Source organism: Moschus berezovskii, chromosome 3, assembly GCF_049115385.1.
Source record: "Moschus berezovskii isolate FMDL1 chromosome 3, NW_MosBer_1.0, whole genome shotgun sequence".
Classification (NCBI taxonomy): domain Eukaryota; kingdom Metazoa; phylum Chordata; class Mammalia; order Artiodactyla; family Moschidae; genus Moschus; species Moschus berezovskii.
In genome coordinates this window covers 42,116,084-42,188,172 of record NC_142462.1, presented here as the reverse complement: position 1 = coordinate 42,188,172, position 72,089 = coordinate 42,116,084, and positions in this window count along the sequence as shown.

The window sequence follows — 72,089 nt, the reverse complement described above, 5'->3', positions numbered from 1 at the left end:
TTCTTCATTTATCTTCATAATTTTGTAGAAAATGCATCTGTTACATTAAAGATGGGCCAATCAGTAATAACAAAGAAGTAAATTTCTTCCTGTTTTCAAGGTGTCAGAAGTCATTTATTGAGGGACTGATTGACGGATGTGGTATAGTATTATCTTAAGCAAATGAGCTCACAGTGCTGGGGTGAAGAGTACCAAACACTGCATTGCATTTGCTGAAGGGGTGTGGTAGACATCAACAGCAATGAATTGATTGCAGTGACCACAATGCCTGTTTCTAGTATTCTTTGCAAGTTCTGTTTATTCTGGGCATACTCTTTCTTTGTTTCCAGACTTTCTGCTGATTTCTGAACTAAGGTCAAGCTGTTCTTTCTAACCTACCCTTATAAACAAGTGATGAGGAGATATGCAATACCCCAGCACAGATCTGAAACGTCCAAAGTTCTGTGTGGAATGCCTGGCACACTGCACAGCACAGCCCTTAGCAAATAGATGGATTTCAGATCAGTCTTTTACTTTTAATTTAACTTTATATAATGGAGGAAACCATGTGGATAAAATTAGGAAATTTAGAATATTAGAACAAGACACTATTCTGAAATGGAAAGCATGCCTGTGCTGTAGAGTCTTCTTTTGGATATGATGTTGGCCAGAAACCTTATTGAAAGTCAAGGGGAAAGTCTGAGCTGTAGTCATTTGCTCCCCCTCCCTTTTTATTTTTTATTTTTAAACCATACTGTATTAAAACAAGAGAAGAAAAACTCCAAATTCTCTCCAAAATCCTCTCCAAAATATCCAAGGGATAAATTATTAAATTGGCTAATAGAAATTATGCTTCATAAATAAATGTGACATCATTAAAAATGAATCATCAAAATAGCATTTTTTGTCCTGAAATAAAAAGTCTTTAGTTTAGAAATATATTATTCAAAATTTTTACACTTGCTCAATTTAAAAATTTTAAAATGTCATTAACAGTTTATCACTGAGGCTATCTTTTCTAAATATAAATCAATTAACCATTATTGATAAAAACATAAAATACGTTTACTTATCTTCCAATATAGTCATGAGGAACAATTATTGACATTTCAAATGCTTTAGGAGAATTCTCATGTGAATAAAATATAGGTGGCTCAGTGGTAAAGAATCTGCCTGCAATGCTGGGGATGTGGTAGGAGCCATGGGTTCAAACCCTGTGTCGGAAAGATCCTCTGGTGGAGGAAATGGCAATTCCATTTTCTTGTGTTCTTGCCTGGGAAATCCCATGGACAAACGAGCCTGGCATGCTATAGTCAATAGAATTACAGAGTCAAACACGACTGAGCAACTGAGCACACATCAGTATTGCTTCTTAGCTTATCAATTACAAACAGCTCATAAAAATTAACAAAGAATTATCTTCAACATCCACTTGCCCTAGTTTGAATGTGGGTCATTAAAAAATGTTAATTTTACATATTCAGTTGATATTTATTTATATTTACCAGTTTCTTAGATCTAAGAATATTAGATATAAAAAGTTGAAAAGTTTTCACAGCTTCTACTGATTAAATTGTGTCCCCATCCATATGTTGAAGTCCTAACTCTCAGTACCTCAAAATACCATCTTATTTGGAAATAGGGTGTCTTAGTCAAGGCTATGGTTTTTCCAGTGGTCATGTATGGATGTGAGAGTTGGACTGTGAAGAGAGCTGAGCGCCGAAGAATTGATGCTTTTGAACTGTGGTGCTGGAGAAGACTCTTGAGAGTCCCTTGGACTGCAAGGAGATCCAACCAGTCCATCCTAAAGGAGACCAGTCCTGAGTGTTCATTAGAAGGACTGATGCTGAAGCTGAAACTCCAATACTTTGGCCACCTCATAATGTGATGAGTTGACTCACTGGAAAAGACTCTGATGCTGGGAGGGATTGAGGGCGGGAGGAGAAGGGGACGACAGAGAATGAGATGGCTGGATGGCATCACTGACTCTGTGGACATGAGTTTGAGTGAACTCTGGGAGTTGGTGATGGACAGGGAGGCCTGGTGTGCTGTGATTCATGGGGTCGCAAAGAGTCGGACACGACTGAGTGACTGAACTGAGGCAACTCAGGCTGCTATAACAAAACCATAGCCTGGGTGGCTTAAATAAGACATATTTATTTCCCATAGTTCTGGAGGCGAAAGTCTCAAGGTGGTAGAAGATCCAGAGTCTGGTAATTTCCTGGGTTGTAGATAGCCACCTTCCCTTTGTGTCCCCACATTGCAGAGAGAGAAGATGCAACCTCTCTCATGTTTCCTCTTATAAGCACATACATCTCATCAGGAGGGCTGTACCCTCATGATTTAATTACCTGTCAAAGACTCAATCTTCATAAAACATCGCATTGGGAATTAGAGTTTAGATGCGAGAGACACCGGCCCCAGCACAACTGAACACACAAAGAAGTGCGGCCGAGAGGAGCTACCCCAGGCCTGAGGCCAGGACCGGTGGCCGAGAGAAGCTGCCCCACGTTCAATAGGCGGTGGCTGCGCGGGCACAGGAGGGCCAAGAGGAGCTACTCCACGTTCAAGATCAGGAGGGGCGGCCTTGAGGAGATACCCCTCACCCAAGGTAAGGTGCAGCGGCTGCGCTTTCTGGGAGCAGCTGTGAAGAGATATCCCACGCCCAAGGTAAGAGAAACCCAAATAAGACAGTAGGTATTGCGAGGGGGCATCAGAGGGCAGACACACTGAAATCATAATCACAGGAAACTAGTCCATCTGATCACATGGACCACAGCCGAATGTGGTCCACTGGAGAAGGGAATGGCAAACCACTTCAGTATACTTGCCTTAAGAACCCCATGAACAGTATCAAAGGGCAAAATGAAAGGATACTGAATGAGGAATTCCCCAGGTCGGTAGGTGCCCAGTATGCTACTGGAGCTCAGTGGAGAAATAACTATAGAAGGAATAAAGGGATGGAGCAAAAGCAAAACCAATACCGAGTTGTGGATGTGACCGGTAATAGAAGCAAGGTCCGATGCTGTAAAGAGCAATATTGCATAGGAACCTGGAATGTTAGGTCCATGAATTGGAAGTGGTCAAACAGGAGATGGCAAGAGTGAACATAGACATTCTAGGAATCAGTGAATTAAAATGGACTGGAATCGGTGAATTCAACTCATGACCATTGTATCTACTACTGTGGACAGGAATCCCTTAGAAGAAATGGAGTAGCCATCATGGTCAACAAAAGAGTCCAAAATGCAGTACTTGGATGCAATCTTAAAAACGACAGAATGATTTCAGTTCGTTTCCAAGGCAAACCATTCAATATTACAGTAATCCAGGCCTATGCCCCAACCAGTAAGGCTGAAGAGGCTGAAGTTGAATGGTTCTATGAAGACCTACAAGACCTTTTAGAACTAACATCCAAAAAAGATGTCCTTTTCATTATAGGGGACTGGAATGCAAAAGTAGGAAGTCAAGAAACACCTGGCATAACAGGCAAATTTGGCCTTGGAGCATGGAATGAAGCAGGGCAAAGGCTAATAGAGTTTTGCCAAGAGAATGCACTGGTCATAGCAAACACCCTCTTCCAACAACACAGAGGAGACTCTACACATGGACATCACCAGATAGTCAACACCGAAATCAGATTGATTATATTCTTTGCAGCCAAAGATGGAGAAGCTCTATACAGTTAGCAAAAACAAGACCAGGAGCTGACTGTGGCTCAGATCATGAACTCCTTATTGCCAAATTCTGACTTAAATTGAAGAAAGTAGGGAAAACCACTAGACCATTCAGATATGACCTCAATCAAATGCCTTATGATTATACAGTGAAAGTGAGAAATAGATTTAAGGGACTAGATCTGATAGATAGAGTGCCTGATGAACTCTGGACGGAGGTTCTTGACATTGTACAGGAGACAGGGACCAAGACCATCCCCATGGAAAAGAAATGCAAAAAAGCAAAATGGCTGTCTGAGGAGGCCTTACAAATAGCTGTGAAAAGAAGAGAAGCAAAAAGCAAAGGAGAAAAGGAAAGATATAAGCATCTGAATGCAGAGTTCCAAAGAATAGCAAGGAGAGATAAGAAAGCCATCCTCAGTGATCAATGCAAAGAAATAGAGGAAAACAACAGAACAGGAAAAACAAGAGATCTCTTCAAGAAAATTAGAGATTCCAAGGGAACATTTCATGCAAAGATGGGCTCGATAAAGGACAGAAATGGTATGGACCTAACAGAAGCAGAAGATATTAAGAAGAGGTGGCAGGAATACACAGAAGAACTGTACAAAAAAGATCTTCACGACCAAGATAGTCACGATAACGTGATCACTGACCTAGAGCCAGACATCTTGGAATGTGAAGTCAAGTGGGCCTTAGAAAGCATCACTACTAACAAAGCTAGTGGAGGTGATGGAATTCCAGTTGAGCTGTTTCAAATCCTGAAAGATGATGTTGTGAAAGTGCTGCACTCAACATGCCAGCAAATTTGGAAAACTCAACAGTGGCCACAGGACTGGAAAAGGTCAGTCTTCATTCCAATCCCAAAGAAAGGCAATGCCAAAGAATGCTCAAACTACCACACAATTGTACTCATCTCACACGCTAGTAAAGTCATGCTCAAAATTCTCCAAGCCAGGCTTCAGCAATATGTGAACCGAGAATTTCCAGATGTTCAAGCTGGTTTTAGAAAAGGCAGAGGAACCAGAGGTCAAATTGCCAACATCTGCTGGATCATGGAGAAAGCAAGAGAGTTCCAGAAAAACATCTATTTCTGCTTCATTGACTATGCCAAAGCCTTTGACTGTATGGATCACAATAAACTGTGGAACATTCTGAAAGAGATGGGAATCTCAGACCACCTCACCTGCCTCTTGAGAAACCTGTATGCTGGTCAGGAAGCAACAGTCAGAACTGTACATGGAACAACAGACTGGTTCCTAATAGGAAAAGGAGTGCGTCATGGCTGTATATTGTCACCTTACATTTTATCTTATATGCAGAGTACATCATGAGGAACGCTGGGCTGGAAGAAGCACAAGCTGGAATCAAGATTGCTGGGAGAAATATCAATAACCTCAGATATGCAGATGACACTACCCTTATGGCAGAAAGTGAAGAGGAACTCAAAATCCTCTTGATGAAAGTGAAAGAGGAGAGTGAAAAGGTTGGCTTGAAGCTCAACATTCAGAAAACAAAGATCATGGCATCTGGTCCCATCACTTCATGGGAAATAGATGGAAAAACAGTGGAAACAGTGTCAGACTTTATTTTTGGGGGCTCCAAAATCACTGCAGATGCTGATTGCAGCCATGAAATTAAAAGACGCTTACTGCTTGGAAGGAAAGTTATGACCAACCTAGATAGCATATTAAGAAGCAGAGACATCACTTTGCCAACCAAGGTCCGTCTAGTCAAGGCTATGGTTTTTCCCATGGTCATGTATGGATGTGAGAGTTGGACTGTGAAGAAAGTTGATCGCCGAAGAATTGATGCTTTTGAACTGTGGTGCTGGAGAAGACTCTTGAGCGTCCCTTGGACTGCAAGGAGATCCAAGCAGTCCATTCTAAAGGAAATCAATCCTGGGTGTTCATTGGAAGGACTGATGCTGAAGCTGAAACTGCAATACTTTGGCCACCTCATGGGACAAGTTGACTCCCTGGAAAAGACTCTGATGCTGGGAAAGTTTGCAGGCAGGAGGAAAAGGGGACGACAGAGAATGAGATGGCTGGATGGCATCACCGACTCTGTGGATATGAGTTTGAGTGAACTCTGGGAGTTGGTGATGGACAGGGAGGCCTGGCGTTCTGTGATTCATGGGGTCGTGGAGAGTCGGACACGACTGAGTGACTGAACTGAACTGTACTGAATATGAATTTTGGATGAACACAGACATGCAGCTGAGAGTTTAGGGTCTTTATAGAGGTTTTCAAGTTAAAATGAGGTCATTAGTATAGGCCCTAATACAGTATGACTATTGTACTTATAAATAGGGGAAATTTGAAGAGAAGTGTGTATGAGTCGAAAGTGAAAGTAAAACATTAGGGTGATGCTACTATAGGCCAAGGAATGCCAAAGATTGTTAGCAAAACACCAAAGGCTCGTTGAAAGGCAAAGAATATACTCTTCCTCACAGCTTTCATAGGTAGCCAACCCTGAATACACTTTCATTTAGGATTTTATCTTCCTGAACTGTGAGACAATAAATTTCTGTTATTTAATTGTTCAGTTGTTGGTACTAAAGTTAGCCTTAGCCAATTAATGTAATAGTACATGACTTCCCTGGTGGCTCAGATGGTAAAGCGTCTGTCTGTCAATGCAGGAGACCTGGGTTCGATCCCTGGGTCGGGAAGATTCCCTGGAGAAGGAAATGGCAACCCACTCCAGTACTCTTGCCTAGAAAATCCCATGGATGGAGGAGCTTGGTGCAGGTGCCTCTGTCCATGGGGTTGCAAAGAGTCGGACATGACTGAGCAATTTCACTTCACTTCACCATGTGATGTATATAAACCTATATATGCAAGTTGGTAATTTCTTATGTATTTCAAAGGCTTGGAGATATACAAGGAAACTTCATATCAGTGGTAATGAGGGCATTAGAGAGGTATTCTTAAAGGATTGGTTTTATCTTCAACATTTTAATTTATTAAAGGGAAACAAAGTAACAGTCCCCTATGTGACTAAAAGTTAATTATAGAGAAAAAAAATAAGTTATAACTTCAAGCTTTTATTGAAATTGTCATTGTATCTCATCTGGACAACTGCAATAGATTCTTACTATAATAGGTTTCCTTTGTTTAAAATTTCTATATTTATCATTTATCTACTTATAGAAATCTACTAACCCTCCAAAAATCAGTCTTTTACCCCAAATTGCCAGGTTAAATTAGTTATTTCCTCCTGTTTTAACATATAACACCATGCTTAGATTTCCTTTATGGCCCCTTAAAAATGTGATCTTTTACAGAGAAAGTTTGGTATATTTTATGTTAGTAGAGTGCCAGCTTCCTGATATGAGACTTTACTACATATACAACATATATCATTCTTTTTTGTATAGAGTGGGAACTTTACAGTTATTTGAGGAATTGTTCCATATACTGGCTAAATGGGCATAATAATATCACATTCAGGAGCATAAATTTTGAAGTCAAACATAGATTTTTTAAAAAAAATTTCAGCTCTGATATTTGTTACATTACCTTGAAGTGAATAACCTAAACACCTGCCATTTAATTAATAATACTTATACCAAAGGGATATTGTGCATACTTAAGAAGTACATGTGAAGGTTTTTAATACCCTAGCTGGAATTTAGTACTCAATAACTGGTTTATTGTTTTATTATATAGTTTTTGCTTTTATATAAATATATTTGAGCTCCTCATTGAGTTTTTTAAATCTATCAATTTTGACTGGTTATTACAAACAAAAATTCCATTGGAATATGTTAAGATCCATGATAAAACTATCAGTCTAGACATGTTAGAAGTAATTTATAATGCAAGGGTAGCAGTTATCTGGGGATCCAGATGCCCCTCTTTCACAGTGGTTACCCATATAATCAGAACCTATGTGTTTCTCAATCTCTCATTTTACTCCACTGATACTGACCTCATTCTACTTCCAGTGTGCTTGACATTTCTATTTTCCATTGCTTTATACCAGATCCTGATTCTGCTTTCCTGATCTCCACAAGTAATCTGAATATTCCTCCTTCACTTTTTATTGAAGACTTGGCTGTGTACTTGTCCCTGGAAGATCTTTTATTTTATAAAACCCAGCCAGAGAAAGATATGTGGAAAGAGATCTGAGAAAGATGACAAGGATGTTAAGTTGCCTGGAAGCACTTTTAAATGAAAAACAGTTGTTAAAGAAGCTAGAGAAGAAATAAAATATTAAGAGGTGATGATAATAGTTTTCAAATATTTGAAGAATTGGCATACAGAAGTCAAAGTAAATTTTTTCTGTCTTCTAAGAGATCAAGACTAAAAAGTAACAATTGCAAAATAAAAAACAATTAGAATTCATTTCAATATAAGATTCTTTACACATCTTTAAATACCTTTCCTTACATTTTCAAGATTGTATTTTATTAAATGCCTATGATTCCCTTATTCCATAAAAGAGGTTAAAACTCTCTGGACTAAGATGCCAGAAGCAGTTGGAATATATCTCTATAGACTCTTTTACAGATGCCGCCTCTTGTTCCATGGGTTTTCCTGATGGCTCAGTGGTAAAGAATCTGTCTGCCAATGCAGGAGACACAGGAAACATGGGTTTGATCCCTGGGTCTGAAAAATCCCCTTGAGAAGGAAATGACAACTCACTCCAGTATTCCTGCCTGGAAAATCCCTTGGACAGCGGAGCCTGGCAGGCTGTAGTCCATGGGGTTGCAAAGAATTGGACACGACTGAGCAACCGAGCACACACACACTCCCCTATTCCAGGCATGATGTATTTGAGCTCAAAAAGCAAAATAGCGTCAGCAATTATGATGTGGAAACACAAAGTACTATTTGGGTCCTTTTTCAACCATGGGAGCCATGTATGCTTCTAGAGTCCTTCCTTCCTCACTCCTTGTAAGATTTTACCTCCATCCTCAGGCATTCCCTTTCATGTATCTCTTCTGCTGTCAAATCCTCAATTAATAGAGCATTTGGTTTTAAAACACTGTTTCTATTCAAAAGACTCTGAAAATTCCTGAATTTTGAATGATATTCTATGTTTAATCCCAGTGGCTTATTGAATGATCCATCCTCTAAGCATCTTCTGTAAATCCTCATGTGGGTACAGCATCTGAATTCCTGGTCTTCATGAGAATACCCCATAGGTTAGCCAGTGGATGATATGATTTTTAGAATCACAAGAAATTGATCACCCTAATTAATTCTGCTAAAGGCAGAAGGTGGTTGCTCGACTATTGGTTCAGTTCAGTTCAGTCTCTCAGTCATGTCTGTCTCTTTGCAACCCCATGGACTGCATGGACTAGGAATACTGCAATTCCTACATTAGCAGGATGTGGAAATATGTTACTTGTAGTTCTATAGAGAGTCTCTTGTGCCCACTTAAAATTCTCTTTGCCTCAACTTTTACTAAAGACACTGCTCTATTGACAAGCTCCAATAGGATTTATCCAGCTTCATGTAGGTATATATGGAAGTGCCTCACCTTGAAGATCTTGCCCATAGCCTTCTCTGATATTGCTACATGGGCTAGCCAGGACTTCACCTATCATTTATGCCAGAATGTATTACTGAGTGTGGCCATTATCATTCTTTTGGAAACTCCTGATGCTTAGTCTTCAATATGTTATAGTTTCCCCACCCCCACAAAACAGCTCAAGTTGATGACCTCATACGCTTTCTATCCTAGAGAGACAATAGGTCATTCTTACCAGAACTGACACCAATGCTGCATATGGGTTTCTTTTCCTATGTTCAGTATATCTACAAGCATCACTATCTACATACTTGTTTTATCAGAATAGTATATTGCACAATATTGTTTCTTGTCAAGGGACCTATTTTGTCAACAGAGGTACAATAATCTGTGTGTAACTATTGCATCTTCTGGTCTAAGGTATATACTCTGTCACCCAGGAGCAACGGATCTAATCATAGGATGAAACAGCCTGTTAGAGTTTGTTTCTTTTTGTCCTCTGTATGAGATATGGAATATATCTCTATGGAAGCATGTACTAGCAGGTCCTACCCTGTACATTTCTGCCCAGTGCTTTTCTGCTTTCATGTCTCTTTCCTGTGAAGACGTATCTCTTGGAACGGTCTTTGAACATGGGGGTAGGAACTGATAAATGAATACTTCTTTCTTCTGCCTAGTAAGTGTTCATGAAGTTTCTCATATGGCCCCAAGACATCAAGTACCTTGTTTCCATAGTAATGGCCCGTTTGATAGCATAATGGCTCTCTTTTCATTCCTGGTTCTCTTGCCCCACAACTCATTTCTGGTTCCTGGGTTCATAGTCTCAAATGAACTATTCATGTGTCATCCTCTGTCTCAGGCACTATTTCAGAGAAACACAGGATAAGACAATATCTAATGTCCCTCCAAACTCTGGCAATGTATCAATTTTCCTAAAGGTAATTGTAGTGTAAATCTGACTGACTTTTCCATAATAGCCTAGCAGAAAAATCTTAGATTCCTGTTTCTGAAATGAGCTGTCACTATCTGCCTTTGTTTGAAAAGCTGGGAGCAAACATTAACTTTTTCTTAGTTTATGACTTAATGGGTACAGTTTTATGATCTCAATCATTTGTAAGGCAAAATAGAGCTGAATCAAAATGGCATAATTAACAGAGTCCAGTTTAGGCATTAGCATTTGGCAGTAAGGATAGCAATCAAAGTACTTGGCAAAGGCTATGTCTGTTGATTCATATAGATAAAAACAAACAAGTTTTTCTTTGCGGTCATGAAAACCACAATTTTATTATTATAACATAAATAACTCTAGGCAGAGGGTCTTGGCAGTCATAACTGACTTACTATAGAGAATCTATCAATGTTTTCAATCCTTATTTATTTTTTCTTTCTTTCATTTAGATATAAAAGCATGAGAAATTCTACTACTTAATCCCTTGATGTGATTAGGCTTTGTCTGTTTTGTGAGTGCTACCATTATGGAGGTGGATTAGATTTATAGGTTTTGGCCACTGGTATACCTAATTGATTTGTAATCAACAGAAATTGATTATGGATTATCCCCTGTGTTCAGTCATAATGAATAACTCATAATGGTATTTGAAATTATGAATGATGCAACAAATTTGTCTTTTGTACTACAGCCATTCCTACTCTATTTCTTTATAGGACTATATTATATATACATTTTTCATCATCTGTGCTCTTTTAAATATGAATCTGTATAGTACAGAAATCTGTAAATTCTAATAAATTGAATGGCATAGATGTCTTACAGAGAAGTCATTTTTAAAATGAAATAAAATTATTTTCAGACTTCAAGAGAGAATAATTATAAAATAATGAAAATTAAATCATTCATTGTATGGAATATAGGAAATTAAACATGTAAAATAGTAAAACAAACATGATTTTCAGTTTCTAGATAAGAAAAGCACTTTAATAAATAATCAAAAATAGAAATGTGGTGGTGGCTCCAGCTTAGACGCTAAGAAGTGTTTCTGCTGCTCAGTGATGCACTGAATATGAAGACTTCTATGAATGTTTGCAAAATACTGTGTTTAACTTGCTGTTTTTATTAACAGCACAGCACTTCTCTTAGTGCAGTATTGCCACTGCTGACCTTTTTGCACTGAAGTTATTGAGAAGAAATTAAAATAAAAACTTATACATAATTAGAAATTTTAATACCTGCCTTTGTCAGACTGTTTTGATGCCAAAGAGGGATGGAAATGAGTGAATTCTGAAAGCATCACTCTTCCATTGGACTCTACATTCACTCTACATCCTTTGGGATGGAGTTGAAAGTTTTGGTGGTTGCTGTTGGATCACAGAGGTGATCTAGTACAGTGATTTGAATGACTAATGCATTAATGTCTGGAAGACAGACAATGGGGATTTTAGCAGAGCTAGCTTCCATGTGATGATGGGCTCCTCTTATATCCCTCATGAATACCACTGCAAATTTTTATGAAAGCATTTATACCTATTATTATAAGTTCATGTGGTAATTATTTGCCAGGAAATTCCTTCACTTAACGGGACAGAAGAAAACAAAGAAAAAATAGCTGGCAAGAAAGTGCAAATGCCGTGTATCCTTTTATCTCTTGTGCTTTGGGAACATTCACAGAATAATGCAAGCAAACACATGCTTTTACTTGTGTGCCAAAATTTCTCCAAGAGAATATTTCATTCAACACATGGCTTTGGCTTTGCCTGTCAACTAGCTTTCTTATCCCACCATCTTTCTTCCTTTTTTTAAAAAAAAACTAATTATTACATAATTCATAAGGGAATCAAGCAGGTTTTTAGAGATAATTCTTTATGCTACTAATCTATTCACAATATTAATTGCTACCTGCTGATTTTTTTCCTCCTTTCTACTTAATCCTTTGAAAACGGCTTCTACTTCTGCCCTAACTTCATCAGCATTCCTTTCTTCAAGTCGATCATCAGTGTGTTTCCAGGGACCAATCATTGTCCATTCCAAATTACTAACTTTTTCTTCAACTTTTGTCTAAATTTTAGTTTATGCAGCATTATTCATTTAGGGTCTTTTTCTGCTTTTCTGTCTCTCTTTTTTTCTCTCCTTTATTTCTCTTTTCCACAAAAGTGTGTCTGTTTTCCACAATCCCTCAATAATAGTGTTTCCACAAAGCATGCATTCTACTTTGTCACTGTTGTCTTCACCATATGCTTCCATGATTTTTTTCATTGTAATTTTGAAATGACTCTAAAATAATATAGTTACTGTTAACCTCCTTTTCTAGGCCAAATATGCATTTTAAAATATATATGATAATTACCCATAAATGAACCATAATCTCAAGTTCAGCATGTCCTAAACCAATCTTAACATTGTCACTTTTTGTGGTAAGCAGATTTCTAAGATAGGACTAACATCCCCACTCGCCTTGTCTACATACTCTTCATATTCTCTGAGGCTGGGTATATTATGGATTTTACTCATATGATCAAGTTATATTTTGTGGCATATTTGGTTTTAAGAAAAGGCAGTTATTCATATGGGCCTAACCTAATAACATGAAACCTGTAAATCTGGGTTGAGATGTTTAGAGACAGAGGATGTCTCTAGAGGCATGAGAGGAATTAGGAACAAGGGAGGTTCTTTGTAACTGGGTGGAAGGGGCCACTTGACAAGGAATGGAGTCCATCCTTCGGAGCTGAGATTGACTCCTTACTGACAGCCAGCAAGGTAATGGGAATAGCCTTGCAACCACAAGAAACTGATTTCTACCAACCATCTGAATGAGCTTGGAAGTAGAATTTCCCCCAAATCCTCCAGGCAAGAATTCATCCTAGTGGGCACCTTAATTTTAGTTCAGTTATACCATGAGGCTAAAAACCAGCCATGTCTAAACTTTGGACCCATATACCAAATGAGGAGGAGGTGAAAAAGAGGGAGTAAGACATGTGTGAGGAAATATCAAGTCCTTTAGCAGAATGTTTTCAAGTAAAATTTTGAGTTAGCATGGTGAAGTAATGTATTTTAAGCAGTGAAGTAAAGAGATTAAGATTCTGTATTCAGCCTTGAGTTGAATCCCATACATTCACCTCATTGCTTTATTTGGAGGCAAGTTACTTTTCTCTCTGGGATTCAGCCCTTTACTTAAAATGAAGGTGTTAATATTACCAAACTCATACGATTATTTGAAAATCAAATGAACTAATAAATTAAGTACTTAGAAAGGTGTCTGGTTCATACAAAGCATTAAAAAATGTGTTAGCTGTATTTTCTGTTTTTAAATTTACTGTAGCAAATGTATCTGTGCATGCCAAAAATCACTTAGCTTAGCATCTTGCTTAGAGTATGTACTCAATTCCTGATGTTGAATAAATGATGTTGGGATAGACACTTTTCCCACCAGACATTGCCACTCATCTATAATCATCCTGTAGTTATAAGTTCTGGGAGATGCTAAGGATTGGGGGCGGGAGGAGAAGGGGATGCCAGAGAATGAGATGTCTGGATGGCATCACTGACTCGACAGACATGAGTTTGAGTGAACTCCGGGAGTTGGTGATGGACAGGGAGGCCTGGCGTGCTGTGATTCATGGGGTCGCGGAGAGTCGGTCACGACTGAGCGACTGAACTGAACTGAACTGAAAGCATGGCACAGAGAAGGCAATGGCACCCCACTCCAGTACTCTTGACTGGAAAATCCCATGGATGGAGGAGCCTGGTAGGCTGCAGTCCACGGGGTCTCTAAGAGTCAGACATGACTGAGCAACTTCACTTTCCCTTTTCACTTTCCTGCATTGGAGAAGGAAATGGCAACCCATTCCAGTGTTCTTGCCTGGAGAGTCCCAGGGACAGGGGAGCCTGGTGGGCTGCCGTCTATGGGGTCGCACAGAGTCGGACACGACTGAAGCGGCTTAGCAGCAGCAGCAAAGCATGACAAATAAGTAAATATATGGTTTCATAGTCTCAAGGAAGTAGTGAATTTTCTCAAATTGCACAGGTCATACTCACACACAACCCTGACACTGCTCTGATTCTAAGCCCCTTCTCTCACATCCCTCCCCCACCATAAATGACTCTTACTGGTTGATTTAATTCGGATTCACAACAGGCACGTATTCTTGAGAAGTGGCCAGCATAACTCTTACTCTAAATGTGCAAACAGACACTAACACATTTGGAATATGACTTCTGCTGTAGAGATTCGCTTATCTTTCTAGCAACACTTATTTTAGAACATTGAATTTAACCTTATAATACCTTTAACTCAGCAGAAGAAAAATAGTATCCTCAAATGTCACAGGATGATAAGAATTTCAAAGTAGACACAGAATGTGTCTCCCATACATGATCCAGCTTCCTAATCATCTCTCAGAGCTTAAAAATCATATGGAAAGTAAGATGATTATACTATTCTACACATCTTGAAATAACTTTTATCTTCTTTAGTGACAGATTTTCACTTTCCATTAAATTTTGGATGCTATTCAATGTGGATGAGTATCTGAATTTTCCCTGTGCCATTAATTGAGGTTTGTACTTTTAAATACCTACTTGAAATGGAATAAATGTAAATACTATGGAATTCTAACAGTGCTAAAATTTTATGCAAAGGGAAATTGTAGATTGAGTATACCTGTTATTGCCAACAACATATTTATGGGTGATGTTTTCAGTATTTGAAATTATGAAGCCTAAGTCATATGATTTCATACATAAAAAGAGATATTTTAAAAAGAAAATGGAAGAACACTGAAGCCATGTTTTGTAATCAGTAATCTTTTTTATTATTATTATTTTACATTAATTAAGCTTGGTCTAACCCTATATTACCTCCATTCATTATATTTTAAAATAAAATTTCAGGTAAATGAGCATCATAATTTACTTCCCTTTCATTCTAAAAATCTATTTCATGTTACCATATTTACATAAATAACACAGCCAGAGAATTATGAGTATCAAATGGACACTCATTCATGTAATGTATGTCTGACACACTTTGCTCACCAACTTGCTAACTGCTCTTGGAGTTCAATTCCAGGTCAAAAAATGAATTATCTGGATTTTCTCTGAATTACATGGAAGCAGTTATTTGTCATCTAGGTTTTATTTCTTGGATAAAAAAGTACTATATTTTAAATATCAAGAAAAGAGAAAAAGAATAAAAAATTACAAGCAAAACTAGTTTTGTGATTTTAAGTTAAAAATTGTAAGGAAAATAGGGCAAATGTGAATGACAGCTCGTAAAAAAACCCAAACTGTTCATTTAGTCGTTTTAAGTATCTCAAGTGATATTTTAGCTTATATCACATTTGATCAGATCATCTGGACTATTTATGTCAAATAATAAGTAATACATTTCACGTTCATTTTTTACTGTATACAACTCACTTTATTATCATTCTGGAAACATATTCACAGTGATTAAAATTGGCTAATTAGAGTCAAACTAATTGGTACACTTTACAAGTACAGATTCTAGTATTTTATTTTCTAGATAATGAAGCCCAAAATAATTAACTAAGAATATGTTTAAGTAGAAGATATTGGAAAAAAAAAGAAAAAGAAGGTGAGCCCCCAGAAACTAATATTTGACATTAGTGTGAAAACATCCCTGTCTTTTTCTAAACAGGTTCAGTTTTCTTTCTTGTGTACAATTTAATAGATTTAAATAATTTAGAATTACTAGAGTGCTAACTTATCTTGAAAAGACAATTGGTAGCTTGGACACATCTCTCATTACCAACAACATATAAATGAGTCATGTTTTCAGTGTTTTAAGTTACAAAACCTAAGTTATACGATTTTACACATAAAAAGGGAAGATAGGACAGATTGCTTTTATATGCTTAACATTACTTTTTCTCAAATTAACCTAAGCTCGTTGAGAGGGATCATACTTAAATCTTCATTTATTACTGAAATATTAATCTAGGTTCTAAATTACTATTTCTTCTCAGTAACTGTTACATTAATGACTTAAAGTATGAGGAATAGTTTTATTATATGGTAATCATAGTAACATACTTCATGATACCTGTATCACATAAAACAACAACATGATATTTGTAAAATTATAAAAATAAAAATACCAAAGAAACAAGATGAACTGGAGCCATAGTATTGAATAATACAAATTAATAAAATCTAGAATATTGATAAAATAAATAGCAAAACACTAAAAATCAAGAATAAAATGTTAGTAGAGGCTATACTGAGAAGAATGAGAAGAAAATCTCATTCTCTAATTTTAAATATAACTGAAGACAGAAGTCTTTCATATATGATCATTCTTTTTCCAAAAAAAAAGTACGAACAGGAAAGATTGTGTCACATAAACAATGATATACTGATGAGCTTCTCTTCTAAGCTGACAACACATGAGAATTATTAACCCATTTTTCTTCTTATTATATGCCTCTGCCAAGATATTCTGCATGCAGAAACCTGATGATTTTAAGGGAGTTTCCCACTTGATCAGTGTTGTAGTGAATGAGACACATGATAAATATACTTCCAGAAAAAAGGAAGAAGTGTGATTTCAGAAATGTGAGTAGCTTGGGAATTTTGATATTTATTGATTAAAGATCTAGTTTGGTTATTGACTCCTTTCTGAGTGTGGTTCTCCAATAAACTTCAGTTTATCCATTTGTGTGTAAAAAGTAGTAAGATATGTATGCCTCATCCTAGTTAATATTGGCATTTTTCCATGGATATTCTCAATGTTAATAATATTTATATGATTAAGTATATTGTATCAGTGTCATATGGCAACCCACTCCAGTGTTCTTGCCTGGAGAATCCCAGGGACCGGGGAGCCTGGTGGGCTGCCATCTGTGGGGTTGCACAGAGTCAGACATGACTGACGCAACTTAGCAGCAGCAGCAGTCACATTAGGATGAAGCCAAAGGAGCTAGTCTACATCCACTCTCTGGAATTTTCTGTTCATGTTAAATTTAGCTGTATTTTGAAAGAGAAATAAAATGAAAATAACTGACTTTAAAGACCACTGTTTCATTTTTAAATGGAGTTAGATGCTATTGTGATGCAATAAAGAAAAAAATTATGAGAGTGACAAACACCAGTGGCAGCACATACAATTTTCCTGTAATTGGTTTTTAATATTGACTTGAGATCACTTGTTAGTAAAGTAGAAATGTTTAAGTAAACAATTGTGACATTTACTCACTAATTAAATATAAATACAAATTAAATAAATATTTTGTTTATTAAAATTAGCTTTTTGACTTCATATAAACAAAAACTAAAAAACACTCTGTCATTTTTGTCATTTGACCACAGATTTCATTGTCTGTATGAAATCACAACTTTATTCTTTTTTTTTTTCTTTTTGCAGCTTGAGGCAGTTGTAAAATAACTTAATGTAGCTTTTTACAACTGTGTATTCTATAGTATTTTTTCATTTGGTGAAATTTTAACTGTTAATGCTTTTGGCATTGTGCTTTGTATTTTAATAAAATTGAGAATAAAAATGAAATCACAACTTTATTCTAATAAAACAAATTGGAAGCTCCTATTAGCTGAGAAAACCTAAGTACTTTTTAATAAAATAGTAAGAGTTATACCAAATTGAACTGTTATAATGTCTTTAGATATTAACTTAGGAATCACCTTTTGTTTGATGACAAAACAAAGCTAAGTTTAAAGATTGATTATAGTTTGGACTATAATTTTTGGTAGAACGATCACCTATGGTTTATTTATGGAAAGTGACACAAGGGTTTGCATGGCTGAAGCCTGTCATAGAACTAAAATTACACTTTTATTTCTTATATTTTACATCTTTTCCAATTGCTTTGGAAAGCTGTATAGCAAATCAATGCAAATCGTTCAATTGCTTGTTATATGTTGATGTTAAAATACTTAAATTATGAAAGACATCAGTTCTGCTAATGTTAGTGTCCAAATTAGTGAATATTAATTAAATTATTTCTGCCACGATGACTCTATGATTTCAATTAATCTATTCAATAGCAGCATGAGTTATTTCTTCTTAGTCAATACATTAATTCTTTTTACCAGTGTCACAATGCTGAACCTCAGGAACTGACAATCCCTAAATTAACTTTTGGTTGAATATATTGAAATAATGTTCAAAATAACTACCTTAAACGTAGAAATTTTATTTCTTCAATATGTTAGGTACCAAAATTAAAATGTACAAAATGATGTATTATCAAAATTAAGTAGTTCTTTCATCTCTGGTCACTGATACACAGTTTTTCTCCTCAGAGGCAATTACTATTCCCAGATTATTGTGTTGATTCCAAAAATGTTCATTTGATTTCTCTCTGTAGTGTGTGTGTATGTGTATGTTTTATTTATTATGGATATTGTTCCTCACTTTGCAAATTTAAAAAAAAAAGTACTTTCCATTGTTTCCCATTGACCGAGCTGTCTGTATGTTCACTTATACCATGCTGTTTAGTATAGTTTAATGTTTTAAAATTGGGCTTCCCTGCTAACCTGATATGTGGTTAGAATAGTCTGATGAGAATAATGGCTACACTCAACTTTTAAAACTTGTTAGAATTTCTCTTGACTTTTTGGTTATTTATTTATTTTCTTCAGAGTGTGTCTAGTACTTTACTTGTTTTTGGCCTCATCATGTGGCATTCAGGAACTTAGTTCCCTGACCAGAAATCAAACCCTAGTCCCCTGTAGCTGAAGCGGGGAGTCTTAACCGCTGGATCATCATGGAATTCTGTCTAGTACTTTAAAAAAAAGAAGTACTTTTATAGAAACAATTTTAAATTGATAAATTCAGTGAGAATCGCTACTTTCATATTGTGAAAAATGTTGAAAGTGTTAGTCACTCAGTCATATCCAACTGTTTGCAACCCTATATACTGTATAGCCTGCTAGGCTCCTCCATCCGTGGAATTCTCCAGGCAAGAATACTGGAGTGGTTGCCATTCCCTTCGCCAGGGGATCTTCCAGACGCAGGGATGGAACCTGGGTCTCCTGCATTGCAGGCAGATTCTTTACCATTTGTGCCACCAGGGGAACCCTTCTAAACAGTGTGGAGTCCTTCTAAATAAGCATGTGAGTGCAATGATTTTTCATCTTGCAAAATGTTCTTTTCTATATCTTTCTAAATTTTTTTTATATAGAACTTAATCACTTATTGGGCTTCCCTGGGGGCTCAGACTGGTAAAGAATCTGCCTGCAATGCAGGAGACTGAAGTTCAGTCCCTGGGTAGGAAGATCCCCTGGAGAATGGAATGTCTCTCTACTCCAGTATTCTTGCCTGGAGAATTCTATGGATAGACGAGCCTGGGAGCTACAGTCATGGGGTTGCAAAGAGTTGGACACAACTGAGCAACTAACACTTTCACTTTCTTGACCACTTATTAAATATATTACCAAGCATATTTAAGTCGTTCTTGTTCCTATCATATAGTAGCTTTCCTGCCGTTTTCTATGCTGACTGATCCTTGCTTGAATTCTATAAACATATAATCTTGGAATTTTTCAAGTCAAGAATTGTCACATTCATATAACAATGTTGCCCATTTCTCCATCAAATTCTACAGCTTTATTTTTTGTTCTGGTTTTGTTCTTATTGCTTCAGTTCAGTTCAGTTAGTACTGTTAAATATTGATGATTTTCTTTCATTATTTTAGTAGCAAATTTTCTACCTTGTTGTCTTTTGGGATAAAATATATGTATTTTATCATGTGAAAGAACTATCCATTCAATCCTACTTCTTGAGAGTTTTAACCAAAACTTTTTCTTAAATGTTATTTTATGTTATTAAATATCTTTTCAGATTTGTTTAGATATTTTCAACTTTGATTTATAAATGTGGTATATTATATAATTGATTTCCTGATAATCAAGGATCTTTGTATTTTTAGAGTAAACATGATATGTCATGGAATTTTATTATCCTTTTAATCAGTTGATGAATTATGCTTGTTAAAGATATATTTTTAATTTCTTTATTGGTATTTATCAGTGAGATTGATCTGGAGATTGCATTTTTTAATTTATAATTTACATTCTTTGTTAGATTTTGATATGCAACTTTCTTCATCAAAATATCTAGATGATTTGCTTGTTCTCCTCTCTTAAGAAAGAATAGTACTAAATGGTACATGAAGAATTTGTTTCTTAAAGTTTCTTTGAGGTATCTCTGTGGAAGAATGCAGGCCCAGTGCTTTTTCAAGGAGAAAAATCTCTGGGGATTTTATTTATTTACTATGTCATTTTTTATTCAGTTTAAACTTTGTTTATCATCTGGGACAGTTATGAATTAATATGTATGTTCATGAAAATTATCTTTTCCCTAGGATCACAAATTTATGTCATGAAGTTCCCAAAGAACTTTCTTAATTTTTTTTAATTTCTTATATAACTATGGCAACTTTTTTCTTACTTAACATAATTATATATTATCTTCCTTTCTATCTTGATTTATATAGTTAACGTTTATATTTCTTATTGTTTTATCCCTTTAAAAAGTTATTTACAAAGATGTTAGTTTATTGACAAGTAGTTAAATTATTCATACATCCGTTATTGTTAGCTTCAAATAATTTTTTACATGTGCAAAAATGGGGGAATGACATTATCTACAAATTTCTCTTCTCCTTTCCATGACATCACTTTTTATTCATGAATTTTCCAAGTTTTAAGGTTTATCATGTGTATATTGTATATTGTGAACTTAAGCTCCATATTCCACTTAGACATAGTCACACATTCCTTTTGTCAGAGTTTCATCATTATCTCAAGGTTGCCTGAAGTTCATTCTCAAGTACTTGAAAAAAAGCTTATGAGCAATATATGAGCAGGATATCCCCTGAGTTATTGCAAATTTAAAATGTCTGCTTGTTAGCTTTATACTGGATATAATTGAGTTGCATGTTATGTCCTTGGTCACATTTGGGGAACTGCACTGTTCTACTGTCATTCACCATTGAAGGGCTCAAGGTCATTTCCAACGTAATGAGAACTATTTTTATGACACAGTTTGTGAGTAAATGAGTTATTTTACTGTTACTTCTCTCAGGCAACTGAATATGTTGCTTCTACTTCAGTCACTGTCCTCCACCCTGCCTCACTGGCAAAATGTTTTATGAAAATATTGCTCATATGTAGGATTAGAAATCAAACCAAATCCAAGAAAGCTCCCACTGCCATTCCAAGGACCTACTTCCCACTTTTGTAAGCACAAATGTGTTGCTTTGCACCTTTGCCTTTGCCTCTTATAGATAAGTGTTAGTTGCTGTTCAGTGTACCCTAGAGTGAGTATCCTGTGTCTATCTAAATCCCTGTTTGAACCTCACTGCATTTGAGATCTTTTCCTATTCAGTTGAGACACAGGTTTGAAGTTTCTGTAAGGTTTATCAAAGATGAAATTTACATTTTTATTTCTCATTCCCTTTAGAATTATTGAGTAAACCCCAAGTAGAGAGAAGAAAAATATAGACTTAACTGCATCCTGTAAATATCAAAAATTGTAAAATATATTTTTATTATTCCAAAAGTAATGACACATGTGATGCTAAGTTTTATTATTTTAGAGTCTGACCTAGCAGAATACTTTATTATTTAAGAGACAAATATTCCATTCTGTTTGACCTTAAAAGAAAGAATGAGTAGAAGCCAGAGAACAAGGGGAAAAAATTATTTCAAACACATTTGTTATGCTTATATATGTCCCTTTATCAAATTTAAAAACAGAAGTAATTTTAAAAGTTTATGCATTGACTAATTTGTAAAGAATTAATTGCAGTAGATAGACTGCTCTATTTTTTAAAGAATTTGTGGTAAATTATAGGATGTGTTGCTCTATTGTATACATCTTATCCTGTAAAGAATTCAAATACAATAGCAACATTCTTCCTTCATCCTTTACATATTCTTCCAATAACTGAATATTTATTAGTTTTATGAAAATGAAAATTTACATTCCAAATAAAATCTCAGTTCATCAGTGCCCAATAAATCCAGCTGCTATGATAGTCCAGCAAACTCTTCCCAAATACGTTAACTATTTTGAAATAATGTATTTTGGGATATAGAGATGTAATTTTTAAAAATGTAAACTATCAGTTTTATGCAGCTAGTGGAAGACTTACATTTTATCTCTATGAGATCTTGTCATAAAGCAGGTATTTAACAATAATGTTTTATGACTGCTTGAAACAATTACATATGTATTTAATGTATGTGATCAACATCACTTATCCAGTACTGTGAAGCACAGTAAATCTTGCAGGAAATGCTGGAGGGCTGTACATTTATGGTACACGTTGAAAGATTTTTGCATGTAGCAACTTGTTTATTGAATACCATTAACCTACCAGAAAACTTTAATACTGTGAGAAGGACCACATAAAAGTTGCGACCACATTTTCAAGTTATTTATGCTCTACAACCATAGCACAGCAGGTATCACATGAGAAGATAAAAGGTAAGAATATTTTAAAAGATTTTAAACCATCCTTCTCTGCTATTAATCCTAGTGATGAATTGTCGTAGAATATTTTTAAGCATCCTACCTCTGGGGTTATTTCATCAGTCAATATAATCAATTTACACTAAAATATGAGTTGAAATATGAGATTATAGTATTTTTATTAGAGCTTTACTATTATTTTGGACACATGCTAATGCAGAAAAGAGAAGAAAATCATGGCCTATGAAATTCAGTTTGCAAATCTAGTTTCATGGATTTTTGCGCTAAATAATAAAGAGTTGTAATATGTGAAATTAAAAGCCATTATTTAGTAAAATATTTAGCCATCACTGTACTTCATCCTTTGTTTACATTCAAAAATATTTATTGAGTATCTACAATATATGAGGCACCACTCTCCCTGTGAGATTTAAAAGGCAAAAGCATGATATCTGATATTTTTGAAAGTTAAAAAAGAAAATATTTTGTTTATAATTCCTATTTAAAAAATTATTCAGATATAATATACATGCAGTAGAGTGTATTAATCTTATATGTTCATCTTAATGCTCTTTTACTTCTGCTTACCTAAGGGTAACCATTCTTGACATCAGGATGTAGACTGTTTCTACCATCACAGGAAACTATCTCTTAAACTGTCAATGACATTGACATTCAACTATGATTCTGTCCTCTGTCACCAAAGAATAATTTTCCCTGTTGAAAACTTGCTTCCACTCTTGACAACACACTTAATGAATATAATGAAGAAGGTATAGGAAAGTTATTTGATTGCCACTATTACATGAGTCCCCTGTTGCTAAATCCTTGCCTTACCCCACTCAGTAATTCAAGCCTGTGCCCAGCCACTAATGCTGAAGAAGCTGAAGTTGAATGGTTCTATCAAGACTTTCTAGAACTAACACCAAAAAAAAGATGTCCTTTTCATCATAGGGCACTAGAATACAAAAGTAGGAATTCAAGAGATACTTGGAGTAACAGACAAGTTTGGCCGTGGAGTACAAACTGAAGCAGGGCAAAGGCTGATGGTGTTTTACTAAGAGAACACACTTGTCATAGCAAACACCCTCTTCCAACAGCACAAGAGACAACTCTACATATGACATCACCAGATGGGCAATACCAAAATCAGATTGATTGTATTTTTTGCACCAAAGATGGAGGAGTTCTATAGAGTCATACAGTCAGCAAAAAAAAAAAAAAAAAAAAACGACCAGGAGCTGACCGTGGCTCATATCATGAACTCCTTATTGCAAAATTCAGACTAAAAATACGGAAAACCACTAGACCATTCAGGTATGACCTAAATCAAATCTTTATGATTATACAATGGAAGTGACAAATAGATTCAAGGGATTAGATCAATAGGGAGAGTGCCTGAAGAACTATGGATGGAGGTTTGAACATTGTGTAGGAGGCCATGATCAAAACCATCCCCAAGAAAAAGAAAACAAAAAGGCAAATGGTTTTCTGAGGAGCCCTTAAATATAACACAAACAGAACTGAAAGGCAAAGGAGAAAAGGAAAGATATACCCAGAACTGTATGGAGAGTTCTAGAGAATAGTAAAGAGATATAAGAAAGCATTTTTAAGTGAGCAATGCAAAGAAATAGAAGAAAACAATATAATGGGAAGGACTAGAGATCTCTCAAGAAAATTATTGATACCAAGGGAACATTTCATGCAAAGATGGGTACAATAAAGGACAGAAATGGTTTAGACCTAACAGAAGAAGTAGAGATCGAGAAGAGGTGACAAAAATACACAGAAGAACTATACAAAAAATATCTTCATGACCCAGACAACCATGATGGTGTTATCACTGACCTAGAGCCAGACATCTTGGAATGCGAAGTCAAGTGAGCCTTAGGAAACATTACTATGAAAAAAGCTAGTGGAGGTGATGGAATACCAGTTGAGCTATTTCAAATCTTAAAAGATGATGCTGTGAAAGTGCTGCACTCAATATGCCAGCAAATTTGAAAAACTAAGCAATGGCCACAGGACTGGAAAAGGTCAGTTTTCATTCCAATCCCAAAGTAAGGTAATGCCAAAGAATGCTCAAACTACTGCACAATTGCACTCATCTCACATGCTAGCAGTGTAATGCTCAAAATTCTCCAAGCCAGGCTTCAGCAGTACATGAACCTAAGAACTTCCAGATGTTCAACCTGGATTTAGAAAAGAGAGGAACCAGAGATCAAATTGCCAACATCCACTGAATCATAGAAAAAGCAAGAGAATTCCAGAAAAACATCTACTTCTGCTTCATTGACGACACTAAAGTCTTTGACTGTGTCGATCACAATAAACTGGAAAATTCTTCAAGAGATGGGAATACCAGACCGCCTGACCTGCCTCCTGAGAAATCTGTATGCAGGTCAAGGAGCAACAGTTAGAACCGGACATAGAATAATAGAGTTGTTCCAGATTGAGAGAGGAGTACGTCAACGCTGTATGTTGTCACCCTGCTTAAATAACTTATACGCAGAGTACATCATGCCAAATGCCAGACTGGATGAAGCACAAGCTGGAATAAAGATTGAAGGAAGAAACATAAATAGCCACAGATATACAGATGAAAACACCCTTGTGCAGAAAGCAAAGAGGAACTAAAGAGCCTCTTGATGAAAGTGGAAGAGGAGAGTTAAAAAGCTGGCTTAAAACTCATTCAAAATACGAAGATTACTACATCCAGTCCCATCACTTCATGGCAAATAGATCGGGAAACTTTGGAAACCATGAAAGATTTTATTTTTGCGGGCTTCAAAATCACTGCAGATGGTGATTGTGGCCATGAAATTAAAAGACACTTGCTTCTTGGAAGAAAAGCTATGACCAACCTAGATGGCATAATAAAAAGCAGAGACATTACTTTGCCAACAAAAGTCTGTATAGTCCAAGCAATGGTTTCTCCAGTCATCATGCATGGATATGGGAAATGGATCATAAAGAAGACTGAGCACCAAAGAATTGATGTTTTTTAACTGTGGTACTGGAGAAGACTCTTGAGAGTCCCTTGGACTGCAAGGAAATCCAACCAGTCCATTCTAAAGGAGATCAATCCTGGGTGTTCATTGGAAGGACTGATGCTAAAGCTGAAACTCCAATATTTTGGCCACCTCATGAAACGAGTTGACTCACTGGAAAAGAGTCTGTTGCTAGGAGGGATTGGGGGTGGGAAGAGACGGGGACGACAGAGAATGAGATGGCTGGATGGCATCACCGACTCGATGGACATGAGTTTGAGTGAACTCCGGGAGTTGGTGATGGACAGGGAGGCCTGGCGTGCTATGATTCATGGGGTCGCAAAGAGTCGGACACGACTGAGCAACTGAACTGAACTGAACTGAATCCTCTTATCTTGGCAAGCATTCAGCAATTCCCTTTTATGATAATTTCACTTTTTCCTGAATGTCATACAAATAAATGTGCATGATAATCTCGTTTGCATAGTCCCTGGTGGCAAGTTTTCACTAATCCTTATCTCTGTTCCTCTGTGTATCTTTTGTTCTCTGACTTCATGGTTTTCTCTTTATCTTTGAGTTTTCATAAATTAGAGTATAAAGCACTTAGATTTTATTTTGTATTATTTTTTGTCCTACTTGGATATTTTGCTTGGATACTATTTGTTCTGCTCTGCATATTGGATATATAGTTGATATTGACATCTTTTATTATTTTTGAAAAATTCTTGGGTGTTTGCTCTTCAAATATTTCTTCTTTATTGCTCTCTTCTCTCTGGAATTATAACTGAATATTCTTTATTCATGGGCATTCCAGTGGTATATACAAGACTATTTCTTAGTTTCTTTTCCTATAGAAGCAAATCCTAATGATGTGTAACCCCAGATTGATAGTGAAAGCTTTCTTCTTCACATATCACATTACAGAGGATGGAAAGCCAAATACTTTTCCAACCTTACATCACAACTAGCAGTGACTATAAAGTTTTATTTCAGTCTGTGACTTTAAGTGGAAATCTGATACAAAAGCTTCTGGAAAAAATGTTTTTTTATATTTTAGATGAAACAGGAAAATATAACTGGAGATACTTTCCTGCCTATTTTATGCCTTGAAGACATAATTTTTGTCACTACAACAACCATCTTGGATTCAAAGACCCATAAACCAATATGCTAAAGACTGCAGAGTTGAAATGCAGATGAAACCTGAATCATTGATACTTTTGAAGTACTGAACCAACCCTGAAATTTCTATATATAGTTAATTTTTTTCTTCATAGTGCTGAAAAAAAGTAGCCAAATCTAAATTGTAAGTTCAATAAAAATGTACTTCTAAAAAGAGCATGAAAAAAGACATTTTCAGACAAGTGAAAGCTCAGAGACCATATCACTGGCAGAGCAAACTACAAGGAAACCTTTAGGATGTTCTTCAGAATGAAGGGATGTAAAACTGAATAGAATAAAGACTTAAAGAAAGAATGAAGAGCACTGTAAATGGCAAATAATTCCATACATATAAAAACTATGTTTAATTCTTAGCAAAATTTCTTTCAAAGAGGAATTATATTTTAAGCAAAACATAAGAATGCAAATTTTACATCCAAAGTGACCAACTGTTATAATTAGCTTTACATAAAATAAATACATTTATGTACACTGGAAATGAACAATTGGAAAATAGTAAAAATAAAAAAGATTATAATGGCATTAAGGTAAAAGACTGAAGAATGATTTTTTTAAGTGGATTATAAAACCTGTACTTTGAAAACGATAAAATCTTTCTAAGAGGAATTTAGAAACCCTAAGTAAATTGTAGGTTATACTGGTTCATAAACTGGAAAAATTAATATTGTTATGGCATCAAATTTTCCCAAATTGATCTGTAAATTCATTATACTCCCATTAAAAACCCAAGCAAGACTGTTTTGCTCTTTATGTGAAAGAACAAAGAATACAGAAGGGCAAAACAGTATTGAGAAAGAAAAAGAAACTGTATGATTTACACTACTTTGATCATTGAGACCTACTATAGGGCTACAGTGATAATAAGAGTACAGTAGTTCGTAAGGACAGACATACAGCTAAATGAAATAGAATAGAGTCCATAAATAGATTCATAAAGATATGGCCAACTGATTTCCAATAAATATGCCAAGATTATTCATTTGAGAAAGGATAACATTCTTTTCAATGAATGCTCCTGGAACAATGGGATATCTGTGGGTACAATATGAACTTTGATGCCTATATATTATTCTTACTAAAAAATGCAAAATAAATATTACCCATAGACATAAGAGCTACAAATATAAATCTTCCAGAAGAAAATATAGAGAAAAACTTGACTTATTTGGGGTAGGAAAAGGTTTCTTGGAGAGGACAGAAAAAATGTTAATCACAAGTGAATTAATTGTTAAGTTCGCTTTCATAACAAATTTGTGTTTGCTTTTGAAAAACTCACATTGGAGGAAAAGTGTATTTAAAAATATATGGCAAGGGGCTTATAACTAGAACATAAATAGACCTGTCACAAATTAATGCTAAAAGATTAAGAAAGGTTTTTTAAAAAATTAATATAATTTTAAAAGATTACTTTCCATACAGTTATTACAAAATATTGGCTGTATGCCCCATGTTGTGCAATACATCCCTGAGGCTGTGTTACTCCCAAGAGTCTGTACCTCTTCCTCTTCCACCCTTATAATGCTCTTCCCCTACTCCTCACTGGTAGCCACGAGTTGTTCTCTGTGAGTCTGTTTCTTTTTTATGTTTTATTCACTAGCGTGTTGTAATTTTAAGATTCCACATATAAGTGATATTATAGAGTGTTGGTCTTTCTCTGTCTTGCTTTTTTCCCTTAGCATAATGCCCTCCCATGTTGCTGCAAATGGCAACTATCATTATTTTTCATGGCTCAGTAGTATTCTATTTCTATATCTTCTTTATCCATTTATCTGTTAATAGACTCATGTTGCTTCTGGAGAAGGCAATGGCAACCCACTCCAGTACTCTTGCCTGGAAAATCACATGGGCAGAGGAGCCTGGTAGGCTGTAGTCCATGGGGTCGCTGAGAGTCGGACACGACTGAGCGACTTCAGTTTCACTTTTCACTTTCATGCATTGGAGGAGGAAATGGCAACCCACTCCAGTGTTCTTGCCTGGAGAATCCCAGGGACGGCAGAGCCTGGTGGGCTACCTTCTATGGGGTCGCAGAGTCGGAAAAGACTGAAACGACTTAGTAGCAGCAGCAGCAGGTTGCTTCCATATCTTGATGATTGTAAGTTGGCAGAAGTCTCAAATAGATACCACACAAAATAAAGTATACAGACGACCAACAAGATCATGAAAGATGTTCTATGTAAGTCAAGAGCTTAAAATTAAAAGCACGGTGAGATTTCATTTCACACTCACTAGAATGATTAAAACCTAAAGTTATTGCAATACTAAGTATTGATTGAGATATGAGTTATTTGAACTCTCATGAATGGTGAGGGTGTGAGTTTGAAAAATATTTTGATGTTTCCTATAATGTTTAACCCCTTTTGATATTTTCCCTAGAGAAATGAAAACCTATGTCCATCAATTATGTAAACAAGTGTTCATTGCTGATTTATTTATTTTACTCACTGAATGAAACAACCCAAATATACAAAAACATGTGAGTGGGAAACAAACTGATACATGTATATGCTAGAATATTGTGCTGTGCTCATTCACTTCAGTTGTGTCTGACTCTTTGCAACCACATCGACAGTAGCCCGCCAGATTCCTCTGTCCATGGAATTCTCCAGGTAAGAAGACTGGAGTGGGTTGCCATGCCCTCCTCCAGGAGATCTTCCTGACCCAGAGATCAAACACACATTTCTCAAGTGTCCTGCATTGCAGATGGATTCTTTACCACTGAGCCACCAGCCAAAGTATGGGCTTCCCACAAGCCCCAACTCACACATTAACAAGAACAACTTCCAATACAGCCACAACACACATAACTCTCAAAACGCTAATGTTAGTAATCGAAGTCAGATGTATAATAATCCTTTTTATATGAGATCCTAGGAGAGGTTAAAAATCAAGTTATTTTGATAGAAATCAGCTTAATTGTTACCCTGGGTCAGGTTTTGGGAGAGAATTGAATGAATACGGACATGAACATATTTTCTGGAGTGACAGAACTTTTTGATGTCTTAAATTGTGTTGATAATTTAAAGGTACGTACAGTTGTCACAGCAGCATACTGCACATGTGAAATGTGGTCATTATTATAATATGTAAATGATAATTCACAAAAGTTGACTCCAAATGTCACAATCAGAGCTATGCTTCAGAAAGATAATTTGCTATGATGTTCATATGAATGAGAAGTAGGAGGGTTAGAAAGATTGAAGGTAGTTAGACCAGACGGCTTAGTAGGTAAGGAATCTGGCTGCAATGCAGGGGACAAAGAGGATGCAAGTTAGACGCTTTGGCTGGGAAGATCCCTTGGATCCCCTGGAGTAGGAAATGACAACCCACTCCTGTATTCTTACCTGGAAATTTTCATGGACAGAAGAGCCTGGCAGGCTACAATCCATGGGGTTTCAAAGAGTCAGACACAACTGAGCATGTTTCACAAAGACAGATCGGATAAGACAGTGTTGTCATATCCTAGATAAGAGGTAAGGCAGACCTGTGGTGGAAGAGATAAATGAAATTTAAGAAAAGAAATACAAAAAGATAATTGAAGACTTTAGTTTTCTGCTTTGCTAAATTTCTGATGTTGCAAAGCCAAATTCTTGAAAAACGCAGCCACTATATTTTTTTGTTTGAAGCTATTCTAGTAATGGTATACTTCACAAAAGAGTGACAGACAAATAAACTTAATTTCAAATAAACATTGAAACTAACTTCAACTCAAATTGCACACTTAATATCCTATAGTGAATTTCTTGTTTTAAATGGGTTCAGTTCAGTTCAGTCGCTCAGTTGTGTCCAACTCTCCGCGACCCCAGCACGCCAGCACGCCAGGCCTCACTGTCCCTCACCAACTCTCGGAGTTCACTCAAACTCATGTCATCGAGTCGGTGATGCCATCCAGCCATCTCATTCTCTGTCGTCTCCTTCTCCTCCCGCCCCCAACCTTTCCCAGCATCAGAGTCTTTTCCAGTGAGTCGCTTGTAGGAATATGCTAAAAACCAATGAAATCAATATTTGTGAAGTATTCACTCAATATACCCAAGTACTTTATCAAAAACTATCACAGTTTGGTTGAAAGTGCTGTGGATCTTTGGCTCAATTATTTTTACAAGTTTTGGGATGCAAATTTGAAAACTAAAGGAAATGTGGGGAAATTTATACAACTTCTTTGTTAAAGTTTTCAGCTGTCATCTTTGTAGCAGTAATGAAATAGCAAGTTCATGGCCGACTGGAGGCATTTAAATATGTTAAATAATGCATTTTAATTATGCTAAGAAAAACTGGTCTAGTTACCTTTTAAAGATAGAATTAAAATAGTATTTTTTCACAATACAAAATGTTTATAAGGAAAAATCCCTCTTACTTTGTCTAAGTTGTGTGGTCTTTCAGTAAAAACAAAACTCTTACAAAAAAGAAGCAGCTGGAATTTCTCTAAAAGGTGAAATAGAGGTATTTTGACAAGATCGCAATGGATTAAGGTTAACTATGCAGGGAAGACCAGAAGTAGCTAACACAAAGAGATTAATATTTTGATAAAAAGAGAAAATGTCTTAGAGAAAGGAAAGGTTAAAGGTTAAATGTCCTAGTATTTGACTGTTGGCCAAACAATACTCTGTGGTTTACATCTTAGTTCAAGATCTGAGATATAAACCTTTGCTTTTGCACAAAAACATAATAACAAATAGGTTGTGCTAATATATATTTAAAGTGAGGAATCTGGAGGGGGATAGATTTGAATTTTTCAAAGGCAGAGAAACACTGGGACTTGGAATAGCTTTGGCTCTGATTTTAGCAACGGTGACATCGTTAGGGAAATGTATATGAAAGTGTCTTTCTCAGAAAGCATTACTTTTTGAGTTTAATACTTCCCAAGTCATTAACATTTGAATTATTAGCCAGTATATCTTAAGAGATCATATTTACAAAATAAAATTATGGTAAAAATAAGAAGTTTATAAGCAGTTTTTAAATTGTAGAATAAATGTGTTATCAAAAACTTGAGTATAGTCCTAATTTAATTTAATCTTTCTTATATCTGATGTGAAAATGCACATTTGCAAAGCTGTGCCATTCAAATAATTTTGATTGGAATATATCTGTAGGTATACATTTTGTGATTTTTTTTTTCCCCAGAAAGCTGCGTGGGTTACATACAATTCTTGTATTTGCATTATGCCAAGTCAGAGGACCATCTCAGTATCCCTAGATTAGTTTTGCTGCCCTACACACAGTGCTTCCTTAGTGACAGGATTTTAAACATCTTAATACCTTTGAATAAACTCAGCAATAATTAAGTAATAAAACAATGGTTTTGAAACATGAAATTATGAATTAAATTGTGTTTGAATGTGTGGTGAATCCTTCATTCCCAGTTTTTTGAGGGGGGGTGGTATCTGATCTGACATCAGTGGTTCTCTGTAAGTCTCTCAAAGAAAGAGAACACTGTTGTTGTACTAGCCACATCATTGAGGCTTATGGGCTTTCAATCAAACCCAGAAAATTGTTTTATGTAGAAGAAAGGATAATAGAATGAGATGTTTTTCCTGATAATGTTCTAGGCATAGGTATCGTATCATGACCAAATGAAAAGGCAGAAAATAAAAGAGCCATGGTGAATTTTATATTTTCTCTCACTTCCATTGCTTTAAAAACATTCAGGACTTCAATTAAGCTTCAAAAGAGACATTTGTCTTTCATTGTTTAGTTGCTAAGTCGTGACCTACTCTTGCAACTCCATAGATTGTAACCTGCCAGTCTCCTGTGTCCATGGGATCTCCCTGGCAAGAATACTGAAGTGGATTGACATTTCCTTCTCCAGAAAGAGACATTGCAGATATAAAATAATACTCTAGTATTGAGCTACTTTTTCCTCAATTTCTGCAAAGCAATTGAGAATCTTGAAATTTCCTCCTGTTTTTAAGAGAAATTTAATCTTTGACTAACTTGGCTGGGAATGCATTTTGTAAATGTGTTTTATCTTCTGATGACATGAAAAGTCTTTATCCTGAAACAGATCTTCAGTGTTAACCTGTCCATATTTTCACATTTGAAGAGACTCAGACATAGCAGTAGTAAGGTTACCTGACCTGGCACAGTGGTTATAAACCTGGCTGTGGAACCAGACTGCTGGGTTGGCATTTTGGATCTTCACGAAGGAACCATGTGGCACAAAGCAACATAGTGGAAGTCCAGTTCTTGTTTTTCTTTTTTATAAAATGGGGTTATTAGGTAAGCCTAATCATAGCAGCTTTATATTAAATAAGTGAATGTGGGTCACTTAGAGCAATGCCTGACACAAAGTGAGCACTCATTAAGAACCAATATCTATTCTGGCAATTTCAAGTTCCACTGAAGACAGTATACACATCCATTTTCTTGATCCACTGTAGCATACACTGTTTCTTTCAATGTTTAATGAAAACAGTGATGATATTTTCAAAATAGGCACTTTGTGAGGAACAGAATTATCTTTTATTACATGTTGCAGTAAACATTATATGGTGAAATGCATTTGAAAAAAATGGGGCAGACAATATGGTGAAAATACAATAGATTAAAATTAATTTATATGATTGATTTAAATTATAAATTTTTAGTATCTTTGGTTTTTCATCTTTAGCTTTTATTACTCAGTCATTAGTATAAGAGAGAGTATTGAATCAGATACTGGTTTCCTTAGGGTAACAATTCTGATGAAAACAAAATGCTTAATTAGTTAATGATATTAGGAAATAGTTGTTATTTCTTTCAAACTAATATTTTTTTCCAGTGAAGGAAAGTTATGACCAACCTAGAAAGTATATTAAAAAACAGAGACATTACTTTGCCAACAAAGGTCCGTCTAGTCAAGGCTATGGTTTTTCCAGTGGTCATGTATGGATGTGAGAGTTGGACTGTGAAGAAAGATGATCGCCAAAGAATTGATGCTTTTGAACTGTGGTGCTGGAGAAGACTCTTGAGCCTCCCTTGGTCTGCAAGGAGATCCAACCAGTCCATTCTAAAGGAGATCAATCCTGGGTGTTCATTGGAAGGACTGATGCTAAAGCTGAAACTCCAATACTTTGGCCACCTCATGCTACGAGTTGACTCACTGGAAAAGACTCTGATGCTGGGAGGGATTGGGGGCAGGAGGAGAAGGGGACGACAGAGAATGAGATGGCTGGATGGCATCACCGACTCTGTGGACATGAGTTTGAGTGAACTCCGGAAGCTGGTGATGGACAGGGAGGCCTGGCGTGCTGTTTTTCATGGGGTCGCAAAGAGTCAGACACGACTGAGCGATTGAACTGAACTGAACTGAATGCATAACTCAAATTAGGCACACCTTTTTACTTATTATTAATGAAATTTTAGTAGGTATTGTAACAACCTATTTGATATTTAAGAAATACTGTGCTTCTCTCATTATCTAAGAATGAGAAGAAAAGTGGGCTTGTATATTATTAGGTTCAGTGCTCTTGTTATGTGGCTAAAAATCTTCTCTTTACCTCAGATTACATTAATCTGTTTTATCTTGGGAAGGAGGTTAATGATATTTTAATAAGTGTCTTGGATGAATTCAATTTTTTTAATCCATAAATCTATCATATATAAAAGGTGAAGTATGTGGTCAAAAATAACATAAATTGGAATTATATCAAACCAAGTCACAATCATTTTTTAACCTAAAACCATGGTTATATAGGATTTTGATAAATAATGGGGCCTTAGAGCTCATGTAATTTAATTATTTGGATAAATAATATTAAAGCTTAATATAATGTGATTGGTTCAGGAGCATGCAGTCAGTTAATAGACAAATGGTCTAGTAACAAGAATCTTGGCACCCAATCTAAACACCTTTGCTCGATAGAATCCTCAAGTCAAGCATTTCAGCCTAACTCATACAACCAAATAACCAGTTAAACACAGACAAAACTAAACAAAATAAGCAGGATAAATGTCAATATGTAATTGAGAATTACATATAAGCCTAATTTCTAACTGGCAAGAATTTATGCGTCCACTTCTATTGCTTCCTTTTTTCTGTGACAGGTCTCTGAAGATCACAATACTTTGGAAGAGCAGAGTTACATTAAAAGTCCCTCCAGATTGTGTTACCTTCACCAATATTCTGGAATACTGTGGGGCACTAGAAAACCTTGGAGCAAAGCAGAACATAAAATCTTGTTTTGGACCTCAAAGATGGCATATAAAGACATAAATTGAAAAGGTAAGCTTTGTAACATATTTGTTAACCTTGAACACTAATGTATTGGGAGTAAGGCTTAAGAACAAAGTATTAAGGAGAAATTTTTCAAAAATATAAAAAACTAAGGTATTGAGAAGAAATTAAAAATATATTAAAGTATGAAGAAGAAAATATTAAGAAGAAATGTGATGTAAGTCTTAAGAAGAAAGTCCAAGGAGAGGAATGCTGAAAGGATGAGAATCTGCCCAGGGAGGATAAATAGCACATTCCTTACTTGCAATGGTAAAGTCACTGAAATAGACCTGGCCTGAGTAGCACTGTCCATTCACAAGCCCAGACACCAGTGCAGTCAAGTCTGACTTTCATGTGCTGCCTGGTATGGCTAATCCAAAGTAAAATGCCCACAAAGTGTTCACTAAAGTGGCTTATGATGTTTGTTAGTCTTATCTTTACCCTGTGCCCTATGCTCCACCCACCCTTCCCTGCTCACACCCAGGGACATCACCGCCCCTCCCCCCCAGCCACAAACACACACACAGAGGCTCCAGGCCATGCGACAGGCCATACTTGGGGTGGCCATGTGTATCTCCCCCAAGGGCTTTTGAGATTGTCATTCTGCAAGATCAGTAAGTCCTTCTGATTGACACGCTCCTCAGTGTGTAGAAGGTGAGAGTGCAGACATCATTGAAAAATATCACTTTCTAGGGATCCAGTGATTATTGCTTAGTGATTACAGGAAAAGACATGGATGGAAGATGTGTTGTTTGACATTTATGTCAATCATTTTTAAAGATAAATTTAACCAGAAAATGAGTTATTGTTTAGATGCTTATTATAGCTCTCACGTTTACCATCAATGTTAACAAAATACAGTGGTATTAACAACCATTCAGAGAGTCCTTGGAAACGAACATTCATGGGGAACACTTATAGAAAATGCAGGACCATGAGTGGTGATACAATCAATGTGAAATAAATGATATTCAGAAACTATAGAGGCAAGACTTCCTATATTGTTTCATGAGTAATAATAGCATTGCTACTGTTTTTTAGGCTTTTAAAAGTTAATATTATAATTGATGTATAATTGACATTCAAGCTTATGTTAGTCTTAAATGTACATAATGATTTGATATTTGTATATATTGCGAAATAATCACTACAGTAAGTCTAGTTAACATCTTCCACCATACATAGTTATAGAATATTTTTCTTGTCTTGAAAACTTTTAAGATCTACTCTCCTAGCAACCTTCAAATACATGATACAGTATTATTACATCCCTATGGCTTATTAGTTTTAAAACTAGAAGTTTTGTACCTTTTGACAATCTTTACTCATTTTGTCCACTTTCCACCCTCTATCCCTACTCTTGGCGACCATCAATCTGTTCTCTATATCTATGAACTTGGCTTGTTTGTTTTTTAGATTCCACATATAAGTGAAATCGTACTATATCCTCTTCTCTTAGTGGAAGATGTGTAATTAGCCAGGGTGATACTTTTAACAATAACCATAAAGAGATAGTTCTAGGACATTAACAGGAAGAAATAAAATCTGGACACTGAAAAAAGTGTGAAAGTGAAAGTCACTCAGTCGTGTCCAGCTCTTTGCAGTCCCTGGAATTCTCAGGCCAGAATACAGGAGTGGGTAGCCTTTCTCTTCTCCAAGGGATCTTCCCAACCCAGGGATTGAACTCAGGTCTCCCACATTGAAGGCAACTTCTTTACCAGCTGAGCCACCAAGAAAGCCCAAAGAAACCAACAAAAAAACCTCATTGCACACTGATTGGACAATAAACTGAAATGCAGAAAGTTCCCATATAGAAATATCTCTCCACCCATTATCCTGAATGTTCAATGGTACTTCTCTGTACTCAACATGGCATTATTTATTTTGTAATCAAAGTGTTCCTATAGACAAGTCTTGTGTTAGTCACTTAGTCATGTCTGACTCTTTATGACCCCATGGACTATAACCTACCAGACTCCTTGGTCCATGGGATTCTCCAGGCAAGAATACTGGAGTGGGTTGCCATTTCCTTCTCCAGGGTATTTTCCCAACCCAGGGAACCTGGGTCTCCCACACGACAGGCAGATTCTTTATCTTCTGAGCCACATATTTTGGACATATTTTGTCCTATAGACCAAAGCCCTGTCAAATATATTTCCCTGGAATCCAGCACAAGCAATAATACTAAGTTAAAGAGTAGAACCCCAGAATGTGTTCTCAGAAAGACAAGCTTCATCACTCCAGTGCCTTGATACCATTGCCACGTCTCACATCTCAGTGCAATAAAGGCTGATTGGACTCAGCTGCTGGATATTCCCAATCACCTCTCTTACCCAGGGTTCTGTGCATAGGGCAGGAGGCAGGAAGGTTAATATGCTGAAACTATTTGGCACTGAGACAAAAGCTTTAAAACAGTTTGGCAGTGAAACAACAGGTTTCAAAACCTAATTCTACTTGAGACATATCTATATGACAATGAGATCAACAGACTACAATCATACCACTCAAGACATGCACCAGTGTATTCTCTCAGTAACTATAGCAAACACATAGAGGAGCTGCATAACTTAAAATTTCAAGAAAAACATGGCAATACTCAACAGCCCTCAGACATAAAGTGAAAAATATTAACAATTTCAACATTGCATAGGGCTACATTCCTTTTGATGACATCATAACTTGCTGAATGGTGTTTCCTGCGGTTGCATGATAAAAAGTACCATATGAAAATCACTGTGAAACAGGAAATGAGTGTGTGAGTGTTTGATTTGATTTAAAAAGCTTACACAGCTAAACAGGTGCACACACCCAATTTGTAAGTAATTGTGGCTAGTTAAGAATGAACTAAAATTTTTATTTTGTTCTCTAGATTTATGTATATTTTTCTAAAAGCCTACTAAGTTGTTAGAACATAAATACTTGTTAGGCTGTTTGGAATTAGCTACTAAGTAATGGGAACTGTTAGGTGTTTCTTTTGGCCTAGGATACGCAAAGAAAAAAATTACTAAGATACTGAGAGTATTATGAATTCAAATGTTAGTGAACCTCCAAAGCTTTGGTGGAAGAGGAACTGTTTTGGATAATATTTTAATATGATGACTTACATTTTCTTGAGCCATTACTTTTTGGGAGATCTGAATGTACAAGTGAAAATTTTAAGGTTAGTCTGTCCCGTCTAAATCATATTGACATTTAAAAATTTAAATGTATACTTAGACATCTATATAGTGATTCAGTTCAGTTCAGTTCAGTCGCTCAGTCGTGTCCGACTCTTTGCGACCCCATGAATCACAGCACGCCAGGCCTCCCTGTCTATCACCAACTCCCGGAGTTCACTCAAACTCATGTCCATCGAGTTGGTGATGTCATCCAGCCATCTCATTCTCTGTCGTCCCCTTCTCCCGCCTCCAATCCTTCCCAGCATCAGAGACTTTTTCCAGTGAGTCAAGTCGTCGCATGAGGTGGCCAAAGTATTGGAGTTTCTGCCTAAGTTTTTATTACTTTAATCAAAATAGGAATTTGAGCAATCTGAAATAAATTTATATGTAAATTTGGTTCATTTTACATTGATATGTGTCCCAAATTTGAAATTGATATTAGGAAATTTGTATCTTGGTAGTCCCTAAGAACTAAATGTCAATATGAAAAAAAAAAAGAAATATGATGCAATTAAACTGCCTTTCTTAAAAAGGACAGTTTTAACCAAGTTTGTGACAACCATTAAAATATTACAACCTGTTTCTGCCAAATTCCCCATTCCCAAGTGGATCATTTGACTTTGACAAACTAGACTGGTAGTTTTAGCTTTGGCATCTTGCGGGTTTTGTTTTCATGTACTATATGTCACTCTGCTTATTGTCTGGGGGTGAATAAATCATTCTTTCAAAGAGGCATATGAACAGTACAACCAAAATGAACTATCAATGGATAAAAATAGGAAAGAAACCCAGGAGGAAAGTTTCTCTCTTGGCTGTATTTGTCCCCTCAAGGATTTTTAGCACATTTTCATGTGAGATAAATTAAATTGGCCACTCATATTTCTGAATATGCTGAAGAACAATTTTATTAATTAAACCATATTTCCTTGACTCTGATTACAAAATAACATCTCACATATTTATAACTAAACTTCACTTCTTTATATTTTAAAGTTTTTGTTAACTATCCATAAAAGTGACATAAAAAGAATATAAAACCAATCTGCATTTCTTTTAAAAATTGTTTTATTTTCTACTGGAGTATAGTTGATTTACAATGTGTTGGTTACAGGTGTACTGGAAAAATGATAAAATGATTTATTTACACACACACACAAACACACATATATACATGTTACATATATTATTTTTCAGACTCTTTTCCTATATATAGGTTATTACAGAGTACTGAGTAGAATTCTCTGTGCCATACAGTAGATCTATTTTTTTATATAGTAATGTATATATGTCAATCCCAACTTAGTGGCTGTACCAATTTACATTTCTACCAATAGTGTAGGAGGATTCTCTTTTCTCCACATCCTCTCCAGCATTTATTGCTTGTAGATGTTTTAATCTCCAGTGTTCTTGCCTGGAGAATCCCAGGGACGGGGGAGCCTGGTGGGCTGCCCTCTATGGGGTCACACAGAGTCGGACACGACTGAAGTGACTTAGCAGCAGCAGCAGCAGCAGATGTTTTAATAATGGCCATTGTAGCTTGTGTGAGGTTATACATCATTGCTTTCATTTGTATTTCTCTAAAAATTAGTGATGTTGAACATCTTCTCGTGCTTTTTGGACATTTGTTTGTCTTCTGTGGAGAAATGTCTGTTTAGATCTTCTGTCCATTTTTCAACGGGGTTGCTTTTTTAATATTGAGCTTCATGAGCTGTTTGTATGTTTTGGAGATTAACCCCTTGTCCGTCCCATTGTTTGCAAATGCTTTCTCATTCTGTGGGTTGTCTTTCCTTTTTATTGATGGTTTCCTTTGCTATGCAGTCTTTTAAATTTAATTTGGTCTCATTTGCTTCAGTTCAGTTCAGTCGCTCAGTCGTGTCCGACTCTCGGCGACCCCGTGAATCACAGCACGCCAGGCCTCCCTGTCCATCACCAACTCCCGGAGTTCACTCAAACTCATGTCCACAGAGTCGGTGATGCCATCCAGCCATCTCATTCTCTGTCGTCCCCTTCTCCCGCCCCCAACCTTTCCCAGCATCAGAGTCTTTTCCAGTGAGTCAACTCGTCGCATGAGGTGACCAAAGTATTGGAGTTTCAGCTTTAGCATAAGTCCTTCCAATGAACACCCAGGATTGATCTCCTCTAGAATGGACTGGTTCGATCTCCTTGCAGTCCAAGGGACTCTCAAGAGTCTTCTCCAACACCACAGTTCAAAAGCATTGATTCTTCCACGATCAGCCTTCTTCACAGTCCAACTCTCACATCCATACATGACCACGGGAAAAACCATTGCCTTGACTAGACGGAACTTGGTTGGCAAAGTAATGTCTCTGCTTTTTAATATACTATCTAGGTTGGTCATAACTTTCCAAGGAGCAAGCGTCTTTTAATTTCATGGCTGCAATCATTTGCTTAGTTTTGTTTTTATTATTATTACTCTAGATGGTGAATCCAAAAGAAAAACACTGTTGCAATTTATGTCAAAGCATGTTCTGCCTGTGTTTTCCTATAAGATTTTTATAGTATCTGGTCTTATATTTAGGTCTTTAATCTATTGTCTGATTGACAACGGAAGGTTCTATCATTACTGTACTATAACATATTGATGAAAAATTATAGAGAGAAGGATTAGATAGAAACATGACAAATAGTCACCAAGTTTCAATGAGGTCATGACTATAGTGTTGTTAACATTGTTAAGATACATGATGCTTGGTGTAAAGTGCATCTAAAAATATTTTAGTCCCTCCTGACAGAGTAAAGTGGACCCTCTATGGTTTTAAAACTCTGATCAAAAATATTGGAAAAAAAGAAAAACTCCAGAAATTTTCCAAAAGACAAAAATTGAATCTTCCTGCTCCACCAACTATTTACATGTACAGAGTATTAATATTTGCATTGATTAGGTATTTTAAGTAACATAAAGATGATTTCAAATACATTGAGAAATTAATGTTATATACAAATACTATGCCAATTTATCTATGGGATTTGACCATACTCAGATTTTCATATCTTTGGAGGTCCTGGTACCAGTCTTCTGTGGATACTGAGAGATTGTAGCTTCCTTTACTTCTTATCCTCCTAACCCTCCTACTCCTACTTCTGATAGATATACCTAATGAAATGTAATGTTAACAGAAAGATCATGGTCTTTGGAGTCAGACCTGAGTGTACATCAGAATCCCATGCTATGTGGTCTTGGGGGATGATGATTTAAGCATAGCGATATGTGTATAAAATCATTCTTTGAGGATTTGCATGTAGATTAATTCAGTTACTATATATAGATTTCTAGTAAGATGAGTCTCTAATACTTTCCATGCATTTATTTCCTAGTTCTATAGGTCTGCCCAAGGTATTGGTATTATAATTTTGTCCAAGCCTCAGTGTCTTAAACTATTATACTGAGGCTGAAAACAATGCCTACTTATAAGGCTGTTTTAACAGTTAAATATAGCCAGGTAAAATGGAAAGTGCAGTGCCTCATTGGGGAAAGTAATATATATTGATTACTGTTATTATTATACTACTTGCTATTTTTAGTAGTAGTGGAACTCTACTTCTGCATGACTCATACTCAGTGTAGAGTATACATGATCCTTCTTTCTGTGCTTGGCAAAATTAATTCATTATAAAATTAGTTGCTTAGTGAATGAAGAAAGGATCATGCATGGGACCATTAACATGTCTAAAAATTGCAAAAGAATGTTCATGAGATAAATTTCATTTTACTGCAAAGCCTATGGTTGGAATGTGTTTTATCCAATGAATTGAATGTGTCACTGCAGCTGGTCTCCTACATGAAAGTGGAAGATCCCAATGAGAACAAAATAAGGGCAGGGCACTCTGTGTGTCTACAAAGGCTGCAGAGTAATTTAGGAATGGTTCTCTACCCACTGGGAGATTTCATACACTCATCACTTTCTTTTACTCTGATATACGGGCAGTTCCTTCTACTACTCTTATTCTTGGCTCCCTTGAATGATTGCTTTGCCAGAAATAAGGCCACAACTCAGGCTTGCCAGATGGGCCATGCTTTGCAGGCACTCAGAAGAGGCCTGAAGCGTGTTTATGATACACGTCATGTCTGAGGTGAGTTAGAGATTTCCCTGGAATTTCACAGAAGAAACAAAGTCCTTAGTTGTATTCTGCTGTAGTTTGAAGTGAAAAATAAAACTATAGCTTGCTTTTCATAATGTCAGATTACAGGACACATTGCAATGCCTGAAAATGTAGGACAAATGAATGAAATAAATAAAAATGAAGAATTTACTATGAAAACCATTTTCTAATTCAAGAAAGTATATATTCAAAACTCTGAAGTATAGCATTTAGAAAGGAATTAGCTCTAAACTTCCACTTTATTTATTTATTTTATAATTAAAAACATATTAACACAGTGAATCTTACAGTGATTAATGAATAATAGCAGATGCTTTGCCTGGGTTTTGTCTCGGCTTCTCTGGAACAGTAAGAATCAGAAAATGCAGTATAAACATTTGATGGTATCTTGACAGTTCTGTGTCAGACACATCATTGTTCTGCATTTCAAAATCAATTCATTCAACAGAAGTTATGAGGTTTCTTATTAACATTTTCCCTGAAATTTTAAGACTGAAGAATATTTCTATTACCTACTTCTCTAAACCAGAATTTGAAATAAAGCAATTGTGATGCCTCTGGGCACTGGGAAGGTATTCCTGAACTCAGCCTCTCAAACTTAATCAGCTGAAGCGATAAGATGAACAGTTAGAAGGTAAATACATAAAACAGAATTTTATATCTGACTTCCAAAAAACCATTTCAAAATACATTGTTGACACACTTGCTTCAGAAATCTAGAAATGTAGCTGAGATCATGAAAGGTTTGTTTTGAAATTACTTCTCAGTGGTGTATTTCATATGAGGATGGAAACTATTGCGGTTGTTTTGTTTGCGGGATCTAGAGATTTCAACTTGATAATATGTGATAGTAAACTAGTATATTAAATGTGAGTTCCTTGAAGATAGAAACCATCTCTTCCTCATATATGTACACATAGCACATATCAAAATTGATAATAGACTCAAGATACATTTATCAATTTGAGTCACACCACTTCACCACAAAGTAAAAAGAATACTAGATTAGAAATCTAGGGCAATGACTCTTAAACTAGTGTCTGCTATGACTGTTAAACTAGTGTCTAAGAGAATCTTAAGAACTTGTCAAAATATAGTTCCCTCTCTCAATCTCTGTCTCTCCAAATTAAACACATATATACAATTTTTATTAGAATCACAATAATAATGCAAAAGCAAAATTCAGAGAATTTTTCAGTAATAAAGATAAAAGAAGGGGGAAAAAGAAATGGTAAAGAAAACTGTAGGCACTGAGAAGAAAGTAGGTCATGTATTAAGGACAAGAAAGTATTTTCATATCCAATTTATTTAGACCTGAATGTAAGAAGTTGCTAGATATAAAGAAGAGGAAACTGCTGGTAAGCCCTCCTGTAATTAGGCATGCTACTTTTTGTTCTGGATGTTTTATCCTAATTCAAAATATTATTATAAAATAATTCCATTTTTCTATTGCTGGAGAAATCAGTTCATATTTCAGTTCCTTCTTAGAAGTCTTCTCCCTCAGTCATCAGATAAGAGACAACCTTAGTGAATATTTTGAGCCTGCGAAAGGTGGGGAGTTAACAGTGAAAGCTAGAGAGGCTCACAATACAACATCCACTTTCCTGGTACCTTCCAGGACCCACGCACGACACATGCATTTTTAAAATAAATTTCTATTCTGTGTAGTTGATTTACAATGTGTTTTGTTAGTTTCAGGTGTTCAGCAAAATGAATCAGTTATACATGTACATATATCCACTCTTTTTTAAATTCTTTTCCTATATAGTTCATATAGAATATTGAGTAGAGTTCCTTGTGCTGTACAGTAGGTCCTTATTAGTTACTATATATTTTATAGAGAGTAGTATGTATATGTCAATTCCAGTCTCTTAATATATCCCTCCTCCCCATCCCCTTTGGAAACCATAAATTTGTTTTCTATATCTGTGACTCTCTTTCTGTTTTGTAAATAAGTTTACTTTTACCACTTTTTAGATTCCATATATAAGTTATATCATATGATATTTATCTTTCTCATATGCATTTTTACACCTAAGAATATGACTTGGTCGTGAGCTAATATTATTTTGCAGAAACTAAACTTTCCATGCTTTGTTTGGTTTGCCAAACAAAGTAGTGATTGGCTACTTAGAACACGTCATGTTTATTTTCCAGATTTTGTAATGCAGTGTACCCTGTAGGGATTTTCACTTCATTCTGATGATTGTGCGGTTTTAGAAATCCTTGTAAATCCTGTGCTTACCAAATAAGACATCCCAGACCAGTCCGCTGTCGGCTGCTCCAAACTAGTCCTGAGGTGTTGTTACTATTTAAAGAAACTGCTAACAGAACATGAGTAAAAGTTGACTTTTGGTTATATGTTTCCTGAGATTTAACTATTAATTCCAAACTCATCAAGTGAATAACTCATCCATATGCATGTATATATTTGTATTTGGCTGCATTTAATTAGCTACAATGTTTAATGGCACATTTCATTAGCAATAAATTAATTTTTTATTAAAAATTCTGTTAAACAAACGGGCATTCTCTACATCAGTATATACCAGCTATCTGTACAACAGTAGTTCATTTCAGCTGCCTTCCCTTCTTTCATAGCTGATTCTACTTCAATATCAACCTCACCTGATAAAACCAATATGATTACACTGAGGATAGATATTAGACTAACAAGGAAGTTAATGGAAAACAATGCCATTGCAAAGAGAAGCATTTTGGGATGAACTTCCTCCTCAGTTAAGTTCAGTTCAGTCACTCAGTCGTCTTTGATTCTGTGACCCCATGGACTGTAGCACGCCAGGCATCCCTGTCCATCACGAACTCCTGGAGTTTGCTCAATCTCATGTTCATCGAGTCGGTGATGCCTTTCAACCATCTCATCCTCTGTCATCCCCTTCTCTTCTTGCCTTCAATCTTTGCCAGCATCAGGGTCTTTTCCAATGAGTCAGTTATTCATATCAAGTGAGCAAAGTATTGGAGTTTCAGTTCTTCCAATGAATATTCAGGACTGCTTTGCTTTAGGATTGAATGGTTTGATCTCCTTGAAGTCCAAGGGACTCTCAAGAGTCTTCTCCAACACCACAGTTCAGAAGCATCAGTTCTTCGGTGCTCAGCTTTCCTTATAATGCAACTCTCACATCCATACATGACTACTGGAAAAAAAATAGCTTTGACTAGATGGACCTTTGTCAGTGAATAAAGTCTCTGCTTTTTAATATGCTGTCTAGGTTGGTCATAGCTTTTCTTCCAAGGAGTAAGCATCTTTTAATTTCATGGCTGCAGTCACCATTGGCAGTGATTTTGAGCCCAGAAAAATAGTCTCTCACTGTTTCCATTGTTTCCCTATCTTTTTGCCATGAAGTGATGGGACAGGGTACCATGATCTATCTTAGTTTTTTGAATGTTGAGTTTTAAGCCAGCTTTTTCACTCTCCTCTTTCACTTTCAAAAAGAGGTTCTTTAGTTTTTCTTTGCTTTCTGCCATAAGGGTGGTGTCGTCTGCCTATCTGAGGTTATTGATATTTCTCCTGGCAATCTTGATTCCAGCTTGTGCTTCATCTGGCCTAGCACATCATATGATGTACTCTGCATAGAAGTTAAATAAGCAGGGTGACAACATACAGCCTTGATGTACTCCTTTCCCAATTTGGAACCACTTCATTGTTCTATGTCCGGTTCTAACTGTTGCTTCCTGACCTACATACAGAGTTTTCAGGAGGCACGTCAGGTGGTCTGGTATTCCCATCTCTTGAAGAATTTTCCACAGTTTATTGTGATCCACATAGTCAAAAGTTTTGGTGTAGTCAATAAAACAGAAGTAGATATTTTTCTGGAACTCTTTTGATTTTTTGATGATCAAACAGATGTTGGCCATTTGATCCCTGGTTCCTCTGCCTTTTCTAAATCCAACTTGAACATCTGGAAGTTCACAGTTCAAATACTGTTGATGCTTAACTTGGAGAATTTTGAGCATTACTTTGCTAGCTTGTGAGATGAGTGCAGTTGTATGGTAGTTTGAGCATTCTTTGGCATTGCCTTTCTTTGGGATTGGAATGAAAACTGACCTTTTCCAGGCCTGTGGCCACTGATGAGTTTCCAATTTTGCTGGCATATTGAGGGCAATACTTTAATAGCATCATCTTTTAGGATCTGAAATAGCTCAACCTCAATTTCATCACCTTCACTAGCTTTGTTTGTAGTGATGCTTCCTAAGGTCCGCTTGACTTTGCATTTCAGGATGTCTGACTCTAAAGTGAGTGATCATATGATCATGGTTATCTGGTTCATGAAGGTCTTTTTTGGTATAGTTTTCTGTGTATTCTTGCCACCTCTTCTTAATATCTTCTACTTCTATAAGGTCCATACCATTTCTGTCCTTTATTGTGCCCATCTTTGCATGAAATGTTCCCTTGGTATCTCTGATTTTCTTGAAGATATCTCTAGTCTTTCCCACTCAATTGTTTCCCATTCAATTCTCTTCCTCAGTAGAGAAAAAATAATCACTTTAAATTAGTTTGATATTTAACTAGTCTCTGAGTGAAAGTTGTATTTAAAATATAAACATAAACCATTAAAAATTTCAGCATCTATTTATATCCAATTTTTAATAAAAGAAGTATGTGGAAAGGATCATTCCAAAGTAGTTCAGAAACGCTGTGAGCTATTTGAGACGTGGGAGAAGAGTAGTCAGAGAGGATAAGGCAGATTATAGCTGCTTACTGCTATGTAAAGATTTCCCTAGTTCTGGATGAAGAAAATATGAGTGATGTTTAACCACAGAAACACAGCATATAGTATTTATTATGGTATACACCATTACTTTAATGACCTTAACTGTATAATATCCTACATAATTTTCTTGGTCTTTAATTTTATTTTTTATACCAAATTCTGGAAACTATGTAAAGCAATTCAGATATTTTTGTAGCTTGATATCTGGGCCAATTGGACCACAACTCAATGTGGAAATTCAAGATTTTATTGTGGAAATTAGGCAGATGAGACAAGCAGCATCCTTTGCGGTGGGTTTGGCTCAGTTGATGTGTGCTCTGTATTGAATAAGAGTTGAGAAAGCATTAGCCTGGGAGTCAGGCAATCTGTCTTCACCTCTTAGTGCTGCTTGCAAGCACATCTGGATGATGCAGACTGGGGTACAGAGACTAGGTGGATATGTTTTCTGCTATTATTAAAGTCACTGATATTCTCTCCTGCTTTAACAGGTAGATTTATGCAAATTATATACTTCCAGGTACCAGTTCCCTAGTTTATAAGCTAAGTTATAATAGTGGTACCTAATTAACAGAGTTGAGGAAAGATGAATTGAATTAGTACATGTACAGAGTTGTGAATGCTTCTTGGCCCATGATATACATATAAGAACCATAGTAGGACAGAAAAACAGGGTCAGCAAGAATACAAGTCTACTGGAACTTGACTGTGTGGGTTCAAATTCAAGATCTCACCTGCTCATGGTGTGGCTTCTCAGAGCTTCAGTTTTCTTACCCAAAAAAAGAGACAGAAATAATATTTTCTTTAAGACCTTTTGGGGTATTTATTGAGAATGTATACATAAAACAGTAGGACAGTTTTCAAAAATGTAGCTATTTTGTTTAATTACTATGAAATAATTATACTTCATGTTGGCTTATTAGGAAAATGATAAAAAAGGAGAATTGGGGTTCTTCACATATTCAAAAGAGAGAAACTAAAGTCTTCAGAAAGTTTAAAGTATAAACAAAAGTATCTACATAGCATATTATTATTACTATGTCATGGTATTATGATGTTACACATTGTCTAAAAGTAAAACCTCCTCTAGGCTTCCCTGGTGGTACAGATGGTAAAGCATCTGCCTGCAATGCAGGAGACCTGGGTTAAATCCCTGAGTTTGGAAGATCCCCTGGAGAAGGGAATGGCAACCCACTCCAGTATTCTTGCCTGGAGAATTCCATGGACAGAGCAGGCTAGCAGGCTACAGTGCATGGGGTCGCAAAGAGTTGGACACAACTGAGTGACTAACACATAAAACCTCCTTCTAGAAACAACATACAATGATATGCTTTATGAAACATATCCTGATTTATGAAGGAACGAGAATTCTGCTTGCCATATAAACATACAAAATATTTAAAAATTAAGGTAATTGCTCATTCTGAGAAATTTTCTTTTGTATTGTTTGCAACTCTGACATTACATATATTTTGAAATTGAAATACACAACTTCTCTAAAGGGAGTTGGTTACAAGTATGATTTCTGTGGTTCTAGACACTGTGAACAAAAACTGACTAACCATTTGTTAGTCATTGTAGAGTGATACATGAGGCTTCCCAGGTGGTGCTAGTGGTAAAGAACCTACCTGCCAATACAGGAGACAGAGACATGGGTTTGATCCCAGGGTCAGGAAGATCCCCTGGAGGAGGGCATGGCAACCCACTCCAGCATTCTTGCTAGACAATCCCATGGACAGGGGAGTCTGACAAGTTACAGTCCATAGGGTTGCACAGAGTGGGCCGCAACTGAAGGGACTTAGCATGCATGTACTGAGTGAAATTTATTTAAAGTGTGTTCACAAGATACAAAGTTGAAGAAAGAATCATGTAAATTCTGTCCTGTTTCTCCACTTTCTCAGCCTCCTTCTGTGATCTTAAGGCAATGAATTAATTTTGGACTTCTAGGCATTCTCCCCTAACTTCTCATTATATTTTCCTCTTTCCCTTTCCTGCTGTCCCCAGTCCATACTCAGCAGCAGCCACTTACCATGAGAGTCCTTAATCCCATTTAGTTCCTCATGGCTATTTAGTAGCTTTATGCATATTTTATATTTTGGTTGGGCTTTTCCAATCCACTTTATATCTTAAAGAGGAACTATGTTCCATTGCTAAACTATAATAATGGTGTCAAATAACATTTTCCAGTGGAGGAAGGGTGTATTCATGGAAACTTTTTTGGAAGATTTTTATTGTCCGAAGTTTGAAAATGTAAATCTCCTAACAGTATATGCATGATAAATATCTAGCATGACTATAAACAATAACAAATAATAATGTGTCCTATTCCCTGTAGTTTTCCTCACAATGCTCTATGTCTCTTTCCCATCTGTTCTCCATTTTATGATGCTAATCCAGATGGTTCTCTAATACATGGGAGTGCAGAAATTTATAGATGGAGGAGTGTGTAAGGTAGTCCTGTTACATTAATCAGATTTTATGTTGGTATCAAAAGGAGAAGAGTATTTTGAAAAGCCAAGAAGAATCTCTCCCTATAAAAAGACCAAATGGCTATTGAAAACCTCTTAGCCAGCTTTAAGTCCATTTTTCTGTGAGTGATTTCAATTTGGGAAAAGTTTTTCCTAATGCAGTGTGCCTGTGATAAAGCAGTGGGTTTACTGACAGAAGAAAATTGGGATGCAGGGTCTTGACAATTGATCCTCACTATCATATATAGTATTCAGCCTATAGTTAATTGAACATTTGAAATTAATGTTAGCACACAAAAGTATATTCATTTGGCCCTATATTTTGGCTTGTAGTTTTAAATACACATGACTGACTCAATGGACATGAGTTTGAGCAAGCTCTAGGAGTGACGGACAGGGAGGCCTGACATGCTGCAGTCCATGGGGTCGCAAAGAGTTGGACACAACTGAGTGACTAAACTGAACTGAACTGAATATGTTAATGATGATGCCTTGTTGCAAATTACATACTAATCTCTTATTAGGAAATGCATGTAGATTACATCATTTGACAAATGCACTCAGTTTGCTTTGGGAGAAGATATTTTTGCATGAGAAAGTTGCCCCAACACCTGAATTTTAATCCTGTTTGCGAAATTATATTACTTTGTTCAAACCATAAATTTTTATTAAGCCACTGTTTTCTTCTGTGGTCAATACTCTGAATTTAATATATTTAATCACAACTAATATTAAATTAAATTATGTATCTTGAATTGTTTATACCTAAGAAAATGATCTCAGGAACTATTGTTTGATAATCAACTTTAATAATTATTTCTCCTATTTAGTAATACTTTGATGTCACTGAAATAATTTCTATTTTATATGTAGGAAAAAGTAACCCTAGCATGGAAAATTCTTTAATCATTCTTCAGTTCAGTTCAGTTCAGTCGCTCAGTCATGTCCGATTCTTTGCAACCCCATGAATCACAGCACGCCAGGCCTCCCTGTCCATCACCAACTCCCGGAGTTCATTCAAACTCATGTTCATTGAGTCCATGATGCCATCCAGCCATCTTATTCTCTGTCGTCCCCTTCTCCTCCCGCCCCCAATCCTTCCCAGCATCAGAGTCTTTTCTAGTGAGTTAACTTGTCACATGAGGTGGCCAAAGTATTGGAGTTTCAGCTTTAGCATCAGTCCTTCCAATGAACACCCAGGACTGATCTCCTTTAGAATGGACTGGTTGGATCTCCTTGCAGTCCAAGGCACTCTCAAGAGTCTTCTCCAGCACCACAGTGCAAAAGCATCAATTCTTTGGCGATCAGCTTTCTTCACAGTCCAACTCTCATATCCATACATGACCATGGGAAAAACCATAGCCTTGACTAGACGGACCTTTGTTGGCAAAGTAATGTTTCTGCTTTTTAATATACTATCTAGGTTGGTCATAACTTTCCTTTCAAGGAGTAAGCGTCTTTTAATTTCATGGCTGCAATCAGCATCCACAGTAATTTTGGAGCCCCAAAAAATAAAGTCTGACACTGTTTCCACTGAAGAGTCATAAATATTTTGTACCTATAACCTAATGTGATTTTTTTTAAATAAAAAATTAATAACTCTAGATTTTGGAGACCGAAGCACCTATTATAAGCATGAGAATTGTGTAAAAGTTATTAACATGTACATCCCTAAAAAGATGTCATTTTACCTCAGAATATATCTATGTTTTTCCATACTAAAAAATAAATGGCATTTAGATTTCTTGTCAATTAGCTGATATTTTGCCCCCAAAACTTCAAGTGAAATTGAAAGAAATGTGTACTTTAGTTATTTTATAAGAAAATATATACTTTTTCTTGTGTTTATAATCAGTATTATCTTTTGCAGCAGTTAGTGCTGAATTAGTGCAGATTTTCAAAATATATTTAATTCTTACTTCCAAAACAGCCAGGCAGAAACCCTAGCAATGTATTCTGTTGGTCTTACATTTTAACTGAAATTTACCAGAATAAGCAATTTCAATTAAAGTCACTTGAGATTATCATCTCTTTACTGGAACTTCTGTGTCATGTGGCTTCGAAGTATCCCTGGGCTTTTTTATGGAGTCTGTCTAAGGGGAAGGTTGGAAGCTTGGGACACATTTTGTCTGGGTTTGAGTAGGTTATCTGATTGGCAATCACTTTGTGATTTGGCAATGACTTCTGTGCATAGTTAACATATTGCTCACTATCCCCTTGTAGGAGAGATTTCCAGAAGTTCTTTGCCAATTTGTAACATTGTAACATAAAGGTATGAAGACAAAGGTAGTGTTGCAGTAGGAATATTCTGTCCCATGGCACCCTGATCTTGATGGATATGAGAAACAAGGAAAGTATGAGTTGACAAATATATCAAGCCAGTTAATGATTTATATATATATATATATATATTTTTATTGACTGACACTCAGTTTAAAACAATGTCCTTTCCTTTGGGCATATATTTAACTGTGCCTTCAAATCTTAGAACTAAATAAAAATAACAGATTTTTCTATCAGCCATGCTAAAAGACAATTTCAACTCTTTCTCTACAGAAAACTGTTGCAAAAACATTATCACGTGAAAAGTTAGAATTTTAAGCCAAAACTGTCTGGCAAAATATATCATAAAACCATGTCAGTTAAGATAGCTAAGTTAAAAAGAAATTTACACTATTTTTCTGGATTTTCTGATGTGAGTGGTATATGCCAGCCTTTGATAATTTAATTGTTGTCAACAATTAAATTATCAAAGGCTGGCATATAATCCTCTAAGTTGTATAAGCCACAACCTCATAAGGCTATAAACTTAGTAATTAATTGATATCTCTTTTAGTTACTTTATGATTGAAAACAAATATCAGTACACATATTTTGTATATAAAAAGTGAAAGTTTTATCTGTGATGTCACTTATAATTTATACCTGAAGAAAACTTAGTCAGTGAAACCTCACAACATTCACACAAGACAAAATCTAATTCTAATAACAAGGACTATTTATCAGGTTCAGTTTCACAAGATTCTATAATGATATCATTTCTATTAAATTGATGAGAAAACTGATAACACAGAAAGGTTCCATACTCTTCACCATTGTACATACCACCTCTCAAAGTACCTTCTTTCATCAAGTAACAGATCCTCAGATTTTAGACATACATAGAAGTGTTTAACTGGCTTAGTCTGTATTTTTTTGTTTTTCTCCAAGGTTTAGTAAGGGGATCACATAAAGCAATTCAGAAACATCTAAGGGGCTTAGGCTGAGGTCTCCTCACATATGGGACTGGATGCAGGATCTTTACCCATATTTATATTTTTAAAATTTGCCCAAATGCTCCTGCTAGACCTTTAAGTGACAGTGGCTCAGACAGTAAAGGATCCACCTGCAATGCAGAAAACACAGGTTTGATCCCTGGGTGAGGAATATCCCCTGGAGAAGGAAATGGCAACACACTCCAGTATTCTTGCCTGGAGCATCCCATGGACAGAAGAGCCTGGCAGACTACAATCCACGAGGTCACAAAGAGTCAGACGCAACTGAGTGACAACACACTCACACACAGTGTAATAATATGATCACAAGAATTGACTATGAAAATGGAAGATAATTAAAGATTCTTCTCTCACTGAATTGGCCTGTTCTTTTCTGCCAATCTCTCACTTTGGTGCCCTACAAATTGATATGTTCATAATAATTAGAAAGAGATGAACTTATACTTATCATTCTAGAGAAGGTATTAACACCACTTTGAACATTCTTGATTAGATAGCAAGTACATAATTCAAATAGTGCCGGGAGCCAGCGAGGGAAATCCTACCCGTGGCAAAGGTCAACTGGGGAAAAGGCCTGACGGGCAAAGGCTAATCAGGACTCGAGGAACCCCCTGGACTTACCTGAGCATCTACCCCAAAGAAAACCGGAGTCTGACTGCTTTACTATCTTACGCCTCTTACCAAGTCCTCTAATACTTACGGGGGCTTCCCCCCAACCACCTTTCTCTGAAAACATTAATTCAGAGCTGTAGTTTAAAAGTTCTCCTCGGCTTAATAGGAGTGTTCCAATCCAAGCCCCTCTGATAGCTTTCTAACTTGCATGACAAGTTTGTTCGGGCTCTTACAACTATGAGTGTGACTGTTTATAGCCTCCCAGCCATGCAAGGACAGAAAGCCTAATATTCTAAAATACAGGAATCTGTTGAAGAAGTTAAAATCATTAGAATAGTACTAAAAAAGATTTCATTGTTCAATCAATGCTTGCTGCAGTTTCCTCTATCTATTGTATCCTTGGAAATATATTAATCACATATAGAGAATATAAGTAGTAGCCTTTGATTTAACCACATCAGATCTTAAGTTAATAAGTTCCTTTCTTGCAGCTCACTACACCGGTGCCTTATAGGAATGTAACTTTGTTATGTGTCTAGCACCTAACTTTAGGAAAGTCATCTTAAAAGAAAAGTCTTTTACTTGCTAACTAACCTATTGTCAGGAGAGAGGGCCATAAAACTGTTAATAGGCCCCCTGGCCAGAAGATGATGTAAACCACCTAAAACTTTTATCACGAGACACACAAAAATAAGCCCTGATCCTGATAAGAATCAAGACTGCTGACCCCACGTGATTTTGGCGTGACTCTATACCTCCTTTTCTCTGTTTCTTATGCGCATAACTTAGGGTATAAAAGCAGCACTGGAAAATAAAGTTTTGGGCCTTGCTCACTGAAGCTTGGTCTCCCCATGTCGTTCTTTCTCTTTTTCCATCCTTTTCTCTATTCTCCTTTTTCTGGTTGAGATCCTTGGAGTGCTGGGCCCTCTGCGTTTATTTATCTGCCTGGGCTTCTAAGACCCACTCGAGGGGGTGCCCTGGTGGGGTGCCTCCAGTGATTCGAGAGGGCGCCTGCGGCCTACGTAAACAGAGCAAACCCCGTGCTGGGGTTTTATTGGTTTCCAGCGTAAACCAAGGAATCATCAGCCCCTGTCTCTCTCTTTCTCTCTCTCTCTCTCTGACGCCGACACCGTTCATCCTGAGGATACCCTGGGCCATATCGAGGCTGGTCCCCGATAAAATAGTACCTGCTCAGCCTTTGAAACATAGATCAGGTTTTAAGATTTATAACTTTAAAACACGCATCATCATATTGCATAGTATTTAGGTATATGTGTATATTTTGAAAGAATTAAGAACTTGAAAATAATCATGAAGTTCAGAGTGATAGTTATTTCTGTGACGGCTAGTGGGGAAGGATAGAAGAAAGAAAGAGAACTAGGTAGATATGAACCACCAATAATATATATGCCAGTTTGCTTTAGTTTTCAGTTAAATGATAGGTTCCTGATTGTTCATTATTTCAGTACAAGCAAGTGAAATTGAAAGTTAAAGCAAAACCAAAGACAATGTTTTCTGTCTTTTTTTTATTGAGATATAGTTGATTTACAGTGTTGTGCTAGTTTCAGGTATACAGCATTGAAGATAATATTAGATAGGCATATACATATGTGATATAAAATTATTCTAAACAGAACTATGCATAGATCCATGATGACAGTGACTTATGAACCTAGGGCTATTTTGGATACTTGATACACCTCTGATTTAGGCCAATCCCTGCCCCAGTATGGGTGAATATTCTGTTAGTATTTACATCTATGGCTTCCCTGGTAGCTCAGGAGGTAAAGAATCTGCCTGCAATGCAGGAGACTGCAGTCTGATTCCTGAGTTGGGAGATTTATTTCTATATTGTTTTTTAATAGCCTTATTGAGATATCATTGACATACAAAAATTGTACATATTTAAGTTATATAACTAGATGCTATTTTTAAATTGAAGCATAGTTGATTTACAATGTTGTGCCAGTTCCAGGTGTAGAGTATAGTGATTCAGTTATATAAACAGATGTAAATATGTATTTATGTATTCTTTTTCAAATTCTTTTCCCTTATAAGTTATTATAACATATTGAGTATAGTTCTCTGGTAGGTCCTTGTTAGTTATCTGTTTTATACATAGTAGTGTGTATATGTTAATCCTAAACTTAATTTATCCCCCACCCCATGCCTTTCCCTTTTGGTAACTATATTTTCTCTGTTTGTGGTTCTATTTCTGTTTTACAAATAAGTTCATTTGTATCCCTTTTTTTTAAGATTCCACATATAAGCAATGTAATATGATCCCCCTATGTTCTCAGTGCTAATCCTGCCCTTAGATTCTTTACTTGATTAACCCACAGTTTAGGAGAGCTCCTTGAAAGAAAACATTTGTTTCTGTCTGCATCATTTTGCCTCAGATAGTACACAAAAGAAAATAAGCAGGCAGTCCCTGTTTAATCAATGAGTGAATGCTGGCTATTGTGTTTGTTAGTAATATCATTTATTATTTAGCAACTCAAGTCTCTCTCAGGGTATATAATCACTGTAACATATTTACTATGTAGTAACATGTAGAGCTTATAATAAATGTGGTCTGCTCTTTCAGTCTGAAATTTTTTTTTAATTTCCACTGTGCTATTAAAACTATGTAGAACTTAATAAACTCTTTAGTTATTTTTAGATCAAAGAGACATAGTTTAGTACAGCCATGACTACTGCAGAAATTATTAGCTACATGGTTAGGTAGGCCAATATGAAGAAAATCAGTTCATTGAATTTCCAAATCCTATTACTCTCCTCTCTTTTCCATTTTCCAGTTCTTTCGCTTTGAACAATACCTTTCTATTGTTGGTACACTTTGGTAATACAAATCCTGGGTCTGTGTCAAAAACTTTGTGAGGACAGGGTAAAATTCTGTAACTCTATGAAAATAGTGTTTAAACTATTGGTTTTGGATCCTCTCATTAAAATTCTTTGTTAGGGTTATCAGATGAATGAGTATGTTGATATTAAGAATTTATGATTATAAGGTTTTCTTTTTACTGAAAGTTTTTGACTTCTGATCAACTTGGATATGCTTCAGTAATTTTCTCTTGTATGACTTAGTATCAACTTTCTCTTGCACATTTAATTAAAACTTTGGCATTCTGCTTTAAAATTCAACTTCCCTTCTGTAATCAGAAAGATGGTAATTATTGGAAAGTCTATCAAGGCTACCCTTAGGCACATATGGAGGCCACAATTTTCTTTAATCATCATTTATTAATACCCTGAGTCCAAATATTATCAAGTAAGCATATGTGTGCATATAAATCAACATCTCAGTCAAAACCTTTGAAATTTTGCAAGACTCCATATTACATAGAGGGTATGCCATAGGCAAAATGTGTTTTCCATTTCTTCCCAATCCTTGTCTTTCTTCTGCATATTCAGAGTCTTTCAGAACTCTTTCCACTTGTTCCTTGATCCAGGGCCTCAGGGGCCCACTGTTGTTGGCGAATCATACTTTTCCTTTCATGTTAATGTTTTATAGGTGATTAACTCAAAATTTTGCACCCTTCCAGCTAACAAATTTCAAAAGTTATTTTTTTCTCCTGTAAGTCAAAGGAAAAATTAATGCACTTTCAAGCATTCTAGCATGCCATCTTAGAAAATAATTCTCTGGTCAAAAGGTCCTTGGTATTTAAGATAATTAAGACAATTCTGTATGGTTATATGATGAGGAAGGAGAAAGAGAATAATAGGGGCTATTCTGAGAATGAATTTCTCTTCGTCAAAATATATGTTTCGGTGTGATGTACGAAAGGTTATGATAATAGATCCCAGCTCTTATGGTCCTTAACTCAGGTCTGAATGGTAGGCACAGTACAGGAAGTGCTAAAATACAGACCAGTCTGTATTCTGCACTGAATTAAGCTGGTTTTAGAGATACATAAACAAAAAAGGAAAAGTCGGAGGTTAAATATACAAATGCTGAGACTTTCAGACTGTAAAAGTGAAAGCAATTGTGGTAAGACCACCATTTGAATCATTTAACAGAAGAAGGAAGCATTTGACAGTATTCTTAGGGGAGTTATACTTCATGTGCAGAAGCACTGGGGGGAAAAATGAGCCAGTGGGCACTTTGCAGTTTTAGGTTCTGTAATACCACGGTTCATTTCTAGCTTCTTTTAGAAATAAAAATGGCTTATTTCAGGGCCCACAGAGCTTTATCCTAGAGTTGAGTTTCATGCTTCTCAATGTTTTCAGACAGTGACTGTCTGGTACATAATACTCTTAAGTGAAAAAACAGAATGACTATAGTTTTGTGACCTCATTAAGTCAGGAGGTCAATCAAAAATTCTTTTCCCTTAGGTTATTTGATACCTGTATAACCAAGCTCACCATTGTCTATCATTTGAATTTCTAGATATGCTTTTAGGGAATTGCAATTAATTCCTTAAATTTATTTTAAAAAGACATTATCATTAGAGATGTACTGGAGTGGAGGTAGAAACAAAGTAGTATTATTCTTTCTCATCACATCGTATGTCAGGAGTCAGTTTAACAAAATAATACTCTTAAAGAAGGTCTACCATCCACTCGGCTCATATATAGACTTTATTTATTATTTAAAACCTCACATTTAGCACTTTGCAGTATAATTCACTGTATCATGAAGCCTTGACATGAGGGTCCTAATTTACTAGATGAGATCATTGTATCACATGTAAAGCCTGCACATCTGATAAAGAGATGCTTAAGCGTTTGAAGTTAAAATATTAACAGAAAGGCAGAAAAAGAAAATAAGTAAAAGATGGGGTTGCAATATGTATATACAAACAAAGGACACAGAACAATTTCTGTCTACCAGAGAATGGGAATCATGGTATAATCACAGTATGAATATAAATCTGAGAATAGGAATATACTACACACTATTATGTATAATGTTTGCACCTGGAAATCTGTTTCTTTCTTTAGTTTCAATAATATTTTAGTCTCATAATTTCATCAAATATACTTTTTGAACACTTTTTCTTCTCCTTCTGGGATCCCTATCATGTAAATATTAATATGCCTTATTTTGTCTCATTAAACTATCCTCATTAAAAAATTTTTTTTTGCTGTTCAATTGGGTGATTTCCATTATTCTGTCTTCCAGATCACATATGTGTTCTGTATTATTTAGTCTGCTGTTAAGCCCTTCTAGTTTGTTTTTCACTTCAGTTATTGCATTCTGCTCTGAATGGTTCTTTTTTAAAAAAATATTTTCTGATCCTTTGTTGGGTTTCCCAGGTGGCTCAGTGGTGAAGAATCCGCCTGCAATGCAGTAGACACAGGTTCAACCCTTGGGTCAAGAAGATGCCTTGGAGTAAGAAATGGCACCCCACTCCAGTATTCTTGTCAGGAAATTCCATGGGCAGAGGAGCCTGGTGGACTATAGTCAATAGGGCTGCAAAGAGTCAGACATGACTCACTGAACACAATTCCTTGTTAATATTCAGTTTATCTAACTTTTCTCCAGTTCTATTAGCATTCTTATTCTTAAAGCTTTCAGTCTTTTAACTGGTAAACTATTTATCTCTATTTCATTAGGGATTTTTCACAGTGTTTTTCTCCTCTTTGATTTGAAACACATTCCTCTGTCTCTCATTCTGCTTATCTTTCTCTGTCTGACAGTAGGTGAAAAGTTCTGTGTCCCAGTCTTGAAGGGGTGTCTTGTGCAGGAGTGTCACTATGCAGTCTGCGTGTGTCCAATGGTGGGAGAGTTGTATCTGCTGTGAGAATAGGTCTTCCCTTAGGTGTCCCTTAGGTCCTGGCAAATGGTTCAGAGCTCAAGGCTGTTTTCAGTTTGGCTCCTCTGCAGAACGCTAATGATACTGTCGGAGGCAGAGTCAGGTCTGAGCTGTTCACTCTGTGTCTGCACTCTCCTTGGCTAAGCTCCTCCCCCTAGTGGAGAGATGCATCAGAACAAGAATGGCTGCAGCAAAGGATGATTCAGTCTGGGGTGTACTCTGATGTGGTGGTGGAAAATGGCCAGAGCCTCAGGCTGTCTCTATCTGCTGCCTTCACCATGTTCCCAGTTGTTAGCAAGTGCAATGTTCATGAGTGGAGCTTAAGTTTCTTACAGCCCACCTGTTAGTCCCGCTGGTTTTCAACCTGCACAGGGGACTCGTCTCATGTCAAATTTCAGAGCTGGGGTGCCCATTATATGAATCAAACCCCTCATTCCACAAGGAGGATCCCTGAGCTCATGATAACACCTTCCTATGTCCCCTGCTAGGGACATGAGTCCTGACTGAATTGCTCCTCCTCCCTTTCTGCCAAAGTCAACATCGATCTTTCTTCATAGCCTTGTCTGTAAAGGACCTTCTTGCAAATCTCCAGTCCATTTTCAGCAAGAGTTGCTCGACATGTAGAATTAGTTTTCATGTGTTCCTGCAGGAAGGTAAGCTCAGCATCCTTCTACTTACCCATCTTGATCTCCAATTTACATTAATTTTTCTGTTTATTTTCATAAATAAAATATTATACTTATTTATTACTTTTCTATTCTCAATTTTTCTTGAGCTGTAGTTGACATGTAAATATATTAGTTTCAATTGTGAAACATAACGGTTTGATGATATACATATTGGGACATGATCAGCATGCTCTCTGGTTAACATTCATTGATATACATAGTTAGAGCTATTTTTTTTCTTGTGATGAAAACTTTTAAGATCTACTCTCTTAGCGACTTTTGAATATACAATACAGTATTGTGAACATACTGTACACTTGGTGTACATGATATCCATCGGACCTATTCATCTTATAACTGGAGGTTATCACCTTTTGATCACCATCTGTTTCACCCATCCTACTCTGAAATCCCTACCTTGGTCTCTGGTAACCATTAATCTGTTCTCTCCGAGATCAATTTTATTTTATTTTTTTTAGATTTTAAATGTAAGTAAGATTGTATGGTATATGTTTTGTCTGACTTGTATCACCTATCATAATGCCCTCTAGATCAATCTGTGTTGTCACAAATAGTAGAATTTTATTATTTTCATGGCTGAATAATATGGAATATTATTTTATTTAAAAATATTATATTATTATTATAAATATCAGAATATATAATATCATATCTACTATATAGTAATACATGTAATATAATATATCATATATTAATTTGTTCATGTTGTTCAGTCGCTAAGTCGTGTTGGACTATTTGTGACCCAGTGAACAGAAGCATGCCAGGCTTCCTTGTCCTTCACCATGTCCAAGAGCTTGTTCAAGCACATGAACATTCAGTCAGTGATGCCATCCAACCATCTCATCCTCTGTGGTCCCCTTGTCTTCCTGCCTTCAGTCTTTCCCAGCATCAGGGTCTTTTCCAATAAGTCAGCTCTTCACATCAAGTGGTCAAAATATTGGAGTTTCAGCTCAGCATCAGTCCTTTCAATGAATGTTCAGGACTGATTTCCTTTAGGATTGACTGGTTTGATCTCCTTACAGTTCAAGGAACTCTCAACAGTCTTCTCCAGCATTGCAGGTCAAAAGCATCAATTCTTTGCCACTCAGCCCTCCTTATGGTCCAATTCTCACATTTATACATGACTACTGGAAAAACCATAGCTTTGACCATACATACCTTTGTCAGCAAAGTGATGTCTCTGCTTTTTAATATGCTGTCTAGGTTGGTCATAGCTTTTCTTCTAAGGAGCAAGTATCTTTTAATTTCATGGTTGCATTCACAGTCTGTGGTGATTTTGGAGCCCAAGGAAATGAAGTGTGTCACTGTTTCCATTTTTTTCCTTATGTCATGAAGTGATGGGACTGGATGCCATGATCTTCATTTTTTGAATGTTGAGTTTTAAGCCAGCTTTTTCATCCTCCTCTTTCACACTCATCAAGAAGTTCTTTAGTTCCTTTTCACTTTCTGCCATTAGGAAAGTATCATCTAAGGTTGTTGATATTTCTCCTGGCAATCTTAATTCTACTTTGTGATTCATCCAGCCCACCATGTGTCGTGGTGTACTCTGTATATAAGCTAAGTAAGCCGGAGAAAGCAATGGCACCCCACTCCAGTACTCTTGCCTGGAAAATCCCATGGACGGAGGAGCCTCGTAGGCTGAAGTCCATGGGGTTGCGAAGAGTCGGACACGACTGAGAGCCTTCACTTTCACTTTTCACTTTCACACATTGGAGAAGGAAATGGCAACCCACTCCAGTGTTCTTGCCTGGAGAATCCCAGGGACGGGGGAGCCTGGTGGGCTGCCGTCTATGGGGTCGCACAGAGTCGGACAAGACTGAAGCGACTTAGCAGCAGCAGCAAGCAGAGTGATAGTATACTGCCTTGATGTACTCCTTCCCCAATTTGAAACCAATCTGTTGTTCCATGTCCAGTTCTAACTGTTGTTTCTCAACTTTCATACAGGTTTCCCAGCATGCAGGTAAGGGGGTCTGGTATCCCCATCTCTTTAAGAATTTTCCACAGTTTGTTGTGATCCACCTAGTCAAAGTCTCTAGCATAGTCAGTGAAGCGGAAGTAGATATTTTTCTGGAATTTTCTTGCTTTTTCTATGATTCAACATGTGTTGGCAATTTTATCTCTGGTTCCTCTGCCTTTTCTAAATTCAGCTTTGAATGTTGAGTTTTAAGCAAGCTTTTTCATTCTCCTCTTTCACACTTACTAAGAAGCTCTTTAGTTCCTTTCCACTTTCTGCCATTAGGGAAGTATCTAAGGTTGTTGATATTTCTACTGGCAATCTTGAACATCTGGAAGGTTTTGGTTCACATACTGTTGAAGCATAGCTTGAAGGATTTTGAGCATTACCTTGCCAGCATGTGAAATGAGTACAACTTAACTGTATTTTGAACATTCTTTATCATTACCCTTCTTTGGGATTTAAATAAAAACTGACCTTTTCCAGTCCTGTGGTCAATGCTGAGCGTTCTAAAATTGCTGGCATATTGTGTGTAGCATTTTAACAGCGTCATCTTTTAGGATTTGAAATAGCTCAGCTGGAATTCCATCACCAACTTTGTTCATAGTGATGCTTCCTAAGGCCCACTTGACTTCACACTCCAGGATGTCTGGCTCTAGGTGAGTGATCACAGCATTGTGGTTATCTGGGTCACTGAGACCTTTTTTTGTACTATTTTTCTGGGTATTCTTGCCACCTCTTCTTAGTCTCTTCACTTCTGTTAGGTCCTTACCATTTCTATCCTTTATTGTGCCTATCTTTGCATGAAATATTCCTTTGGTCTTGACAAGATCTCCAGTCTTTTCCATTCTATTGTTTACCTCTATTTCTTTGCATTGTTCATGTAAGAAACCTTTCTTATCTCCACCTACTGTTCTTTGGAAATATGCATTCAGTTAAATATGTATTTCCCTTTCTCTTCTCTTCTTTTTCAACTATTTGTAAGTCCTCCTCAGACAACTGTTTTGTGTTCTTGCATTTGTGTTTTCATGGGGATGATATTGGTTACAGTGTTAGCAACCTCCATCCCTTGTTCTTCAGTCACTTTGTGTATGAGATCTAATCTCTTGAATCTATTTGTTACTTCCACTGTATAATCATAAGGGGTTTGATTTAGGTCATACCTGAATGGCCTAGTGGTTTTCCCTACTTTCTTCAATTTAAGTCAGTTTAATAACATAATATAATATAAGTAATATACTAAGCACATACATAATATAATTATATATAAAATAATAGCAGAGTGGGTAGCCATTCCCTTCTTCAGGGGATCTTCCTGATCCAGTGGTTGAACCAAGGTCTCCTGCATGGTAGGCAATTCTTTACCACCTGAGCCACCTGGGAAGTACCAATATTATTAGTACAATATAATTATATACTTATTGTAATATATAATAGTGTATATAAGAAATGTTATGTATATTACATATATTATATGTATGTAATGGCCTTTCCTTGTGGCTCAGATGTAAAGAATCTGCCTGTGATTTGGGAGACCTGGGTTTGGTCACTGAGTTCGGAAGATCCCCTGGGGAAGCAAATGGCTACCCACTCCAGTATTCTGGCCTGGAGAATTCCATTGTCAGAGGAGCCTGGCAGGCTACAGTCCATGGTGTCAAAAAGAGTCAGACACAACTGAATGATTAACAATTTCATTTTTTCATACTAATAATATTATATGACTATATTATATGTAATTATATTAAAATATATTATTGATAATATTATACTGTTTATATTATTAATATGACTTGAATTGAAGAAAGTTGGGTATGACCAACTCAAGTATGACCTAAATCAAATTCATTATGATTATACAGTGGAATTGACAAATAGATTCAAGTGTTCTTGAATAACAATGGATGGAGGTTGCTAATATTGTGACCAATACCATCCCCAAGAGAAAGAAATGCAAAGAGGCAAATGGTTGTCTATATTATATACTTTGTGTCTATAATATATATACATATATATGTTGCATTTTTGTTATCCACTCATTTGATGATAGACAATTAGGCTGTTTCCATGTCTTGTCCATTTTAAACAATGCAGCAGTGAACATGAAGGTGAAGATATATTTTTAAATTACTAGTATCCTTTTTCATTTTGTTTGTTTTTCGATGACTACCAGAAGTGGAACTGCTGGATCATATTTTAGTTCTAATTTTTAAATTTTTGACGTAACTCCATACTGTTTTCCATAGTAACTGTACCAATTTGCTTTCTACCAGCAGTGCACAAAGGTTCTGTTTGTCCACTTCCTCATAAGCATTTGCCATATTTTATCTTTCTGATGATAGTGATTCTAGCAGGTGTGAAGTATATCTCACGATGGTTTTGATTTCCATTTTCCTGATGATTCCTGGAGCAGAAAATGGCAACATACACCAGTATGTTTGCCTGGAGAATACCATGGACAGAGGAGCTTGGAGAGCTACAGTCCTTAGGGTCACAAAGAGACAGACACTACTGAAGCTACTTAGTACACACACATACTATGATTAGTGATGTTGAACACTCTTTTGTGTAACTGTTAATCATTTATATTTTTCCTTTGGAAAAGTGTCTATCCAGATCCTCTGCACATCTTAAAATTAGACTTTTGCTACTGAGTTGTTCAAATTCTTTTGCATATATTTTGCATATTAATACCTTAATAGATATATGATTTTGCAAGTATTTTCTCCCATTTGATAGGTAGTATTTTTATTTTGTTGATGATTTCTTTTGCTGTTCAGCAGCTTTTAGTCTGATTTTGTCCCACTTGGTATTTTATTTTGTTGCCTTTGCTTTTGTTCTTAAATCCAAAAAATAATTGCCAATACTGATGTCAAGGAAACTACTGCCTATTTTCTTCTTGGAACTTTATGGTTTCAGGTCTTATGTTCAAGTCTTCAATTTATGTTGACTTATTTTTGTGTGAATGTTGTAAGATAGTATTCCAGGTTTATTCTTTTACCAGTGGCTATCCTGTTTTCTGAGCTCCATTTATTGTCCTTTCCCCTCTGTATATTCTTGGCGCTTTTGTCATAATGTTATTTACTTTGTATTTATTTTGTGTTTTTGTTCATTTGTCCTCATTTTAATCTTATATCATTGATTTTCTAGTCTTTTATCTTAAAACATTTTAAAATGTTTAATTTTGAGGTCCTCAAAGTAGAGAGATAGCATAGTAAAAACAAAACAGTAATAATGAGGGCAGATACTTTAAAAATGCCTACTACTTATTATAACTATTTTAAGCATAGATAACAGAGAGTTAATCTGCAGTCAGTCCTTTGAAGTAGGTGTTATTATTTTCTTTCAGATGAAAACATTGTTATTGAGAGGTTCAATAACTTGTGCAAGTCACATAGGCTTTTTGTGGCTGAAGCTTAACTCAAGCGCAGGATCCTTCTACACCTACTCTTTTGGTGTTTGGAGTTGGTGATGGACAGGGAGGCCTGGCATGCTGTGGTTCATGGGGTTGCAAAGAGTCAGACACAACTGAGTGACTGAACTGAACTGAATATATATATATATTCTTTGGTTCTCTAGACAGTTTTTAAAAATTACCATAAGAATTTCTGGAAACCCACATGTTGATTCTTATCGGAATAATAAGTATTCACCATACATTTATTATGCTTGAGTTATTGGACTAAAATTAAATCTCTGCATCTCACATCATCTTGGCCTTATAGGAAGGAAGTTTTGTCTTAAATTTCTGGCATATATAGTTTGTAAGGTTTTGGGTAAAAAACAAAAACAGAAATAAGTGGGAGATAGTAGACAGGAGACCAGTTTAAGGGAAGGTCTTTTAGGCAATGCCATTTCCCTAACTTTGGGTAGAAATGAGAAATTGTGAATATTTTAAGAATGAAGCAAAGAATTCAGTAGAAAGATTATGGTCCCTGCCTCTGATATCACAAGTATGCAAGACTACTATTAAAAGAATTAAATATCATTTTCCTCCTCTACTAAAATTCTTGTATGAATATTCTGTCAGTCAATAACATGTCAATAATATGTCAGTCTTGTATGAATATTCTGATTTTATGTGAAATCCCTCAACATTTTCCTCTTTGTGTGCAATCAAAAGAAGCTATTCTGAGAAGTTATCCCTGAAAGACTGCTTGTTCATCTTTTTTTTTTCTTAAATGAGAAATCAGCAATAAAATTTATTTATGTTGCAATGCATTTTAGTTCAATCTGGGGCTCTATTAAATGTGAGTCCACAGAATTTGATAGGCACAACTATTCATTGTTAATACTTGTGATTCTCCTCTGGACACATGGTGATTGAACTTTTTTTAATATGACAGATGTTTGCAAGTGAATTTCTTTAGGCATAAAATATAAGTGACTTTTAGATGTATTATATTATGTAATACAATATTCCTAAGATTTAGATAATATTATTATCCTCATTTGGAGATTTAAAGACAATCCTGAAGTTTAAAAAAAATACCCTAAAGTCATAGAACCAGGTACATTTCATGTAAAGATGGGCACAATAAAAGACAGAAATGTTATGGACCTAACATAAGGAGAAGATGTTAAGAGGTGGCAAGAGTACACAGACCTATACAAAAAGACCTTCATGACCCAGATAACCACAATGGTGTGATCAATCACTTAGAGCCAGACATCCTGGAGTGCAAAGTCAAGTGCAAATCAAGTCAAGTGGGCCTTAGGAGGCATCGCTATGAACAAAGATAGTGAGAGTGATGGAATTCCAGGTCAGCTATATCAGATCCTAAAAGATGATGCTGTTAAAGTGCTGCAATCAATATGCCAGCAAATTTGGAAAACTCAACAGTTACCACAGGACCAGAAAAGGTCAGTTTTCATTCCAATCCCAAAGAAAGGCAAAGCCAAAGAATGTTCAAACTACTCACAATTGCATCTCATACACTAGCAAAGTAATGTTTAAAATTCTCCAAGCTAGGCTTCAGCAGTATGTGAACCGAGAACTTTAAGATGTTCAAGCTGGATTTAGAAATGGCAGAGGAACCAGAGATCAAATTGCCAACACACTGGATCATAGGAAAATCAAGAGAATTCCAGAAAAACACCTGCTTCTGCTTCATTGACTATGCTAAAGCCTTTAACTGTGTGAATCACAGCAAACTGTGGAAAATTCTGAAAGAGATGGAAACACTAGACCACTTTACATGCCTCCTGAGAAATCTGAATGCAGGTCAAGAAGCAAAAGTTAGAACCAGACATGGAACAATGGAGTGGTTCCAAATTGGGAAAGGTGTACATCAAGGCTGTATATTGTCACCCTGTTTATTTAACTTATATGCAGAGTACATCATGAGAAATGCTGGACTGGATGAAGCACAAGCTGGAATCAAAATGCTCGAATAAATATCAATAACCTCAGATATGCAGATGATACAACCTTATAGCAGAAAGCAAACAGGCACTAAAGATACTCTTGATGAGAGTGAAAGAGTAGAATGAAAAAGCTGACCTAAAACTCAACACTCAAAAAAAGAAGATCATGGGGTCTGGTCCCATAACTTCATAGCAAATAGATGGGGAAACAATGGAAACAGTGACAAACTTTTCTTGGGCTCAAAAATCACTGCAGATGGTGACTGCAGCCATGAAATTAAAAGATACTTGCTCTTTGGAGAAAAGCTATGACAAACCTAGAGAGCATATTAAAAAGCAGAGACATTACTTTGCCAACAAAGGTAGGTATAGTCAAAGCTATGGTTTTTCCAGTAGTCATGTATGGATGTGAGAGTTGGACTACAAAGAAAGCTGAGTGCTGAATAATTGATGCTTTTGAACTGTGGTGTTGGAGAAGATTCTTGAGAGTCCCTTGGACTGTAAAGAGATCAAACCAATCAATCCTAAAGGAAATCAGTCCTGAATAATCATTGGAAGGACTGATGCTGAAGCTGAATTCCAATACTTTGGCCACTTGATGAGAAGAACTGATTGATTGGTAAAGACCCTGATTCTTGGAAAGATTGAAGGCAGAAGGAGAAGGGGATGACAGAAGATGAGATGGTTGGTTGGCATCACTGACTTGATGGACATGAGTTTGAGCAGTTCTGGGAGGAGTTGGTGATGGACAGGGAAGCCTGGCGTGCTGCAGTTCATGGGACTGCAGACAGTCCATCATGACTGAGCAACTGAACTGAAAGAAGTAAAAGCCCATTGAAATCTATATCTGCTTGAATTTGGAGATCAAGATGTTAAGAATACTTACACATGTGGTTAATTTACCATCTCCAGATATATATTTGAGTCACATGTGGAACCTAAATGAAGAATTCTCTATGACAGGAACAGCTTTCTAACATTTGAGTCATAGAGATGATAATCTGACTTAGTTGGTTTTGCTTAATTTTTGAATCCAGATTATCCACCAGTGTGTTTTATCCAATTTAGATCATCTCAACCCAAAGTCTAGCTGTAACTTATATTAAGCTAGTAGAGAGAAAATGAATACCTATGCCAGAGGAGTTTGTTTTTCTGTAAAAGAAGTTATGACATGAATTGAGGCCAATTTTTACTTTTTAAAAAGTAACTCAATTTATTTTTTATTCTTTGTTTCAACATTTTTTTCCTATTTAATAATTTCCTTATTGAATCATGTACATCATAGTGAATAAACACAAATACTTTTTTGAGCAAGCTGTATTATAAGTATATGCATAGTTACTTGTTATTTCAGTGTTTATATCAGGTCCATTATTAAATAGACATAAATCCATATGTGGGTCTGTATTTTACTCTTTTAAGTAAAGTAGAATTCAAATGTATTACTTTCTATCTATAAATGATTATAAATATGATGCTCTTGAAAGTTAAATTTTAAATAGCAATCAACTTTTTAGTGTACTTACTTAAATAACTTTAAAGAGAACTTGTGAATAACTCATGTTTAAAATGACTTTTTAAATAATTCCCTTTGAAGTACAAGGAACCAAGAGTATAAAGAACTCATTAGTGTTTCCCAAAATGTAGAATTCAAAAACACACAACTATAAAAGTTAAAATAGAATATGTTGGGCAAGGAAGAAGATTAGCTGAAATCCAATCCAAGAATTATTGTTGTTGTAGAGTAGGGAACAAGATATGGGAACTGGAACAATAGTCAAAGCAGTGTTTATAGAAACTTTTCTGATTTGAAATGCATGTTAGTATAGTATACAGTATGGCGCATTCATTTAATTTGATTCAAAGAAAAATCGTACCTGTGAGCATCCTGGGAAATAATTGAATTGCAAATTTTATTATGAAAATGTTCAAATATACACAAAACTTGCAAGAATAGTAAAATGAAACCAGTAGAAATCTTATCTAGATTCCAGAATTATAATTAATTTACCATAATTGGTTTTTATATGTATGAGAGTGTTTGTGTGTTAATGTGTGTGTTTGTGCACTAGAATTCAGCTGGAAAAATGTTTTATTACAAAGGAACAAAACACTAGTTGGTTTCAGAATTCTCCTTTGTAAATCAAATTGCCATAAGAAAAGGGAACAGAGCAAAAGAACATGATGCAATTATTTTATGAGTGCTTTTTAAAGAAAGTGAAAAAAAAAAAGACATTTTTATGTATATCAGGAAATATAGCCTTTGTGTGCCTATTAAGAAGCAATGTTTCTTCAAAAATATGTTAGCATACATTTTAAGAGTTAAATAATATTAAAAATCTAAGAGTAAAACTTAAATGAAAAAAAAATGTACTGAGATAAGCATGGGAATCACACATATGTAAAGTTAATGTTCATGTAAATCTGTCAAAACTATTCTTTAAAGAAAATGTAGGCTCTAAAATATTGTATTTTGGAGGTAAGGATTTATAATATATGAAAACTTATTAGCAAAGAGATTGAATAAAAAGTTTGAGAGAGGTCAAGCAGGCTACAGTAATTGTGTTAAAAAGAAGAATAACAAGCTACAGCTCAATTTTCATATAATTAAAAATAGAAGTTGAAGAATTCATAGAGGTAACTAAAACATAAACAGCAAAGACCTTTAAAAAGTAACAGAAAACACAAAATAATCAAATGTGAATCTCTAGAATATTGAGTCAGCATCAAGAAGAAAAGATTGAAGTGCCTGAATGGGCAGAACTACAGAGAAAGACTGGCTAAAGAGGTTTTCACGAGAGGCTTGAAAAAAGACTCTGATAGGACCATAACTCCTGGGGCGGAGGCAGTCTGTGCCCCTGCACATTTTTCCCCCCTTGGCTCCCTGCGAGCCAAGCATCTGTGCCATCTTCATGCTCAACTCTCACTGGGGCAGAGATGCCACAGGCACAAAAAGTCTTGCATCTATGTGTGTAGGGATGCTTCTCCTGCTGCTGCTAAGTCACTTCAGTCGTGTCCGATTCTGTGTGACCCCATAGTCGGAAGCCCACCAGGCTCCCCCGTCCCTGGGATTCTCCAGGCAAGAACACTGGAGTGGGTTGCCATCGCCTTCTCCAATGTGTGAAAGTGAAAAGTGAAAGTGAAGTCGCTCAGTCGTGTCCGACCCTTAGCTACCCCACGGACTGCAGCCTACCAGGCTCCTCCATCCATGGGATTTTCTAGGCAAGAGTACTGGAGTGGCTTGCCATTGCCTTCTCCGATCATGTCCTAATCTTTCCAACTCTGTAGACTGTGGTCTTCCAGGATTCTTTGTCAGGGAAGGGGTTTTCCAGGCAAGGATACTGAAGTGTATTGGCCAATAGTGTTTGCCATACCCTTCTAGAGCACAATATTTCCTGCTGCCCTAGCCACCAACTCCCCTGAGTACCTGGTGCTGCCAGAACCCCTGCGACCCAAGCAACTGCACCAACTCCACAGCTTACCCTCACAGGGGCAAACCCAAGCCCTCCAGGGCAGCCTCAGAAACAAACCCCAGTGTACGACCCACATGTAGAGGTAGAAATAAAACCATAATTGAAACCCATGGGCAGTGTGGCTAAGCAAGAAGACCCAGAACCTTCCCACCAGCTCTACAAGCTGCAGATTAAATCCACATGATCAACTTGGCAGACTCTGTCTATGGAATATATAAAAGGCCATTGAGAGCTCCCAGAAAAGAAAACACACTAGTTCTGATAGCTGTGGACATTGGAAGCAAGAACACACAGGAGAAGGACCAGATTAGAATCTGAGCCACCCCCACAGCAGGTCCAGAGATCAGCACAGTGTTGGAGGGCATCCTAGGGAGATAAGGTGGACTGTGACTCCCAGTGAGGGAAAGGACTCTGACACAGTGACTCAAGATAAACATTTATTGCTCTTATTTTTTAATTTGTTCTGTAGATTCTTTTGTTTTTTTTTTCCTTCCCCCCACCCTCTGTTGCAGTTGTTGATTTTATTGGCACTAAGAAATCCAATTAACCTTTTGAGCTTTTTTTTTTCTCTCAGTCATATTTTTTTATTGTTGCTATAAACCTCTGTCTCTACATTGGGCTTTTGTAGTTCTGTGGAGTTTTCCTTTTTTTTTTCTCTCTCTCTTTTTTAAAAATTGTTAATTTTTTAAACCTATTAATATTTTTCTAAATTTATTCCTTTCCTTGCTTTTCCTATGTTCTTTTCCCCTTGCAGTTAATCTTTAATGTAAACAGATCTTCTTTATCTACCTCTATTTAACTTTGTGTATCTATTCATTTTTTCTTTCCTTTCCTTTCAACATATTCATTAGTTTTATTTTCATTGCTTTATTCCTCAATTGGCACCTTGCTTTAGTTTTGTTTTCCAGTTTGTGCTTTAGTTAGTATTGTTCTGGTAGATATAATTTTTGGTTTCCTTTTTTCACTGGGTCAATTTATTGGACTTTATTTTTGTTGGAATGTTTTGATTTTGCTTATGGGTGTATAGGTATATGTGCATATTTTGTTACATTTTTTATTGTTATAAAACTCTGCTTCTGCATTGGGATTTTGCAGTTCTTTAGTTTTGCTTTTTTTTTCTTTCCTTTTTTGTCTTCTTCCTTTTTTTCTCTCTTTCTTATAATTTCAATTTCTTAAAACTTATTCTATTTTTCTACATTTATTCCTTTGTTTGCCTTTCCTACTGTTCTTTTCCACTTGCAGTTAATCTTTAATATATATAAATCTTCATCAGCCTCTATTTAACTTTGCATATCTATTCTTTCTTTCTTTTCTTTCTTTCCTTTCCTCTCAAAATATTAGTTAGTTTTGTTTTCATTGCTTCATTCCCCACTTGGTACCTTGCTTTAGTTTTGTTTTCCAGTTTGTGCTTTAATTAGTTCTGTTCTTAACTGATAAATATAATTTTTTATTTCCTTTGTTCACTGGATCAATCTACTGTACTTTATTTTGTTGGACTGTTTTAACTTTGCTTATGGGTATATATGCATATGTGTCTATTCCATTATTTTCATAAGTATTTGCCTGATTTTGT